The sequence below is a fragment of the Megascapheus bottae genome, chromosome 38 (assembly GCF_031878675.1).
Source record: "Megascapheus bottae isolate mThoBot1 chromosome 38, mThoBot2.hap1, whole genome shotgun sequence".
Lineage (NCBI taxonomy): Eukaryota > Metazoa > Chordata > Mammalia > Rodentia > Geomyidae > Megascapheus > Megascapheus bottae.
In genome coordinates this window covers 404,489-476,577 of record NC_143546.1, presented here as the reverse complement: position 1 = coordinate 476,577, position 72,089 = coordinate 404,489, and the positions used below count along the sequence as shown (strand labels likewise).

At 49.1% G+C, this 72,089-nt stretch overlaps 1 pseudogene across 1 annotated transcript; it reads right to left on the bottom strand.

The window, feature by feature from the left end:
* Positions 1–19,913: 19,913 nt before the first annotated feature.
* On the bottom strand, positions 19,914–68,786 carry LOC150041797 (elongin-B pseudogene; annotated as a pseudogene). Its single transcript, XR_016533698.1, has 2 exons — positions 68,704–68,786; positions 19,914–20,318 (listed from the first exon to the last, which is right to left on the bottom strand). The product of XR_016533698.1 is annotated as an elongin-B pseudogene (transcript).
* Positions 68,787–72,089: the final 3,303 nt, after the last annotated feature.

Here is a 72,089-nt window from a genome sequence, read left to right as displayed (position 1 = left end):
TGCTAATATTGCAATAATGCTGTTTTATACTCTTAATATTACAGTTCAATAACATTAATAATTAAAGTTTATTAAATTGTATAGAACCTAATCACCACTTACAATTTTATTGTAAAATATGTTCTTTGTGCCTAACTGGTTTACCAAGTGCGTGTGAAGACATTTTATATTATATATATGCATGTGTGTGTGTGTGTGTATACACATACATAATAGAGGCAGACATCAGGAAGAAGAGATGAAAGGAAGGAGGAGGGAAGGAAGAAGAAAACAGAAAAGTTTTCAGAAGGAAGGTAATCTGCCTTCTGAGAGTCCCCTCTGCAACAGGAAAGAAGCATCTCACACTCTGTGCCAATTCTCCGTGCTGCCCCAGCCTCGGGGAGCAGCTGCCAGACCTCACCCCTGTCACAGACTTCCCTTCCTGTCTCTCCTTATTGTCACCTTAGTTCCAGTAACCTAGGAAACTATACTCAAATGATCACTGCCAAGAGATTTTAAGGCCCGTTTTTAATCACTGATGATAGTAATGGTTTGAACTCTGAGCATTTAAAAATAACATAAAAGTAAAATTCATTGACTTCAAGCATTTTATATTCGATAGCTTTCAATAAAAAATCTAGCATGCAATTAAATGAACTGATCTTCGTTTCTCTCCCTAGAGAGCCGAAACTTAAAATACTGACCCTTAGTATAAGGAAGGGTGTGTAACTCAGAATCAAAGGCTGTAGTTATTTTTATTTAAATCATATTTGCTTTCTACTAATAGAGCATGGTTTACCTTTAATGAGCTTCTGGACATAATTTAAAATGAGGTAAAAGGTTTGACACAGCAAGCAGAAAAGATTTTTAGTCCGTATTGCCATTAGCGGCTAGAATAAGGGAGGAGAAAGCCTGTCTGCCATTATGGGAAAAACTGGATTTGCTGCCTAGCAAAAAAAAAAAAAAAAGAAAGAGGGAGAAGAAGAAAAAGACAGATGTTGTCTCTGTGTTGTTAGTCAAACTCTTCAGTGCAGTTTGATTATACAGATGTTCCCTATTGCAAAATATCAAAGGAATGGCAAAAGCCATTGGCTCTGCAAGCAAATCCAACAGAAAAACAAGAACTTTTTTTTTCAGTTATTGGCCTCTGTTTTCTGTGTGTTAGTTCCATGAAGAGCTCTCCGTATTGCTCTTGAGCTTCTTTGGACTTGAGCCGGTAGCTCAGTGCGGGGACTTGCACATGGCACTGTGGTCACTAAACCCATCTGCCAGCACAGAAGACGGCTTTGTGGATGATGGAGGATGAGCAGACATCAAGACCACATGGCACTGACTGGGGGAAGCACGGGGGAGAGGTCGCGGCGTCCAGAGCACGTGAGTCACGTCCAGCTCAGCTTCCATGTGGTTGGCGTCAGGGAGAAAAACCAGAGGAACCTCTGCGCTGAGTGGGACCTGGAGGTTTTCAGTGAAAGAAATCTGGGAGGAAATGCATCAAGAAAGAGCTAATATTACGAATAAAATGAAGCAAATAACATGCCACTAATTAGCAAGGCAGCAGATAGGGTTGTATATGCAATTCGTGCTGGTAGAAATGGTCCTACAGTTTACAGGTCCTCGGCCACACATGCACAGTCTATTTGCTTTGCTGTGTTGGCCCCGCATCTGGTGGTGTCATGGACACACAGACTACCTTCCCAGGGCGAGTGCAGGCAGACCTGCAAGTCCATCCCCTCACCGCCACTCCAGGCCCACGGGGATCTGGAAGGTTACTTCTCTGCTCTTTGCTTTGATTTGTGTTGCTCCTGCACTGCAAGAACTCCCGTCGGCATTAAAGGGAACTCATGGGGCCCCCCCCGGCACTCACGAGAGCCCGGCGTCCCCCGGCAGCTGCTGAGGCAACAGAAGGGTCTTTACATGGCGGTCATGGTGTGAATATCAGAAAGGACGATGCTGAGTCACAAAATGACAGAAGTGCAGCCCATTGTGATTGTTTTATGGGGCAAGAAAGTGGATTTAGATCGACGTCAAGCAGTGTCAAACACAAAGTACTAAATTAATATCGAATTGACTTGTGCCCGGGACTCTTACCACTGCAAGATGACCTGACACCATTGATTTTCCTTCGCGAACAGTGTGAGTCAGCAGATTTGCAGTCCCTGTCATTGGCAAATGGATTCCAAGCAATTCACTCTCAACTTTGGCCCAGAGGGACTGTCAGGACAGCCACAGGGCTGGGGTCTGGGGGTGCAGGGAGAGGATAAGCACTGGACTTGATGTCTCCACCAGAAGCCCAGGAGAGTTGCCTTTTGCAGAGGGGCATAGGGCCTAATCGTGGACAGCCCTACAGAATAAATGGTGACATCCACCTTTCAAATGCAATCATTTATTTCAAGGAGTTACTGGTTTGTATTTATGAATAATATCATTGATGGTTCCTTTTCAAGGATGAAACAGAAAGAAGTTCTAATTTACTCTGTTTATGTGACTTCTCACTGAACTCACCAGCAGGGAGTCTGGGGGCCAAGTGGACGCGTGATTTGATTCCATGGTCTCAGCTCTGAAGGTGGGACTAACACTACGTATTTAATTATCAGGAACTAGAAGAGGACACTGCACATGCCATTTTCAGCATAAACAAGGCTAAGTACCCTGTCTTCCAAGTTAAAAAGAGAATGTATGAGTTTTCAAAATAGCCTAAAGGGTTATTTTCCATCTTTGAAAGAAAACACACACAGCGAACATTCCTCGGGTCTGTGAAATAAAGCTGAAGCTCAAGACCAGCACAGAGCCACACAGCCAGCCTACACTATAAGAAAAGCAAGAGGGAGGATGTGGTGCCAGTGAGTTTTTACAAGATGCTGTCCAGTTCTCCTATTGCTAGCTAAAAGATAAAACCCATCTCCGCGTCCTCCAGGACCCACTGAGAGATCCTGGATAAGGAATCTGGGGCCCTATGTTTATTCCTCTAAGCATAGGTATTATTATTCATTTTTTTTCTTTTTGCCAGTCCTAGACCTTAAACTCAGGGCTTGGACACTGTCCTTGGGTTTTCTCAAGGTTAGAGCTCTACCACTTGAGCCACAGCACCACTTCTGGCTTGTTATTTTTCTGTGTATGTGGTATGTGGGTCTTTGTGCAAGCTAGGCAAGCACTCTACCCACTAGGCTAACCTCCCAGCCCTGTTATTCTTGACACAATGATTATAGCAAATTGATTTTTAATGACCTATAGAAATATTCATGGCTTGGGCCGATGTTTAGTCATTAGTGACCTATGGGTCGCATCTCCCATTGTACTGTGTCCACATCGGATTCACAAAGGTGACTGGTGACAGAAAGGACACCATTGGAAGGCACGTTCGGACACAGCGCCCTAGAAACACGATGCACGGCATACCACCCGGGGCCTCAGCGCGGGGGGGGGGAGGGGGGAAGACACACCAGGTTAGGTCCTACAGGAGAAGGCGGGGAGCAAAGGCTTGCTCCCTTTGCTGGGGCTCTCTAGGAATGGGGAAGCTTGGGATCATCTAGACTGAATCAAGGTGACGTGTTTGGGTTATTGCTTGATATTGAACCCCCCAGGACCAGTGCACCGCAAGCCAGACACATTTCCATAACATGTCAAAGCTTGACACTACACTGGAAACTTCAAAACAGTCCTAACTGGATGTTTTGTTGAGTTCCAAACAAGCTGTGAGCTCTGAGGCGTCCTCAGGGTGACGCATCTGTCGCTGACAAACACGGGCCCCGGCTCAAGCACGAGGAGGGGGTGAAAAGAAGGGATTTCCGTCGCTAGCATGTGGATAGTAACTGAGGCCAAGAGGGCAGCTCTGAGCCCATACATACTTCAACACCATGAAGAAAAAGGAGCTGACCAAATGGTAGGCACAGCTTTGTGAGGAGAAGAAGAAAAACAAGACAAAGTGATCAAAAACTGACGAATGCTATGGGGAGAAAGGGAAGAAGGTAAAACCATCCATTATTTTCAATGTGAGAAAACGAAACCAGTGTGAAACCCTGTGCGAAAGTATAACTGACAGCTTCATTTATTGAGCATACCACCGACCTATACACTGATATAGCATTCTGACTTGATTTCTTTCACAAATATATTCATGGTCACTTCCTATTCATGGATCTTGTGCATGGAAATAAGGGAGAGAACCATATAAGGCCTTTGGCGATGGACAGCTATGTTACTTTATGGCCATTTTACAGTGGCTACATTATTCCTAGTACTTAATTCTCAAATGCACAACCAGGAAGCCAATGCTGCTTAATATTTGATGTCCAGTGCTGTCTCTGTGTGTGTGTGCACATTTGCTGGGGGGGGAGGTGACTCCATAGTTTCATGTGTGCTAATCAAGTGCTCCACCACTGAGCCACATCCCCAACCCTGGAGATAGACTCATAATATTTTATTTTACATATCATCTTAATGAACTAGTACAGCAAGTAGTTTAGGGATAAACCTTACGTACGCTGCGAGTGTGTGTGTGTGTGTGTGTGTGTGTGTGTGTGTGTGTGTGTGTGTGTGTGTGTGTGTGTGTACTGGTACTGGGGCTTGAACTAAGATCCTTGAGTTCTCACTTGGCTGTTTTACCCAAGGGTGGAGCTCTACAATTGGAGCCACGCCTCCCCGTCTGGCTTTTTGATGGTTAGCTGGAGATGAGAGTCTCATGATTTCCCCCACTCAGGCGGACTTCTTCCAGCCACAATCTTCAGATCTCAGCCTCTGGAGCAGCTATGATTACAGATGTGGGTCCTGGCATCTGGGTAAAGTGCACTTGATACTATTGATCAGAGGTTACTGAATATGAACTTCACTCACGTGGCAAATAGTTTTTAAGAATCTACCACCTGTACGGTGTTCAGGGACTGCAACCATTGCAGGAAATGTGTTGAGGAGAGCTTCACTCTGAGCTCTCATTCCTGAATGACTTGCTGTTTATTTCAGCCATGACCCTAAACACAGCTGCTTATATGTTCTGTCATGCAATCTCCAGGGCAGTCCAGAGTTGTGTGCAATCACTTCTGTTACTTTTTAATATATACATATCTATGCACACTTTACTTCTATATCTCTCCAAAGGCTTCCCAATTGCCTAATTTTTAAATAGTCTAATAATTGTAATTGGCATCAACACCAATTTAGAATTACACTAGCAGCACTGACTTTCCAGTCCCTGAATGCATATAATCAACGAAGGAAGCACGTTTACTAAACATTAGTTAGTCTGAAGACTCTTAAAATGACACTGCTTCGCTGTTGCTATAATGATGGACTTTACTTACAGACAATCTGAAGGAAATGTCGTTCTCCTCACTCAAATGTTACAACAGTGCAATTAAAACAAGACATTTGTCTTCCACTCGCTGCTGATGCACTGGGTCATTAGCACCAACACTGAGAGCGGGTTCTCGCAACGCGTTCACTTTAATTAGTGTACCAGATAACGCACGAGAGCGCCCTTTCTGCGGCAACTAATAGTAGATAATGGCTCTTGGAAAGACCGAGACACTCGCCTAACCTGTGATGGTGCACGGGGGTTCACACAACGTGCGTGCAGCCATGGAAAGTTACCAGCTCTGTCACGGTGCCCCGGCAGCCTCAGCTCTAGGGAGGGGACCGTCGAGGACAGTTACCACACACACAGAACCAGCAGGCCAGAAGGAATCATTGATTTTTTTTTTAACTTAATCATAGTAGGCCGAGAGCACATGACGCTTGCTGGCGTAGTGATCATCGCGTGCTTTTGGCAGTGTCCAAACCCCAATACATCATACACCACTTGGGATGCAGGCTGCCTCTTTCCATCTGAATATGAACCACGGTCAATATTGATTGGAGTCACACCCTGAGCACCGAAGGAAACGTGTGTTTTCCTCAGCCATGGCATTCATTTTCCACATTAAAGATTCAAGCTAACATCTCTGCTGAACTCTCTAAACCCCATCTTCCATCTGTAGTGAAAGGCAGTTGTTAGCAAAACACCAGTGGCTATGGCAGCAACAGAGAACTTTCACAATCAACCCCCTCAACCAGGTACCGGACATGTTTCAGATGCAGCGCTGGGCGCTGGTCCTAAGAGTCTCCCCACGACTCCGTTCGCTAGAGATTTGGCAAGGGAAAGATAAAGGGAACTGCAGGAATAACGAGATTATTCTGTGTATGAATTAGGCTTTCAGTTCAGCAGATTCCCTTGTCTCTCACTAATTTCCTGCAGTACCAGGTAATGGATTTGATCAGAAATAGGAAAATCCTTTACCAGTGTCAAAAAGAATCCTAAACTGGGAAATGCATGTTTGACTGAAGAAACTGCAAGAGTGGAGGCCTTGGTGTTGGGGGCTGGATTGAATGGCGCTATTAACTCCGCGTCTCAGGCCTTCCAGGGAGATTTTGATCCTCAATGCACCTTCATCTGATATCCTAGGACGGGCTGGAAGGTGTCCTCTTTTAATTTGGGTTGTGGTATTAAGGATGCAGAGCCAGATGCCTGGACTAGAAGAAGGACAAGAGGCCACCTGGCCCTGCCACAGGAGCCAGCACAGAGTCAGATGCAAATGGTCACCTCCGCACACCTTCAGAGACAAGGAGCTCTCAGAGTCTGGGGCTTCGTCTCTTAAATCCACGGGGTAACATGGATGTTTATTCTAGGGGGAAAAAAAAATAAACTAAAAAGAAGTAGATTGGTGTTGGCAGGAATTGATTTTTATTTCCACCCAAAAAAAATTCAATAGGAGGAGAAGTTTCACATCCAATAAATCTCTAAGTACCAACCTACTGAATCAGAACGGGAGCCAATTTCCACTCAGCCAGTGGTGGACGGGTCACACGCAGGGGTGGGAGTTAACGGCAGCACGGGTCCACCTGGGTCCTAAGTTATTTCAGTCACTTCTTAGCCTGGTAGCCATGTCAGCTGCACGACTGCTCTACTCCCAGCCCAGTTCTGGCTGCAAGGAATCCTACAAACTATTCCGGCGGACAACAGTACCTGATTTTCATGACAGCTGAATCTCTCCTTTTGAATCAACAAAGGTACTCTGGTTCAGGTCAGTCTTGCAGGGTTTTCAGCATGCAGCTGCTGCATCCCCTCATATGCACTCTGCAACCTGCCGAGGACCTGCTCTGAATGGGGCCCCTACCACTCTGGTCACTGCTAATTGGACCAAGGACCTGGGCGCCTAAACAAAAGAACACTCTATGGGGTCTGAGCACAAGAAAGGGAATGCTAAAATAGAGAGTGAGTGCTCTTTGAGATAATTTTAGCATACCAACTTCAAAAAGAATTGACAGATGATAGAATAAGGCAGAGAGAGAAGTGAAACAAAGGACAGAGAGAGAGAGAATTTATATACGCAGGCACAGTAAGCCAGGGGGCAATAGAAGACATCAAAATGTAGAACCCATGCGGTGAGAGCCTGGGAGAGGCCTGGCCTTGTCCACAGTGGTGGCACAGCTCCAGGGTTCCTTCCGCTGGTGGCCCCTTCTTAACTCCTACATTTCTCCTTCCCAGAAACCCCCACTAAGAGATCTGACTAAAAACACCGTGTTCCCTAAAACTTGGAAGGGCTTCATAATGTGGGTTTCGAAATAGGAAAATATAACTTCATTTGAACAACTGACTTTTACATGACTTTTTTAAAAGACTGATGAAATGGTTTCATATAATCGTGTGCTAAAATTTTATCATGTGAGACATTTTTTGAGTAAAATGTCTTCAACGCTTATTCCACTAAACCAATAAACACTTTTAAAAATGTGTCACCGAATAAATCAAAAAGTTCAGACATAAATACCTCTCATAAACAGAAAATCGTTCTTTGTCATGTATTCTGAAAACAAAGCCGGTGATCCAATTGTTTCATCTTCTAATCTGTGAGCTGGATGATACATGATGCATTTTGTCACCGTTGATTTCATATGGTTTCTATCTTTCCCCAAGGTTTGGTAATTTGATCCATGTAGTCATTTAGCTCAATTTACTCCCATCCTTACATAAAACTCTTCCATTCTCGTTTGTCACCAACTTTATCTCTTATCTGCAGCTGAAAGAATTCATTGTTGCTGAAGAATTAAATCAAGACCCAGTCTGCGTCTTGGAATCGGGGAACAAGCTCAGCGGTGAGGTTTTGGTCAGACAGCAAGGATTTAGCAACTGCTCGGAGCCAGAAATATTGTGAGCCTTCCACAGGACATTGTCCTAATAAAAGTGACTTCAAGAATAAAAGCAATACCGGGGATGGGACCTGCTCAGAGACCACCAAGTACATAGAACACGGCGTTACCAGAGGGGATGCCACAGAAATACAGCAAAGTACATGGAGGAGACGTTAAGAAAGGCTGTGAGCTGGGCACGGCGTTTGCAACCCCGGCCACGCAGAAGGTGTAGGGAACTGCAGTTCAAGGCTCGCTGAGCAGCTTCTGAGACACCATGTCCTCCCAAACACGTATCTTGTCACACAGAAGCACAGATAAAGAAGCAGCATGGGGAGAAGTAATGAAGAGCAAAAAAAAAAAAACTGGAAGCGTGACTCAAGTGTAAAGCTCCTACTTAGCCCGGGGTACAAGTTCAAACCTAGTATTGACAAAATAAGGTTCACTTATGGATGAGGAGACAGACTGGAAAGAATCGAAAATAAGACGGAAAGGGGAAGGCAGGAGGGAGACGGAGCACTTGAGTGGAAGGTCAATCTCCTGATCCTCAGAGCTGGCCTGGGGACGTGGGCCCGAGGGGACAGCCGTGCTCACAGGCGTGGTGGCAGGCCTTCCACTCACACTGCGCTCAGGCACGAACCCCATCCCGTGGCCAGTCCCTACCCGGGCACCAGGTTTGGGTGGGGAAAGCAAGCAGGAGAGAACTCTGACCAGAGACCTGGGCCGCACCCGGAGAGGTCGTTCACAAACAGGGCGCCTGTGCCCTCCGGCCGGGGCACAGCCGGCTACGGGCGCACGCGTCCTGTGAGACTCATCTGGAAATCCCTGAGCTGGGCTCTGGGCAAGGCACCCCAGGAGAGGACGCACGGGCTCCCCACAGAGGGACCCCAAGAGAGGACCCAGGGTGTCCCTGCAGCAGCCGCTGAGGAGGGAACGGGTCAGGACTGCCAGGAGTGGGAAGACTTGAGGCAACAAATCCAGAGAACTTCACAAGGAAAAGATGAGGAGGGGAGCAGACAACGGCACGGCTAACTTCCGACAGGATCCCCATTTTTCTTCAAGGATGTGTGTGTTCAGAAGAAGTAATAGGTACAAGTATATAATCTTACTTTCAAGGGTGCTAGTTTGAAAACTATTTAAAAGATGGTTTTTCTTTCTCCCCCCTCATTCTCTTTCACCTTGAATCGCAATGTCTGCCAGCTTCTCTGCCACTATCTGCCTCCAGCCTGGGAGAGGAAGAAACAGCAGCTGTCTGTGCCAGGAGGAAGGCACAGGGAGGAAGAGGACGAGGGGATGTAAAAACCCTGGAGGAGCCCAGGGGCCTTGGCCACACAGAAACGCCAAGGCAGGGCCCATCCTTCGGCCTTGCCCAGGAAGCCTATGAGACAAGTATTCTTTTTTTTTTTTTTTTTTTTGCCAGTTCTGGGCTTGAGCTCAGGGCCTGAGCACTGTCCTTGGACTTTCTCAAGGCTAGAGCTCTACCACTTGAGCCTCAGCACCACTTCCGGCTTTTTTCCATGTATGTGGTACCAAGGAATTGAACCCAGGTCTTCGTGCATGCTAGGCAAGCACTTTAACCACTAGGCCAAACTCCTGGACCCGAGACAAGTATTCTTAACTTCAGGATTCCTCTCCTCTGCCAGCCCCTCCTGCACAACACGCGCACACACACACACACACACACCACGAGACAGAGCTCCGGGGGAAATTCCACCAATGGCAACATAAACATAGTTCCATTTTCCATTCACATCCAAGATGATTCCCTAGAACTGCATCCCCAGGTTCCCTGCGAGGTTGATAGTACACGCAGGTGTGGGTAATCCATAGTGCTGTGCCCACTTACGAATGCAATTTAAAGTGGCAGAAGAGACGACGCAGAGAGAAAGTTCACGAGGCACTTAGAAAGGTGCGGTGGTCTGAGGACTGGCCAGGGGCCTCGGTAAAGCCGACGGGAGGAAGGCTGGGGAGAGGCCCACTGAGGCAGCTGAGTACAATCTAGCGTGTCAGAGAGGACCAACGGTGTGGTGAGGAAAGGAACACATACATTATGACAAGCCCGGAACGGATGGAGATATTGGCATTTTCAGAATGTGTGTCCCACATCAGAATGAATCTACTTCTGTGCCTTCAAATGACAGCAAGAAAAATGGCGAGACATTCTTCCCACACCCTGCACACCAAGCTTTACAATTCGGCATTATTTCAGAATCATATTTTATTGACTCCTCTGAAGTTTGAGGCGCATGAGTTAGATTAAAAATGGAATCGTGACAGGAAGATCATTCTGATTCTAACTTATTGCAGGTGCTTTATAGAGTTATTTACAATAAAGCAGGCGCTTCTTTCCAGGAAGAACCCAGAATGTTTCACCATTGTGCAGTGGCTTGGGTGGAGGACAGCATAGAATTATAAAGCGTTGTCTCTGAGGGAAAACACACAGGGCCTGAAAGAGCTCTGCGAACTCCACTAAAACTAAGATGCCGGATGCCCACGCCATCGCCCCAGTCACTCCTGATACGGAACTTCCCGCTGCCCACCCAGCTAAGTCCACTCCCGGCTGAGTGTCTCAGGGAAGCAATGTTCAGTCCTCTGCAACTCCATTTCTGTAAGTGGCCCCCAAGGGAAGCGAGTCAGAGGAGGGCAGGGGCCAGAGGCCAACCCCAGAGCTAGGAGAGGACTAAGGGGACCACACTCCCCAGACTCTCCAGAAGGGAGCCACCAAAGCTGCATCCCCGGACTTTCTGCCCTGTGACGTTAGAAATCCCCATCCGGGCGGGCGACTGTGCCTTTCTGTCCTCTGGCCCCTCAACTCGCAGTCTCCTCAAAAGCAGCTCAGTGGATGGCTGAGAAAACTAATGTGAGTACACTGCCAAACTGAACGCCACTAACAAAACTTTCCTCACAACCGACGCCCTGTGGAGACTGGGGGTAAACAGAGTGAAGGAACCAAGAAGCTGGCCGTGGCACTTACCAAGAAGCAGCGCGCCGAGGGGGAGAGGGCACCTCACCGGGGCTGCAGCTGTGTGGCCATGGAGGCAGCGGGCCATCCTTCTCTTCCACGTTCACAGCAACATCGGCTGGTGGCAGAAAAGCATCCACGTCCTTGGACACAGGGACTAAAGAGAAAAGAAAAATATCGCAGGGCATGGTTAATGTCGGATGCGTAATGAACATTTTCCCCCTCTCTCTCTTTACTGAACACATTGCATTTTCAGGACTAAGTTGGAATATTGTGAGATGAAGCTAACTGGTGACCTTCACCCCTGACCTTGGAAACATTTCCCATCTCTTACTCTGAATGAGACGCTGAGATAACCCAGCCGCACTGTTCTGAGATGGGGATGTTGAGCCCAGTAGACTTTTGCTAAAGTCATAAAACCAATTATTTCCAAAGGTTATTTCTCCTAACAAAAGTATTCTTAGGGGCTGGGAGCATGGCCTAGTGGTAGAGTGCTCACCTAGCATGCATGAAGCCCTGGGTTTGATTCCTCGGTACCACATACTCAGAAAAAGCCAGAAGTGCTGCAGTGACTCGAGTGGCAGTGTACTAGCCTTGAACAAAAAGTGTTCAAGGGCCCTGAGTTCAAGCCCCAGGACTGGCAAAAAAAATAAAATAAAAGTATTTTTAAATGACAATAATTACTTATTCTGTAGATACTTAACCACTAATGGTGCATTAATCTCAAGACACAACTGCATATTCTTGGAAATTTAAACCGAATTAATCAATCTATCTAATTTCTACTACAGGAAAAGAAAGTCTCTTAAGACCATGCTTTCTTATGAAGCTATACATTTAAAGCAGCAATATAATTGGCAAGAAATTTATTAAAGGACTGAAAATTGCACTCAAATTAAAACATTTACAGCCTAAGGCTATAATTAGGACAAAGGTAAAGGCAAGAGGTTCACAGAGAAACCTGGGCTGCCTCTGACTTCTCCTTGGATACCCTTTGTTAATTAATTATCTAGCTTCTGTTGTTAACCATGTGGCCTCCCGAAGGTTTGAGAATGGGGCCAGTGTGCAGAATTCCCCAGCACCTTCTCTTTGAGTCACCACTGAGGACAGCGTTAGGAGGGGGTCCGCACACCTGTCCACAGAGCTCACAGGAAAGCACAGCGTGGGGTGTGGGGGAGGGCTGTGACCCAAGCTACAGGGGGTGAGGGTTGGGTTCTGACCCTGGCTCCCCACAAAGCTGCGGTCTATCAAAAGTGAGCACATACTAACAACCACTGGATCTGTGAAGAGGCCATCGGGGCATGGCTTTACCGAGTCTGTCCCAACCAAAGTGTCTGTCTGTCTCCAACTCACTGTTTTTCCCCCTAGGACAAGGCAGCTCCTTATTCAACCAGTCACTGCTGCCGACTCTCCGCCTCACAGTTTCTACACAGAAAGTCTGATTTCTATTCTAATAAATATATTTTTAATTTAATATCCCCATGCCGACTAGATTTTGCTCTAGATCCCCAGAACAGTTTGAAAAAGTAGACCTATTCTTAATCTGAGTATAGTTACAGTAGAATGCAGTAGCATTCTTTATCAATTCCATGCCATGCTTAAATTTGGATTTGTTGTTAAACTCCTTTGTTAATTCAAATTATTTGGTACATGCATCGATTAGAGTATGTATTAGCATATGATTGGAATGTGTTTGTGTGGTATGCCACCAAATGGATGGCATTTTTATTTAAGACAGGAGGAAATTGTGTTTGTGCCTGGAGACCTTCCCCTGCCTGGGGCTGTGACAGCCCCACCGGTCTTGTCTCCATTCTCAGTCCAGTACACTCTCCTCATTAGACAGAGCAACTATCCCCCATCACTGGTCACTACAGAAGAACCAGCATGCATCACACTTGCTCTTCCCCTACCCCAGCCCCACCAAGGAAGCTTCTGGGAACCCTTCTGGGACTCGGTCCCACATCACTGCCACTCTTCGCGGGGGCATGATCCACCCTGTGGACACAGCCGCTCTGGACTGGACGCCCCATGTGCCAAGCTCCTCTCCTCTGTGCTGGTCTGCTGTTCTCCATTGCTCTGGCCTGGACGCTCCCCCGCACCCCACTCCGTGGTTGTTCTAACCACCTTCTTCTATCTAGTTTATTTTACATCTTCTACATGGACCAAGCCAAGGCTTCTGCCTTGCTAAGAAAACACCTGCATCCATTTCCCAATCACAAAGCATTGTTGTGAGTCATCACACCTCCTTTTTGTTGATTAGATCTCTCCTGCCTCCTCATCAGGCCGCCAGGCCTTCCCCGCCACGCTGAAAATTCTGCCTTTGCAGATAGGAAGATAGACAGATATAGATGGATGGGTGGATGGATGGATGGATGGATGGATGGATGGGTAGGTAGATAGGAAGGCAGATGGGTAGATAGGATAGGACAGATAGGCAGATGGATGGATGGATGGATGGATGGACAGATAAATAGGAAGGTAGGTAGATTGATAGATTGACGGATAGATGGATGGATGGATGGATGGATGGATGGATAGACAGACAGACAGATGGATGATGCATAGGATAGATGGTAGATCAATGGGTAGTAGATGACAGATAAATATGCATGTGCATAGGTTGTGATCAAGTCAACTCTGACCTCTTCAAGGATGTGGATCCTGCAGCCTGGCACAGGGGAGCTGAGGAAGGAGGGTCACCTGAGCCTGGGGAGACCGGGGGGGAGGGATCACCTGAGCCTGGGGAGACGGGGTGGGGGGATCACCTCAGCCCAGAGGTTTGAGACCAATTAGGGAACAGAGCACAACCTCATCTCAGTAAAAGCCAACCAAGCAACCAACAACGGAAGAGCCCGCTTACTCTGCTCCAGACTCTCCCATCCTTCGCTATAGACTGACCATGACGCTGACCCACGCACGTCCTCCCCAGAGGACAACCTCGTTGTTGCTGTCGTCGTCGTCATCGTAGGACTGAGCACAAACATGCCTGGCACCACTGGCCTCCTCTGGCCTCCCAGAAATTCACTTATTTTCTCATTCCACCCCCTCCCTGTGAACTAGGATGGCTGTATTTCCACAATACCGCGAAGTTAAGATGTTTCCTTTCATTGACGTTTTTGAAGGGAAACAGATCCCAGGTTTCTAAAATAAAATGAAAGCCATGCCATGACTTTTACTTCTGTCTACTGAAGTAAATACACCCAATCAATGTGCTAACTTAGAACTTACATTCTCATCTATGAATTGCTACAGACAATATCCATACAAAACTACTTAAAAAAGATCTATCCCCCTATTGCATCTCTGACCCCGCCATTTCAGAATGAAAAAGATAGTTTTTGTGTATCATATGGCACCATTTTACTAAACAGTAGCATGTAAAGAGGCATTGTGATATGCTGGGAGAAAAGGAGGGAGGGAGAGAGGGAAAGAAGGCAGGGAGGGAGGGAGGGAAGGAAGGAGGGAGGTCTGTTATCAGAATGGCTCTTGGAAGACCATGATAAAGGGCCCTCCAGAGGATTTATGAGCCCTTGAAACAAACTTCACAGCCAGGAAGGCTGTTGGAAAAGTGAAGGGTGAGGCACTGGGGCTCTGTGGAAGTCCATGATAAAATGTGATCTCCTAATTCAACAACACAGTTGATTTTGGATTGGGTGGAAATAGTGCTTTAAGGGGATTTACAAGAAAAAAAAAGAATAAAACAAAAACATGCGCACTAAGCATGCCCCTACCCACTTTGCCCTTACACGTGGTCTCCAGAGGGAAGTCACAGCCGGCTCCCTCGCCCTCGGGGAGATAGGCACCATCTGATCCCGCCCGGCCCCAGATGCCATCACCAGGGGCTGCAGATGGAAACGGCTCCTCGGGTCAGGAGTCAGTCATCCGTATCACACCATTTGGCTTACCATTTATTCTACAACTTGAATGAGCCAGATTGATGCCTTCTCCGCCGTTAAAAATCTCCTTTCCATTCCAAACTACTGGGTCCATACCTTTAACACACAGAACCCTCCGTCCAGCACCTGTAACCCTGGACTGGCACGCTGGGGACCGTGGGAGGTACCCTAGTCTAGGTATTTCCCCACCCTCTGGGGTCACCTTCACTCCCACTGTGGCCACATCCCTCCCCCTATATAACCTCTCACTTCCCTCCATAAGCTCTCTTGCTCCGCCGACTCCAGAGCTCCATCTTGTGCACCTGGAGGTCTGCTCTCTCCCTCACACAATAATAATAATTATTATAATTAATAATAGAGATTCTGCTGACAGTGTGAATTAAGTGTTGGAGGGTTTTCCTCACTCCCTCCATACTTCCGGGAGACGGCTTGAATTTGGCCAGCGGAAGAACTGGTGTCCTGCAGAGACATCTATCTCACCTGCAGAACTCGGGCAGGTGTCTGAAGCTATATGTGTGTGTGGTGGTTTGTGGCAGCAGCTAACACAGGCAGACACCTACGAGCGAGAAGAGTAGAGATTTGAGACCACCAGCCCAGCGGAGTCATGGGCAGCGTGGTGGCCATTCGGGGAGGGTAGGGGTGTGTGTGTGTGTGTGTGTGTGTGTGTGTGTGTGTGTGTGTGTGTGTGTGTGTGTGTGTGTGTGTGTGTGTGTGGTGTGTGGTGTGTGGTGTGTGGCGTGTGTGTGTGTATGTGTGTGTATGTGTGTGTGCATCTGCCATGCAGAGCTGTCTATGTACATGACCATTCAGCATGCCATTTATCGTGTCAGGGGCATTTTCTCGCTCTCTCCATGATGTATTTCAATTTGTTTTATGAATAGTATCTCCTCCCCTCACCCAACCTCACCACAAAGCTAAGTATTTTCTCTCCTAGCAGGACAGACATCTTCCTTATCCGGTATTGATTAAATGGCTTCCTTTCTATCAAGTGCTGAACATTCTTTTTAGCAACTGAAGATGATCAAGCCGGAGCATGATATAATCTCCTCTTTCAAAGAGATTCAAGAGCTGCGGCATGGAGGAGCCGGAGCAGGAGCGCCGTCCCTTACTGAGCCACCACGTGTCAGGAGAAAAGTGGAAGCTGAAGATAAACAACAGTGGAGAATCACCATGCACCAAGAACGCGAAGGCTGCCACGGAGCTGGAGAGCAGCTGTGGAGTTGTTTCATTTTTTAGCTCATCTTCTCCAGATACAGAAATGGAAGTGTGAAAATAAGTCTACTAAGTGAAAACAGTGGTAAGAAAAACCCCAGCACTGTAGATTTCATCTGCACAGGGTTGTGTCTAATCAGGAGGAAAACTCAAGCCGAAGGCATTTGATCTGTGCTCTGTGGATAATGTCAGCCCGGCAGCTGAGATTTGTTTTTCTTACTTGTGTTATTAATTTATTAGTGTAAATTTACACCTGTCAACACAGATTTACAGCAATGAAACTACCTGCCGCAGATATTACAAGCTTCAAGGACACAGAAGTTGGAACCTGAAATACTCAAATTGCTCTAACACTCAGCTAACATGATGCACTTTCACGTACATGGAAATACAAATAGCCAAAGTCCTGCTAGAAAAAAAAAAGCCTTTTGCTAGTGCTTCTGTTTTGCCCTACTTTTCCGGCAAATTCCTTTTCCTCTCCATCTGGGAATCACTGCTTCCAGTGGCAGCTCACAGCCTCGGTTCTGCTGCCCTTAGGAAGCCATGACAGGAAACAGGACTGAATTCCACCCCTACCCTGGAGGAGGTCAGTGCAAAAACACCCCCATTTGGTGCAGGGCTATTCACTCCGATTCCTCTTGGCATTTGTGTCGCAAATGCACCTCTTTGCAGGTAAAGCAAAAGTGCATCATGAGCTTGGATGGAGCGGTGACATCAGACAAAGAGATGAGTCCAGCTGGCAAGAGCCACGCACAGTAGCCACGCAGTGAGCTCTCTTCCACTCCTCACCCCGTCCAGGACCTCGCCACCTCCTGCCAGGAAGATGCCAGCTGACTCCCAACTGCTCTTCCATCTATTCAGATTCTCTCCAAGTCATTTCCCCTAGATCCACACACACACATACCCTACAAACAGAATGCCTTGCTTTGGCTTGCTTAGTACCCCTGCAGAAAAGGCTCTGATGATCTGGAGATGGTGAATAACACCCAAACTCAGAACAGCATTAAGGCCTCTCGGCCCCCTCTCCAGGGATCTCCTTCACCCGCTGTTCTCATGAACCAGCCAACAACCCACTCTGCTCCCTAAGAGGAGCAGCTGCTGTGTTCTCAGACTCTACTGTCTGTGGGTCCCCTGCCACATCATCCCCTTTGAAACCTCTCCCCACGCCTCCTGGCTGGATCCCAGTCCTGACTTCTGAGAGCTAGCCTATCATCTCAGTAATGCTCTTCTTAGCTCCTGTCTGCCTACACCCCAACCGCAGCAGGCAGAAGAGTAGGCACCTCCTTCCGTGTCACCTCAAAGTCCTCCAGAGATGTCACCACACCTCCTGTGAAGAGTCAGGAGATGCCTTTCTTTTCCTATCTGTGCCAAACTGCCATGAGGCGGGAGACATGCTTTCCTCTCTCACGCACGGAACTGGCTTCTGAGCTATTAAAACATGGTGAGAACATGAGCAACTGTTAAAAGCCAGCGCGGTCTCCCCAGAGCAGCTCAGCCACGTGGAACTTGCTCCGAGCATACCAACGGCCCCAGGGTGTGGTGGAAAATGTTAGGGTCACAGACACCTGAATTCAGACCCCAACTCTGCCACCTCCTGCTCAACGAGCACCTACATTCTAATCTCAACACAGTGACAGCAAGTATTTATGAATATGGAGGAGCTTCGAAACCCAGGAATAAACCAGAGAGGAGACCTAAAATAGTAGTAATCGTATTTAGGAGAGACTAGTCCTTGAAGGCTCTTTCTGAGAGTCAAGCATACCATGCTTCTCTTGCAGAGACCATGCATTCTACTAACAGACAGCACCTACTCACATCTACACAGACACAGAGCAGGTAAGATTTCCATGTGCGGATAGTTCTAGCCCAGACAGAGCCATCTAAAGCAATCTCATTTGCATTTATGGTTAAGTATTCAAGAAGCACCTCTTTCTTGAGAGCCGAATGGTGTCATGGATGAAAGCCAATGTAGCCTGAAAAACAATTTACAAGGATATGTAACGTTGTTACATTTCCAACAAGGATGGTGGCTCAATTACTCCACCTGTATTAATCGCTCTGACATAGAATAGTTCCAGACCAATCACCCACTTCAGGTAGAGGAGAGCAAAGGGAAAGGCATCTGAAACTGACTCTGATTACAAACTCAGACACCAGTGTGCACAGTTCCGCACTGGCTGTGGAGAGAGGATTTGGTTTGCAGGCTGGCTGCTATCAGGAGAACAGACTTCATTTTGTGTCAGATCTGCAGTGAGGTTTCAGTTATCAGAAAACCAAAGCAATTGATGTCTTTCTACTTCTGTTGAGATAAGTGGAACAATGTGCAATTTGGTTTAGGCATTAAAAAAAATCTGTTATAGGAAAGGCTTAAAGAAAGGGATAAATACACAAATGGCAATTTTCTCAGTACATTGAACACGGTGGGAATTTGATAAAGGAAATTACAAAGTATTGAAATAAAAATCTAGTGAGAGCACGAGGCCCCAGTGACTCACATGTGCAATCCTACCTACTCAGGGGGGCTGAGATCTGAGGATCACAGTTCAAAGCCAGCCCGGGCATTAAAGTCCACGAGACTCTTACCTCCAGTGAACCACCAGAAAACCGCAAAGCGCTGTGTCTCAAGGGGTAGAGCACTAGCATTGAGCTGAAGTGCTCAGGGACAATGCCCAGTCCCAGAGTTCAAGCCCCACAACCAACAACAACAACAACAACAACAACAACAACAAAAGGAACTTAAGAGAGAGGCAGAGCACAATGCTGAAACACTGGGTTTCACGTGATTGGGTTCCTCCATCACCCAGGGGCCACACTCTCCCACTTAAAATCCCTAATTCCAGCACCACCAGCATCAAATCCAGTCTTCCCCAGGGTGCACTGGGCCCTCTACCACCTCCCGGCCTCATTCCATCGCCCTCCTGTGACTGCCCCAGCCCAGGCACGCTGATGTTCTCACAAGAGCAGGCCCACCTGAGGACTGCACGCCCCCACCCCAACCCTCCCACCCGTCTTTTCTGCTGTGTCTGCCTGTTAACAGCTGCCACTATTGTATGATCTGTCAATCTGCTGTTGAGCTGTCAGTCTTTCCTACTAGAACTGCTGCTGCAAGGTAGGGACGGCAGGGTCCTGGAGCTGGGAAGGCCAGCTGCCTCCCAGTGGAGAGCTGTGCACAGCGTGGACTGGAGGAAGGCTTCCTGGTCTTGCTCCTTGGCACAGACAGATGAATGCGTGAGTGATTCAGACATCGAGTGTTTGCCTCCCTTGATGGAGCTGCTAGACACGGAGGGGCAAAATGAGATCAAGATTTAAATCCCATCTCCATCTCTACACAGCATTTCAACGTTAACGCAGTGCGTTCATCACTCCGGTAAGCTTTATCGTAGCTGAAACTTGAAAAAGAAAAAAAAAAAAAGCTGAAGTCTTAAGCTAGACACAGAGAGAACCTCGGGAAAATCATTGAATCAAACTAGCTAACCTCTGAGTTTAAAACGGGCAAAGTGCACCGTTTCTTAACATTAGCATTCTGTCCCACCGCACCCACCCTTCTGACCACGGCCTCACGTCGGCACTGAGTGCAGGGAGGAAATGCAGAAGGGAAGACTGTGGAAAGACTGTGGAAACCGATGGTGTGTCCCCACAAGATCGCGGGAGAAAACGCTTGCTCTTTTTTACGTCATGCATTTTTTTTACTGACACCCACATCTGTTTTATTGGGGGTGGGGGGTGGGGGCTGGGCCTCTGGGGAGGGCCTGGCTCTTGCTGCGCTGCTGGCTCACACCGGCGCTGCCTCCGGCCTCCTGAGGCTGCGTCACATCTGGAAGCTGTAGTGGGCTGGAAAACGGCTCGATGTGCAGGGCCTCAAAGACTCCGTCCGCCCCGAAGGCGAGGCCCACCGTGGCCGGGGCCTGCGGCTCTGCTGTCCTGCTGGTGAAGCCGCACTCACCCAGGGTCTTCCTGTCATCTAGGAGCTTCCCGTCCTTGTAGAGCTTCTGCTCGTCCGGTGGCCGCTTGAGGATGCCCTGGACGACGCCCTTCAGCTCCAACACCGTGCTCGACATCTTGGCGTCTGTGAAGATGGTGGTCTTGTGGTGCCGGATCATGAGGAACACGTCCTGGGGGGCAGCAGATGGTGTCAGCGCAAGGCAAGTCCCCCCCCCACGCCCCCTCCCCCCAGGCCGGGCCGCCCCTCCCCCCAAAAAACTTTATCAATGCTGATTATTTTACATCATATTTCAGAGGTCAAGTTTAACAAACAAGTATTCAAGCAGGGAATCTGGATATGCAATCACTGGCTCATAGACGTAAGAGCAGAGTTAAAACTAAGCTGAGATGCGTAGGCCGTAGGTACATATGAATCTACATATCATTGCGTCTATAGAATACATATCCCATAATAGATTATACACTATATAGCTATATCTCCAAGATCCTGTCAGTGACCTTGAGTACCCAAGTACTGAGTCATCCCTCTTGTACTGTTTGGATCTAATATCCTCATATCAAGGAGAGCATGTGCCTTTTGTTCCTTAGGTCTTGACTGGTCTCACTCAGCATGATTCGCTCTAGATTCATCCACTTCCCTGCGAATGCCATTATTTTATCTTGTCTGTTGGCTATGTAGAATTCCATTGTGTATATATACCACATTTTCTGTATCCATTCATCTGCAGTAGGGCATCTGGGTTGTTTCCATCGCCTGGCTATTGTGAATAGTGCAGAGATGAACATAGCTGAGCAGGTGTCCTTATCATATCCTGGGTTAAGTTGCTCAGGATAGAGGCTAGGAGTGGTATGGCTGGGCCATAAGGAAGATCTCTGTTTCGTTTTTTGTGGATCCTCCAAACTGCCTTCCAGAGTGGCTGAACTAGTTTACACTCCCACCAGCAGTGCAGTAGGGTTCCCCTTTCTCCACAACCCCGCCAGCATCTGTCATTGTCTGAGTTCAGAATATTGGGGTAAAGTGGTATCTCAGGGTTGTTTTTATTTGCATTTCCTTTATGACCATGGATGATGAGCATTTTCTCATGTGTGTCTTTGCCATTTTAACCTCTTCCTCTGATAAGTCTCTCTTTTGTTCCCTTGCCCATTTAATGATTGGATTGTTGAGTTTCCGGGGGGATTAGTTTCTTGAGTTCCCTGTAGATATTGGATATAAAACCTTTGTCTGATGTATTGTGGGTAAAGATCTTTTCCCAGTTGGTTGGCTGTCCTTCTATTTTAGTAGTTATGTCTTCATCTGTGCAGAAACATTTTATTTTTAGGTAGTCCCATTTGTCAAGTCTCTCTTCAATCTGTTGTGACCCTGAGACTCTGTTCAGGAAATTTCTACCTGTGCCTATGAGTTCCAGTGTCTCTCCTGCTCTATCATGTAGCAGTTTCAAGGCTTCAGGTCTGACATTGAGGTCTTTGATCCATATTGAGTTCATGCTTGTGCATGGCAATAGGGTGGAATCAGTTTTTAGTTTTCTGCATGTGGCTGCCCAGTTTTGCCAGCACCAATAATTGAATAGGCTGTGTTTGTTCCACTGTATATCTTTGGCTCCTTTGTCAAATACAAGTTGACTATAGGTATGTGGTTCTATTCCTGGATCTTCTATTCTGTTCCACTGATCTTCTGGTCTGTTTTTGTGCCAATACCATGCTGTTTGTTACTATGGCTCTATAGTAGATTTTGAAGACTGGTATTGTAATACCACCTGCATTGCTCTTTTTGCCTAGAATTTTGGCTATTGTAGGTCTTTGTTTTTCCATATGAACCTTTGGATTACACCTTCTGTTTCAGTAAAGAATATTTCAGTAAAGAATGTCTTTGGGATTTTGATGGGGATTGCATAGAATTTGTACATCAATTTTGGCAGTATGGCCATTTTTACTAGGTTGGTTCTTCCTACCCATGAGCATGGGAAGTCTTTTCATTTCCTGGTATCTTCTTTGTTTTCTTTATGTAGGCTCTTATAGGTTTCATTAAATAATTCCTTTACATCTTTGGTTAGTATAATTCCTACATATTTTATTCTTTTGGGGTCTATTGCAAATGGGATCATTTTCTTGATTTCTCCTTTTGTTTGTGTACTATTGGCATACAGAAAGGCTACTAACTTTTGAAGGTTGATTTTGTATCCTGCCAATAAATCACTTTAGTTCTAGGAGTTTCAGAGTGGAGTTTATTGGGTCCTTCAAGTATAGGATCATGTCATCTGTGAACAGGGATAGTTTAATTTCTTCTTTCCCTATGTGGACTCTTTTGATGTCCTTCTCCTGGCTTATTGCTCTGCCTTCATGCAAGTAAAGCGTATTATTTCTTTTTGGACAATACCACCCCTTTTCTCCATCTCTCAACCACAAGTTGTATAATTCACTTCCAGCGGCGTACAGTGAGTGCCACTGCTGCATTTGTTCACCCTTTGTCCCTCCATTTCTGTGCCCCCCAACGACATATAAATGAACAAACAAGATAAAAGAAAACAATAATGAGTGACAAAACCCCTTGTTTCTATTGCTGGAGTTCATTTCAATAAATACTATTTATTTTAGGTGGTCAGATGCACATAGGTATTGTGGCTTTGTGTTCCTCTCCTAAGAATATCTTCTTTAGTCTCACTTTGTGTGAATGCCTGGAGACCTGTATAGTTTATCATGTCCTGGTACATTTTTTAACTATCTAGTGTATTTACTTGTAGATTTATAGGAACATTCTACCACAGAAGAGGGAACCCAGAGCCTGGAATTGGCCTAGTGGTTAAAGTGCTTCCCTAGCATGCACAAAGACCCTGGTTCGATTCCTCGGTACCACATACATAGAAAAGTCAGAAGTGGTGCTATGGCTCAAGTGGTAGAACTCTAGCCTTGAGGAAAGCCCAAAGACATTGCTCAGACCCTGAATTGACTCCCCAGGACTGGCAAAAAAAAAGAGGGAACCCATACAACCTGTGTTTCTCTAAATCTAGCTTACTCAAAATGGTAGCACAGTATGCAAAGGAACAGAAGGAATTATCAGAGCCTTTGTAAAAACTTACTAGACAACAAACGGTTTTGTTGTCAACCTTTTACAAATAAATTATTCTGAGGACAGGGTAAGTATAGGGCAGAAAATAAATCAAGTGAAGACAAGGGGAGGAAGAGGACGTGCATGGCTGGGGTCTCCACTGGAACAGCAGGTGCCTGGCTGTCAGAGATTCCACTACTCAGAAGCTCCGGAAAGCTCTTTACCTCAATCACCATGGTTGCTGCTTCTGAAGACATCGAAGCTATAGCCCATCCTATACCCACATGCATGCACACACACGCACACACACACACACACACACACTCACACACATGAATGCACACACATATCTTGACAGACAAACAATACAGTATTATCCTCTCAGATAACAACTTCATGATATATTTAAAACTACAGCACCTGGCTCACAGCTTCACGTCCGTAGCCCTGACACCAGGAGATGACCCCAACTTTCCAGAAAAGACCAGGCTTGCTGTATGAACCGCGGGCATGTTTGCACTCGGGAAAGGCAAGGCTTGCCACCCAGAACCACCCAGAGCCACCTACGCAGCGGCTGGTGTGGCTCCTCACTCCGTGCGTGGTGGTTCCCACAAAGCTCTCCGCACAGCCGGCCCTCCTGTTGGGCTCGTCCATCCCCTACACCCAGGAAAACCGGGACGCAACAGCCCGGCTCTTGGAAGCAAGACACCCGGCAGCATGCTGCTAAAGCCCACTGGCCCTGAGCACTGCACTGTTCTGCGAGGGAACTCCTGGTCACCACCCCACCCCGCTGACATCACGAGAATGGAAGGGACCGTGACGAGGTCGTATTCTTAAAGGAAGACACAAATGTACACGCGCACAGCTGGGACAGTGTTCTCATCCATCGGGGAGGAAGGCCCTGAGAGGGATTTCCACCCAAGCGCCGCCTCTGCTGCAGGCCCTTGGACTGTGCTCTGTGACATACGGCCCAGACCCACAGTCATTTCAGGGCTGGCAATGGTACACAGTTGCTTAATCCCAGATTGGAGAAAAGAAAAGTCCATCAGTCATCTGACGGCCTCCTCACGGGACATGCAGAAGCCGGAGCCAGGAAGGAGCGGGGAATCTGTGCTCCCGATTCTCGGCTTGGGTCAGCTCCCGCCCCTACCCCTGGTCTGGTTTTTGATATCCATGCTTTTTTCTGGTCTCTTTACACTGTGGAAACAACTCGGCCCTTTCTCGGACGCGTCACTAACTCTAAGTGGCAGGATTTCCTCACAAGGACAAAAGAGACAAGGATGGATTGGGCTGGTCTAAGACTTAAAAAAAAATTGTATCTGTATTTAATAATTTCTCCTCTACCAACTGCACTGTGGCTCTCTCTGGAGCAGGGGAAACTGGGGCAGGTGTCCAGCCCGCTCTCTAGCGAGGAGGAGTTGCTTCTCATTAATCTTGAGTAGCATGACATCCACTCCTTCCATCACGCCGTGAACAAATCACTCCCCATCTCAGGTGGCTGCCCCAGAAGCCTGCAGACCAGTTGAAGCCTAGTGCCGTGTCCCAGAAACCATTCTGAATGTTACCAGTGGTGGTCCCGAGAAACTCAAGAACAGTCAGTCTAGGAAAGTAATTCAAAATAGCTTCCATTTGGGGAGTCTTTAAAAGATCTTTTCATTGAAAAAAAAAAAAAAGGAGAAAAATTAGTTAACGTTCAGAATGCCTGGCTTCATTCTGACTGTCGGGCCTCGCAATTGCAGACCTGACAGACCGAAGAGAGCATCTGAATGAGCACTGGGACAGGAGTCCGGGGACTCCTGGAGCTGGTGAAGGATCATGGTTTGGGCCAGCCATGATGCCACAGCCTTCTGAGGGCCTCCACCATGAGACGAACCTCAGCCACACGCCACTTGGCCCCTGCTGCTCTGTGCATAGGCCTGGCCTACTTCTGTCAGCGGCCTTCTCCCATCCGACAAGTTGTCCCAGGCCCTCATCTGTCAAGGCCGTGAACTTGTGTGTTGAGGTCACAGACTCCAGACCCACCTCTGTGTCCCCCCTCTCCTTTGCCGGCCACAAGTTCCCAGTCTAATTCCTCACTGAGGTTACATTAGAAGTATGGAGAGGGGGGATTTAAAACCCAATCATAAAGTCTTTGATCAGGGAAAATGACTTAATCTCTGTGTTCTGAAAACAGCACTTATCCCGTTCTCCCATGAAGTCAGAGAGACAGAATGGATGATGGAGGGGACCGCACCCACTGCAGGTCGCCTGCTCACCCTAAGAAATCAAGCCTTGACCCCCAACCCATTTCCATTATTTCCTCACATTACTACTTTTAACTTTCCTTAACAGCACTTTATTATCCTCTAAAATTATCCTATAATTTATTTTTATTTTTATTTTTTGCCAGTCCTGGTGCTTGAACTCAGGGCCTGAGCGCTGTCCTTGGACCATTTTTGCTCAAGGCTCTGCCATTTGGGTCCAGCACCACTTCTGGCTTTTTCTGTGTATGTGGTACTGAGGAATCGAACCCAGGGCTTCAGGCATGCTAGGCCAGCACTCTACCACCAGGCCACACTCACCGTTCCTATAATTTCTTTACAAATGATTTTCTATTTCCATCAACCCAAGTGTAGCACTATGAAGGAACCCTGACTCAAAAGAGAGAAAGATTTTGTCAACACATTTCCTATTACTTCTTCATCTTTGAGGAGGTTTAAGGAACACTGTTGCAGACATGGTTCAGTGGCAGAGTGTTTGCTTAGTGTTAGGTCTGTTGTAGGGGTTCAGTAAAAAGAGGGAGGTCTGAGAGTGTGGCTTGGTGGTAGAATGCTTGACTAGCATGCCATGAAGCCCTTGGATGGATTCCTCAGTGCCACATACACAGAAAAGGCTGGAAGTGGTGCTGTGGATCAAGTGGTAGAATGCTGGCCTTGAGCAAAAGAAGCTGAGGGACAGTGCCCAGGTCCTGAGTTCAAACTGAAACCAGCAAAAAAGCAAAAACAAAAGGAACAGGGAGGGAGGGAAAAACAGAGGAAGGAGAGAAGGGGGACATGAGGAGAGAGGAAAAGGAAGGAAAGGAAAGGTGAGAAGATGTATGAACACTTTTCATAACTTTGGGAATATGTAAATTTTGTTAATAACATCCAACCCATCAAAAGAATTATACTTGGTTGGGGTTACATAGGTTGATAGAATTTCAGTTCATAAGAAGGCAATCTTTTCCATACCTTATAAAAATTAACTGGCGTTCATAAAAATATTTTGGTCCAAAGGTTTCCATCTTCTCTATCTGATGATTAATTTTCTAAAGGTCCATGTGTTTGGTAACTCTGTATGTAGTCACACATATAAAAGATTCCTATCACACCAAATCAAAGACTACCTTACAGATCCTTTAACTCCCCAGCGTATTTCTTTTGTGTGATAAAGACTTGGATAATACGATTTTAGAGTTGCTTGTTAAATTATGTAAATTAGTGATAATTAGAAAAAGTGCCATTTTGGCTTCATGCAATCATAATGTCCACCAGACACTGTCTCACAGCAAAGCTCTGGGGCTGGGTCTTGGCGGTGTTATGCCTACACGCTCAGGCTTGCTGCAAAAAACGTCGGCTGGATCACAAAATCCGGATTCAAAATGTCCATCTGCCAACATTAATTTTAAATGTGAGAATTAGATGCCTTTGGCCAAAACCTAATAAAGCATTCTATGGCCAAGGGCCTCCACCTCACAAAGGCGGAACCCGTGGAGAACTCCAGCTCCAATCAGACATACGGGAGGCCCCTGGCCTAATCAATAATTAAGTTGCCCTGGATTTCTCTAGTCCTCAGCCGAATGACAGGATAGAATTTCTCTTCCATTCCCTGATTCCTCTCTGTCACAGCAGGCACCTGAGTCAAGGCTCTTTTGTTTGTAAGAAACCCTCTTAGCAAGATTTTTGTTTTGAAGTTTCCTTTCCACCAGACAGCCACTAAAGAATGAATTTCCCTTCTTAGGAGATTACCCTTTTAACGTCTGGTTTCCCACAGTCAAAAATAATGACTATTCTGTCCACGATATCAATGGTTAACAAGCAAATACATCGAGTGACCCTTCTCTGCCCGTCAGCCCGGGCGAAAGGGCTACACTTCCTAAGAGTGTCCAAGACCTTCCTACAGCTGCATTCTGCCCTGGCCAGGTTCAGGTTGGCATCCCAGTCCCCCCCCCCCAACTACACACACAGAGAGGAGGATGCAAAAAAGAAAGGTAGACAGCTCCATCTTCCTCATAAAATGAAAAAAAAAATTAAAGCAACTTTAACCATTTGGAATTGTCACTGGCACGTTACATTTACTAACATATATAAAATACTTAGAACACTTTACCACCACCACCATCACTGAGATGTCAGACTTAACTCACTGGCAAATGGAAACTCAAGCACCAGAGTGGATCTACACGTGAGCTGAAACTCCAGGCTATGAGCAGAGGCTAAATGACTGCCTGGCGTCTCTGGTCTTCTTGGGTTTCAAACCCCGGTAAGGCTAAGACACTGCTGATTCTCCCACTAAGTTCTCATTGCTCCTTTACAATTACAGACGTTATCCTCTTTGCCATTTCTTTCTCCCAGGAAGTCAAGAAATTCCCTATCTATTCATGTTTTTTAGGCTTATATATGTACAATTTCTCTTGCGATCAAAAACGTAATTAAACTTCCCTTTTGGGAATACAAGATGGTCATCTATGTGAGCAGATAGCATAAGATAAAAGCACACACTGCCATGTGAATTCTCACCCAAACTACTTTCTTTCACCCGAACATCAATCCATTCACCATTTTTACAGGCAGCGCCTCGAGCGTCTCTAACCATCAGATTCCCACTGCATCCCCAGCGCTCTCCCTGAATGTGTTGTTTGGGTTTGTATTCTATTTCCCGCAACATCTCCCACTGTCTTCAATTTTCTTGATTTGTTTTTTGGACACTTAGGCCCAACTGTTCCCCCGTTTCTCTGCTTGGGGTCCGCCTGCCTCTGCTCAGGCTCGCTCTCCTCTCACGCTGGCTCCCTCTGCTCCATATGTTCCCACTCCACTAGCAGTGGAGGAAGAGAGTTCAGCTGAAACAGCCCAGCAATATTCTCCATCCCTGGGGTAAGATTCTTCTCCTCCCACCCAGGCCTGGCCACTTAAACAAGGATGTCTTCAAAAGTTATACTAAGTAAGTCACATCCCCCAAAAAACGGGCTGCATGTTTTCCCTCATCTTCTGTAGTAATTACAATGTGCCTATAAATCTACAAGTCAGCACAGAGGATGGTAAAAGACAAAAAAAAACTACATTTGAACATGATAAATTAACAGGACTCTTAAACATTCACAGTGAGACCAGAGGAGGATGTTCTTGGGAGAGAATCATAAAGGCTCAAAAGCTATGTGCATATGACCATAAAAATGGATGTTTATGGAAATAAACTTTAAAAATGGAAACAAGAGGTCTTTTGTTATTTTGTTTTTTGTTTGTGTTTTTTGTGCTTTTTCCCCTCCACTGCCACTGTTTTTTTTTTTTTTTTAGTTCTGTACCTTTTTCCTTGTAAGTTTATCTGTTTGGGGAGGGCAAGGGAGAGGCATGTTGAAAATGATCTATACAAGCTGTGGGGGAGAGGGCCAGGAGGGAAAAAACTGGGAGAAAACCAGGGAAAGAGGTGATACTTTAAAGAAATGCACTCATTACCTGACCTATATAACTGCAACCCCTCTATATGTCACCTTTACAGTATTAACCATTAGTAAATTTTTTTGTCAGTCCCGAGCCTTGAGCAAAGGGCCTGAGCACTGTCCTTGGGTTTTCTCAAGGCTAGAGCTCTACCATTTGAGCCACAGCACCACTTCCAGCTTTTTTCTATGTATGTGGTGCTGAGGAATCGAACCAGGGTCTTGGCAAGCACTCTACCACCAGGCCACACTCCTGGCCCCTAAATATTTTTTTAAAATAATATCTTCACTCACATCTCTGCCAGAGAGTCTGGGGGTGAGAACAGCCCACCTGGGGTTGCTTGGTTTCTGGGAACCCACCTGGAATTAACTACAGCTTGATCAGGAGCAAATTAAGAGCTTAATGGAGGCAGTGGCAAAGCCCCACTGCGTAAGAATGTGGGTGGTGTCCTGTTGGCCACTCAAAAAATACAATATGCCACACAACTGCATGTCCTTCTAGCACTACACATCTAGATTCCTGTGCAATATTTATTTAGCATTTAGCCTCTCTTCTTCCTGGGAAGTTCAGTCTTCTATGCATGTAGCACAGCAGGGAGACCGTCCTCACTCAAGCATTATGAACAAAGTAGTGTAAGTCTAATAGAAATTCAAACAGGGAAGGAACTTAGAAGGTCAGAGTAGTCAAAGAACACTCACGACGTACAACTAAATTTACTGGCCACTAATTGCTTGTTTTATCTCCTAATTATCCAGAGCAGTAAAGACCACACTGCTTACTTTGCACCTCGTGAAGCTGAGCACCAGATGGCCTAGAGAAGTGGGAGCAGGCTCCATGGCTGGCGATGTGGACGGCAAGATTCTGCAGCACGTTAGGCTGTGGGGCCCTCGACCACGAGGTGAGCTTTCCATAGCCCCTGCCCCGCGCTATGAATCCCACAGCCATTCCCCACAGCACGTGTCCCTGCCTCGGCATGAGGGAAATACACTTCAGCCACAACAACACAGAACGACCGAATGGTCTGCCATCATCGCCTGCCACCTAGTCTGGAGCAGTGAGCACTCACTACCCCTTACGTCTATGCAGAGTGGGCCAACGCAGCTGAAGAGGCCCTGCCCTCCCCCCCTCTGCACCAGATTGCTCTTGGACTCAACACCTACTAAGTCCTAGCTACTCGGCTAAGCGTTACCTCTGCTCATCTTGCGGCAGTCTTGGTAAGGATCTACTAATACTCCTGTTTAGCCAATGAGGAAAAGCAAGAGTCTGCACACTGGGAAGCAGCAGTGGGATGACATTTCCAAGGCTCTCAGCCCCGCGCCCTCCTGCCAGGCCGACCACCCAGCGCTGATGGTGAATGTCTATGATGATCCCAGCTGTGCAGGAGGCCTCCGTCTCAGAATCACAGTCTGAAACCCCTCCTGGCAAACAAATCCAAGAGACTCTGATCTCCAGTTAACCAATCAACAAAAACCAGAAGGGAAGGTGTGGCTCAGGAGAGAAAACACTGAGCAACAGTGAGAGGCCCCGAGTTCAAGCCCCAGTACTGGCACACACCCACAACGTCTTCAGCCATCTTTCCAGACCAAGGAAGGCTGATCCAGGATGAATCCAAATTGTCCCCCTGGGCCAAGATACTCTCAAGATAGACATACATAAAAAGTAGAATAAATAACGGCCCAAGACATCATGTCACGCCCAACGTTCCAGAGAAATACAAGGCACTGCCAAGAACACACAGACTCGTGCACCTCCCTGTCAACATGCAGTCTTCCAGCTACTTTGCAGTTCCACGATGTGTAAATGGGGTTGCTTCTTCCTGCCCTGAGAGGCAGACGAGCTGAGCACCAGTCAGCAAGTCACCTGGCTTCGTGGAGAAGCACTGGCCTCAAGCCAACAGGCCTACAGAGAAACTCTGGCTTGGCAGGGGCACCCCGAGGTGGCAGTCCTGGAATCCACACGCTTCTGTGAGAGCGTGCAGCCGACAGGAAGCAGGCAGGTAGCCACTGAGAGGGGCTCAGAGCAGAGGCTCCGCAGGGTCTCCTCAAAGCCCATGCCCTCCCTGCTCACAAGGCCAGGCTCCCCACCCTTGCCCCTCCAGCTGAATTTCAATGACAAAGACCCCTTCCCCTTCGTCTCATGATACCGGGTTCCTCATTAAAGGGGACTGGGCTCCACCAAACCAAACATGGAGCGCCTCATCCTTTCTCCAAGGCTGGGCAGAAAGAGAGAGATCACTCACTGTTCATTACAGATGCTTTCTGTCATAATGGGCCCGGTTTTCAAGTCTCAGCTGCAAAGCTCCCAGATGCCATACACAAACCTGGAAATGGTCCATGCAAATTGAACACTTTGTGGGTCTGCGGGCACCCCGTTCCAAGAACTGCCTTTGAAAATGTGGCCCCTTACTCCGACGCGTTCACAACATCATCTGTCTTCATTAGCAACAATGCTTGACTTGGTGCTCCACGCTCTTATTAACCACGCAATTACGAATGCAGACAATGTGTAATCACTTCTGCAAAAATACAGCTGTGTTGTTGGGCGCTGTCATTTGCTGTTCATTAATGATTGATTTTTTTAAACCATCTAGATTATTTTCAGGAGGACACGGCAGATTAAATACAAAGAATTCATTACTGGTCAGTAAAGGACATTAAAATGGAAAACCTTTACAAGGTGTGCCCTATCTCGTGGCATTCAGAAGGCTAAAACACTCTTGTCAATGTGGTGAAGAGGCAGGTGGGGGGGGAGCTGGGGAGGATGGATTTTTCCAGACTTCTGGCAGAGAGACTGGGCTGAGGAGAAATAAAAAGAAGGGAGAAATTAAGGAAAGATATCTCCATTTGCCGTAATAAACCATTGATCGCATTTTACAATGGCAATAATTTATCTCAAATAATTACTTCAGCTATTGTCCAGCTTGTTTAAAGGCTGGCTGAACTGCAGGTACCAATCGATTTGGTGCAGATTGTTAATAATGGGCTATTTTGAAAAGTTACAGCTGTTTCCCCATGCCTCTCCACACCGAAGGACACTAATTCCTCTTCTGCATTATTCGCTTAATTAAAGATGGGTCAGGACATTATTTTATCCCTGCACTTGCGTGGCCTTGAGGCCCAGAGGAGGGCCATCAAACCTCTCCTGGGCAGACAGCTACCATTGTGGAGTGGTGAGCGGCTCCCAGCCACCCCTCCCAGACCCGAGGCCCACTGGGCTCAGATCTGAGGCGCTCACGTCCTCACCGGGGCTCAGCAGCTTCTAGGATCCAGTGCTGTGGGAGAACACGTTTTTAATTACAGCTGCTCATCCCTGTAGGCAGGCAAACTGACTGCAGGTGTGCTCTGAAATGCCTGCCTGAGCTCTTTTCAACAGCAAGTTCATGAGGACAAGTGTGGCTTCTGTTTGTTTCAGAGAATGGAGAAAGAGAGTGGAAGTTACCAGAGGGAGCTGGCCTTTTTCCCTGGAGAATTTCTCTCCATGATGACTTACTCCCTAGAACTGGTCTCCTTCTCTGTGGGGCAGTGATAGGGCCTGGTTGACAGGTGACGTAGTTCACAGGGTATTGGGTATTATTTGCAAAGCACACGAAGCATCTGACACACGTTAATAGCTATGCATACTTTAGCTACTAAAAGTGCATAAATTATCGAGTGAAAAATAGTATTGGGGGAATTCAAAAGCAAAATGAGACCTCGCTAACTAGTCTATTTCTTGAAAAGAAAACTTGTTTCTGGAGCTCAGATGTTGGGGGCTGAGCTAGGACTGGGCGTCACCATCTGCTGGGCTCTGCTGAGCGCCCTGGGGTGAGGACCTGGCCCACACACCAAAGGGGAAGGAGGCTGGTGTGCACGGCAGCCTTCTGTGTACCAGCCGCTCTGGGGAGCCGCCTGGCTTGGTGAGGCCTCCATGAACCTCTCCTGCGCGCAGTCCTGGCCTCTTCCCAGGAACCTCAGTGTCTTCAAGGCTCTGTCACCTGGTACAGCCCCTACAATGGGTCCAAGCCTCCTGCCCTGACCCCTGGAAACGTGGGGCCCAGACCACACCTGACCCACCACACTTCCCCTCTGGCCACAGCTCCACATCTGGCTTTTTTGGTGTTTAACTGAAGATTCTTGCAGGCTTTCTTTCCTGGGCTCCTCGGTTCTCAGCCTTCGGAGTAGCTAGGTTTACGGGCATGAGCTGTGAGCTCCCAGCTGTGCCCTAATTCTAAAGGCTTCATTGTCAAGTGGCCGGTGATAATCACTCAGCCTTGTGACGGAGACATTGCCCGGGGCTCGTCGTGGCTGGCTGTGATGTCAAGACCATGGACGCGGTACAGCAGAATGCTCCCCCCCCGTGGGAGGCCGTGGCGTTCCTGTCCATGCACACGACCCACACTGGCCAGGCGGCTCCCTCGAGAGCCCCTCCCCAACCCACCCCGCCTCATAGCAAGTTCAGAACCGCTCATCAGTGCTCAGGGTGTGTAACCCTCTCCTGCCCCCGGCCCCGCCTCTGGCCCGCCTACCCTAACAAAGCCTGCTCTGCGCTCCTGTCCTGTTGAGGGCCAGATCCTGGCTCTGTGGGAGTTCTCAATCTGGCCTGCATAACCTGGTGTTCTCCAGCTCCTCCCCTCTTCCTGCACATGACATGATCTCATTCTTCTTTATATGCATTTTTTCCTTACCCACCAGTTGATGGGAAGCTAGGTTGATTCTGTCTTAACCGCTGTGAATAATGCTGCTGTAAGCAGAGCAAACAAGTAGTTCAATGCTAGGTTTCTTTTAGAAACTAAAGACAGAACTCCTGTTGATCCTGCTTCACCTCTGGGCCTGTTTCTAGGGGAAGGAAAGCAGGTGACCTCCCCATTTCCTTCTAGACTCTTCCCTTTGCCTCCCAACTTGAGTGCTCACAGAAGCACCTATAACATCTAGTTATGGAGCTATCGGCCGCCTCTTAGGCTCTAAGGCATCTCAACACAGCCACTGGGGGCCACGCCCCCAGAACCTGACAGGACAGATCGGACACAACCCACAGCAACGAAGGAAAGGGCTTAGAGGGTGAAGCCCTACGAGAGGCTCAAGCTTTCATAGTATTCATTTTTTTTTCTCATAGGAAGCTTTCGTGCTTTCACTGTTAAGCATGAACTATTAAGTTAGAGTTGGTCCCCAGAGGTGAACGAATAATATCTGAATGACAGTACATCAGCCCTCACATTGAGACTGTCTGCGATAAAACTGTCAGCTCCAGCTCTCTGCTTGTGGTGCTACTAGACTGTGAAATCATGGTGATCTCTAGCAAGCCCTCTGCTCTCATGAAACAATGCCACACAGGCGCCATGGCTTCTGCCTGGTCCCTCTCAACCCTTGCTGACCTGCTAGGGTCTTCTTGAGGAGGGGGCTCGGCACCGCTGCCTGGAGAGCTGCTTCTAAAAACAACACTGTTAATGGCTAGTGACTCAGGGTTGGGGCGGGGCCCTTTCCGCCAGCCACCCAGTGATCCTCCATGTCACACCACACATGTGGCTGCCCCTCACGACGTCAGACGGCATGACCCAAGAGAGCACGTAACCCCAAGTCCTCCAGCCCTGGCTCGGCTGGGTGGAAGTGGAGCCATTGTCCCCAGGCCCTGGCCAGCTGTGTCAGGACTGGAAGCGATACGCCGGCTACCAGAGGCCTGCCTGCCAGGTTGAAGACCTGTGGGATAATGTGGTTAAAGAAGAAAAGGAGGAGGGACAAGAGCTGGGATCGCTGGTGGGCAGGCCTGGTGTGGTGAGCATTGAGAGGGAGCGGAAGCAGGCGCCAGTAATCCTGGATTCTCCCCTCTCGGAGGCCCCTGCAGGGTCTGCCATCTCTGCGCTCTCTCAGAAGACCGGCCCACGGGACCGGGTCCCAAGCCATCACCGAATAATGAGACGCTGCAGGGCTGTACTGGGTGAGCAGCTAAATAACTTAACTGGCTTCACTATACACATAGACAGAAGTGCAACAGGTTTATTATATATTTACATACATGTAGGTGTATTCTAATACATCATATATCCAGATCTTCTAATAGGCTACTACTTTGGAAATTTATATATTATTTATAATATATAAGCATATGATATGTTTATACCTATATTTTATAAAATATAATTTGTTATATCATATTATATAAATATTCTTATATTATTGTATGTTAATTATATAACATAATTATACAATTACATAGCATATAATTATAATTATATAACATATATAGTTATATCATATAATTATATTTTATATTATAATTATATATAATTATATTCTATAATTTATAATATAATATTAATTATGCTGCATAATTATAGTTATATAAAAAGTTATAATGTAATTATTTATAATATAGGATTTATTATATGATTATATTATATAATGAGTATATGTTATATGAACACATAATATAGAACAATATACTTGATATAAGCATATACTTTAAGAGTAATCATTTTTCATCACTCATGCTAAGTAAATGTTTTGAAGCTATTAACTAGAAGGAAAACCACACAATGAGCTTGACTGATATGCCCAAGTCTTTGCCAGAGAGTGTTTTCTGAATAAATGTGGATTTATGACTCTTGGAACAAAGGGACCCGAGTTCTCAGGCTAACCCACTTGAGTGCTGCCTGCGTAAGTTAGGTGGGAAGGGAAACTGAGGCAACTCCGTGCTCCGACTCCCCGAGTGCAGGCTGATGCTGAGAGAGGGCTGCCTGTCAAAGCTGGCCTTGCTGGGGTGGGGGCGACGGTGCGGGGGGCGGCGGGCTGTGGTGGAGGAAGCTCTCCAGGCTGCACACACAGAACCTGGGAACCCGGCCGAAGGAGCAAGGTGCTGCAGGACTGGGCACTGGCTCCCCACACACTGGTCGGCAGCAAGCACCCAGCCGGGCTGGATGAGGGTGCACTCTGAGGCTTGGGGCATGGCACATGTGGGGTTCATTTTGACTGCCGCCAGCGTCACAGGAGCGTGTGGAGTTGACCCTTGCTGCAGAAGGTGCTGCAGTGCTGTGTGTGAGTGGAGTGGGGCCTCATCTGCCATGTGACCTCCAGGAGCTACAGATAAGAAACCTCCCAAGACTGCTTCGTCATGGCTGGCACGCAGAAGCACAGGCATACTTAGAAAGCATTCTGTTTCCCACCCAGATTTTGTTTTGCTATCCTAGAAAAGTGAATCCGGGGTTTATTAATTAGGGCTAACTTGTTTCAGAACCGCAGATGAGCTGTCACCTGCTGGTACCCCAGCTCACGGCACTGGGTCCCAGGGCGAACCGACTCCCCTCACAGTGCTCCCTCTGGTATCTCACGGAAGGGCTCTTACACAGAGCTCCTTTCAGAAAAACAAGGGAATGGCATTCCACCAGCACTCACCTCGACACGTATTTTCACACAAAACAAATCTACACGGTAAAATCCAGCAATTCCACCAGTATCGGGAGCAGATGATAGCCAGGGGGAAGGCAGGAGGTTTGCCGGCGGCCTCCCTGCCAGCAGACCTGAAGGCCCAGGAGCTCTAGAAGCCTCCAGAGGGACGCAGGCCATGCAAGACGCACAGCAGGAGGAGGCGCCACGCCAGGGCCAGGGCCTCTGACCCTCAGCAAATGCTTTGGGGGTTGCTATTCCCAATTGCAAACCGTCGATAAATACCGCACGATCCGTTCGCATTGTGTTACTGTGTGCCCCATCGTCACATACAATCACCTTCGTCAATTAGAAAGAATTTAAAAGTGTATGTGGTCCCTTCTGCAGATGGGCCTGGCTGGGTCTAAAGGTCCCCGCAGGACAGTATGGCAGGACCCTGAAGCCGGGGCCTCCTTGGCGACCCACACCCTGCAACAGTGCGGGAAAGTGTGCACGTTGGGGTCTGTGTCTCCTGCGGGCAGTGCCAGGCTGTGTGTGGCACTCACACTTGATAGAGAGCATGCAGCCATGCTTCTCTCCCTGCCCCAGGCAGAGACTGGGATTCCATCCTCAGGACCACTGCGGACGTAAGCTGCAGACGTTAGAAACACACACACACACACACACACACACACACACACACACACACACACACAGAGTCACACACACAGTCACACACAGCTTTGGAATAAATATTTAAGCCACGTCCGCAGAGCCCTGAGCAGCAGAACTCATCGTGGAAACATCGGCAGACCCCATAGCACCATTCTAAATCATTTCTAGGTAAGTGTGTCGTAAGCCACGAATTTCTAAGCCACCCAGACACTGCTCTGGCTAATTAAAACTCCAGAGTCGATGTGCATGTTTCCTCGAGCTCAGTGTTATAGCTCTGATCATCCCACAGAGAGTGATTTTACCTCAGCAATAACCCGACCCAACATTCCATTAGCAGCTCCCATATCCGGCTTTCTCTGCTGGTAACAACTGGTTGGGAAGGCAGTGCCTGCTATCCATTAATTTCATCATGCTAATAAAGTTCCCTGTTATTAAACGCAAAAACATATTAACCTGTCTGCTGCAATCAAAGAAACCTATAAATCTTGCTTGTGAGACAATGATACACCCGCATTTAATTTCTCTTTCTAAACTTAAGTGGGTGAGGTATGTTAGAACAGAGAGTAACAAGCTTTAATCTGCAGTAAACACAGTTCCGTGAGTACACACCAACAAATCTTCCCTGAGCAACTGCAGCGACGTCCACTTATGTTCTTCCACCTTGGTATCTGCAGAACACCATGAAACACTCGTTTCCAGACACTGAACACTAACGGGGCACCGTGTCCGTCCTGTCTTTTCCAGAATTCAGGGGACCAAGGGGTGACAGGTCAGTGGCCCGCCCGGCCCCAGCCAGCCGGGGTAGCCCTCCAGGAAGGAGAGTGGAAGAAGGCCGCCTGCTGCCTTGCTCAGGAAAGGTCCATCCACTCCTCCCCCTGCCCTCCCACACAGGGCAGACCAGAGCTAGACTTCCCCTGCCCTGCAGCCCCCTCTCCTTGACTCCCCCCCCACACCCAGCAGCAGCAGCAGCCATGTCCACAAACATACCTTCTGGAAGGAACCATACCTCCCACTGTGAGCATATCAACTCTGACGACAAAACATGAGCCATCAACTCGTGATGGAGAGGCTGGGCTTCGCCACCTGGGATGAAGAACACATTTACCCCCCCCCACACACACACACCCTTAACACCCTTAGCCTGGGCTTTGAGCTTTTTTCTGGAATCCAATCCCAGAGTTTATGACTTCTCAGGATTTATGATCCTTCCTGAGAAATCTTTCTTCGCTGTAAGTATGCATTATGGTTCCTCGTCACAGAATAGAGTTCCTGTGAAAGCCAAGCAATTTTCATGTAGCACACGTGGAATCATGGCTGGGAACTATTCAATGGGTTTGGACTCTGAGTGAGTGTGTGTGTGTGTGTGTGTGTGTGTGTGTGTGTGTGTGAGAGAGAGAGAGAGAGAGAGAGAGAGAGAGAGAGAGAGAGAGAGAGACCAACAATTATACCTGTTCATTCTACTTAGAAAAGGAAGAGATCACCTTTTCATTTCAAATAATCCTCTATGGCATCCTGAGATTTTAACATAGTGTTTGTCTGAAATTACAGCCCATTAACGGTTCATCTGCCTAAACTCAATCCTACAGTTATGCCGCAAAGACCAGCAAAACGAACCAGCCAACCAACAACAATAACAACAACAACAAAAACAACTCCGAGCTTTCAAACGATGCTGCAATTAAAATGGCTCATGGTTTAACTTCCTAGGCTCTGTTCTGGGGGCCACTTCTCTGATTCACCCTCACACAAGTTACCACCCACCATCACTGCGGAAGAATTCTGACTACCCAAGAAAGCAAGGCTGAGCCCCCGACTTCACGGCCGCACCCATCGTGAGGGCCTCTGGGCCTTGTCCAGGAAGTGGCTCGTTCTGGGTTCACTGTCTCCGGCGGCCCTGTCCTCCTCTGTGTGCGGCCCTCGGGAGTGTGTGGTCAGCATACAGGTTCCACCTGTTGGTCACTGCCTGTCCCCAGCTCTGATGCCGCTAGCCAGATCAACCTGACTCTGAGGTGAAGGTCATGCACAATGCAAAGCATGAAGGGAGGACGACAACGATCACGACGACCAAAGGCCTCATCAAGTAAGAGCCATTTCCACGGCTTTCAGAGGCAAGGAAGGGGGTGGAAGTAAAAAATCTCCCAAAGACCCTCGAGTGCCAGGAGAAGAAAAGTCCTCTACGTAGATCGCGGCTAACACTGCAGGCCTCCGTGGAGGGAGGGCTCGGCGGAGGTGGGTTCCCGCTCATGGAGCACGTTGCTCAAGGTCTCATAATGCTCCAGGCACTGCATTAAGAAATTTCTAATAACTTGGATCTAACGTCATCTTAAAACTCCTCTGCAGGAGGTGGACACATTATCGCCATGTCACAGAGAAGTAAAACAAGCCAGTGTCAGAGGGAAGCCACACACACAGCACAAATGTGTAGGTCACACATACTCGACCAGCCGGGCACAGTGGCTCATGTGTGTCATCCTAGCTACTCAGGAGGCTGAGATCTGAGCATCAAGGTTCAAAGCCAGCCCGGGCACAAGAGGACCTGAGACTTATCTCCAATTAACTTCTAGGAAACAAGAAATGGGGCTTGGCTCTAGGGGAAGCCTTGAGCTGAAGAGCTCAGGGGCCCAGGCTGAGTTCAAGTCCGTGACCCACAAAAAAATAAATAAAAATACATAAATACTAGCCCGTGTGAATATTTTAAACTCCAAAAGGTTTCCACTCCTCCAGTATAACATAGGCACATTTGAGAAATCAAAACGCAATTAAGCAGACTGTTACTTGCAAATTACAAAACACTGGACGCTAACGTGAAGTCTGTGTTCAAGTGAGGAGCTGCTTGCCCACCGTGTCCACCCTGTTCTGGCAGTGAAGGACACGAGCCGGCTCCCGTGAAGGTTACTGTGGCTCTGGTGGAAGGCTGCTCACTGCCCGGCTGTAAAGGGCGGAGCTGGGCGAATCGTGAAACACGGTGCCCTTCACTTCAGGCTGGACGGCTGGCCCTTCCTGGTTATAAATTTCCCGGTATTTGATGGCTGCAGGGCTGGCGGCCGAAGGAAGCTCAATAAACCCAACAATGCGTCAGGTGTCACCTCCTGGTTCGGCGCCGAGGCAGGGAAGGAAATGGACTCCTTCTGGATGGGTCTTCTGACATGATACACGAGCAGGGTGTCTAGGAGAGATCTGAAGAGGAAAAGTAAAGCTTGTTTTTCATCCAGCCGTCCCCACATTATCCTTTTGAGACAGACAATGGGAGTGACGAAAACCCCTGAAACGCCATGGCCCGGTTGGTATCAGGAAAGGCAGAGTATATATACAGGCTTTCATCTGGCCAGGGGAAAAGGAAACAGAGCTTATTTTGAGCAGGAAGGGAAAGAAAACACATGATGAAAGCCAGAGAAACAAGCCAGCCGTATCCTTTGACAAAGGAGGGACAAAGCGAAAGGCTGGTGATATCATGTGCAGGCCTGAAAATAAGGTTTCAATAATGTTTCTACTTGTTTCACTTTACCCAGAACATTCCGCTGCAAAAATCTAAAACCTTGCTTTGGAAGGAGAAGAGAAGCGTTATTTTGAGACCTGCACCTGCTATGCCACGGTATTTCTGAGGCACTCAAGAAAATGCACGCACACCCATCTGCCCTCAGCCATGACCTGGCCTTCCTGCCATCAGAGCCTTCTCCTCCTGGCCAGGACCCCGGCAGGCCCAGGCTCAACCCTGGCCTTTCCTACACACCAGGCCTCAAACTGCTGAGTGACTGACTGGTCTGCCGTCCTGCTTGGAATTAAGAATCCCTTCACTGGATGACAGATGCCAAGCCTACAGAAGAAAAACAGGTCATACTCTCAAATAGTCCACCTCCACAAACTGGCTACGATGGAAGGCCTGGGCTCAATGCTGAGTATCACAAAATACAGAAATTATCCAGACTTCCTAGCAAACACAGGGATTATTCATGATGGTCTTGACTCCACTTTCCTATCCAAAAAACACGTGCGCATCTTCTCCTTCCCTGCCTCCCTTCCTCCCTTCTTTCCTTTCTTTTCGACAGTCCTGGGGCTTAAACTCAGGGTCTGGGCACTGTTACTGAGTCTCTCTGTTTTGGAGAGCAGCACTTCAGCACTTAGGTCATAGAGCCACGTCCATCTGTTTCCGTCTGGGATGGCTTCGAACCGTGATCCTCAGATCTTCTGAGTAGCTAGGGTTACCGGCACGAGCCACCAGCGCCCTGCTGGTGAAAAGTTTCTAATGGCAAGGACCGCGCTCTTTCTTTTTCCTTTGGGTGGTGTGGGAGTTGAACTCATGACCTTGGGCTCGTTAGGCAGAGGCTCTACCCTGAGCCATACCCTAGTTCCTTTTTTCTTGAGATTCTGGGGGCGGCTTCTTGAGGCTTTCCTCACCTGGCCTGGACCACGATCCTCCCGCCAGGATAACTGCACCCAGCGACTGACTGAGATGGAGTGTCACTAACCTTTGACCCGGGGTGGCCTTGAACCACCTCTCCCCCGATCTGCCACCTGAGTAGCTTGGATATCAGTGTGAGCCACTGCGCCTGGAAGAACTGCTTTTCTTCCAGATTCCACTTTGTTATTCAGTACAGTGCTGGAGGGTCTTGCTTGGTTGTTCCCTCAGAGAGGTTAATGAAAAACATCTAGTTCTTTTCAGTGGGTAGCAAATATCGAAGCTTCCTGCATAGTGTGAAACCCATATCTAGCCTCTAAGTGTGAAACTCCTCAGATCCAGCCTCTACACGTGAAACTCCTCAGATTGGGCCTTTAAGTGTGAAAGCCTGTACCTTACCTTGCTAATCCATCACTGTGACAAACAGGCCCAGAGAGCCTGCAGTGGAGAGGACTGCAATAATTTTCCAGCCTCTCTGCACCCCGCCATCTCATCCTAGGGGTTCAAAAATGACCTTGAATTGTCTAGAACAAAGGAAGAAATGAAAGCATCTGGGCGGTTGGTCTTATGCTCTCAGAATCTGGCCTGGAGTCTTAAAGTTGCTAAGGACATGTGTGGACCTCCTCTGTCCAGCCCTGAGGCCTGCTCTCATCCATGAAATGGCCAGCCGAGGTGACTCTCCTCGCAGGCCCGGGGAAGATGGACAGGTGGTCAGAGGCTCCCACGCGCTCTCTTCAACCTTACATCCTCACCCAGGAAAACACGAAGACGACGTGGTGAAAGACCTCACGCGCTCTACCACGGCCCCCACCCTCTGCCACCCGAGTTCAGGAGGGAGACATGGTTCCCCAAGCCCACATGGGCTCTGATGTGCCATCAGCAACCTTTACAGGACTGAGGCCGCGATGGGCGGTCACAGCAGGGTATCCCTGACCCTCACATTCTCCAAGACTGAAGGCTGGAGTTGCAGCCCCATCTTCTATCGCCTGCAGAGTCCTGCCCACATCAGCTCTCCTGCTAGGAGCATGGCTTCTGAGACAAATACCTTTCTTTCACTCCCCCACCCCCTTCCTATTTGTTCATGTCCTGAAGACAGTGGTATAAAGAACAATGAGAAGTGTGTGTGTGTGTGTGTGTGTGTGTGTGTGTGTGTGTGTGTGTGTACAGAAGGAGACAACATGCCTTTCCAGTGTTCACTAACGTTGGTGGACACAGGTGGCTTGTGCCCACAGATGAGAGCTAGAAGTGGTAGCCGGAAGGCCTCTCTCTCCCCCTCTCCATCCCCACCTCCCTTCCCTCCCCCTTCCTCACTCACTCTCCCCCCCCCACCCCCGTCCACCAGGAGGTGAACAGGTCATGCCACTGCAGACTGACATGAATGACAGGTATCAGGAACCCGCAGGATTCAGGGCCTAACTGTGACGGTGGCATCAGAGTACCAGCCAGACCCCAGCCAAGGAGGAGCAGGGGGAGCCCAGCCTGCCCCTGGCTTCAACAACGTGCATGCAACCAGACACACAGCCATAAGCCACACACTAAAGGCAACCATAAAAAAAAAATACAGCACTTGGAAATTTTCCAAATAAAGGTTTCCACTGTCATGGGAGCAACGCCTTTCAATTCACGTTTCTGTTTCCAAAGCTCTGAGAACTCCTCTCTGTTCCACATCCTGATCTGCTGTGTGAGGAAAGGAAGAGGAGGGGGTGGGTTTTGTCTCGGCCATGGTTTAGATCGGGGGTTTCTGGAGATAACATGCCTTCTTGCTGCCCGAGCCTGGTAAAGTTCACATAGCGGCCTTCGTATGGCACAACTGTGAGGACACACATGCTCTTTTCAGCAGGCCCAGCGCTCGGTCACTTCTGGGTGGCAGATGGGGCCTAGGTCGAGGCTGTGGAGAAATATGGGAGACAGAGCCTGGCGCTGCACGATAGGGCAGAGAGCAAGCGTAGCTGTCCCCTGGACCTCTGGCTGTTAGAAACAACTCTGAAAGGACTCTCCCCAGAAGCACAGAACTGTAGACTGCATGACCAATTCCCTGCATTGCTCTTAACAGTGCCACAGCACAAAGGAAGTTGTGCAACGTGAGTGACAGAGTGATCCTGGAACAGGCCTGCAGGAACACAATAGCTGCTGACTGCAGGTTGAAAGTCAAGGCCATTCCCCAAAGCCATAGCTTTCTCCTTTCTCCTGCACAGCATGAGAAAGACTGACAAGAAGAAATGTATCCTTAATGATTCACAGGCAAAGCTGTCAGCATGTTCTCTTATCAAGAGTGCTCTCAGTGCATGAGAATCAAGACACGGTCCCACACTGCAGCCCTGAATGACCACGGCTGTGAGGCCCTCCCAACGTCCCTGCGGCCAGTACCAACACTCTTGCCTCCCCCACTGGCTTGGCGGCCAGGCAGTCTGGAACGGCTCTCCACCACACAGGCCCCCTCCCACTTAATCTCACAGACCATTTCGCAAGTTGTCCTAAATGCATCTCCCCGGTGCAGGTTCTCCTTCCTTTGTCCCTTTTCCTATTTTCAGCCAGTGTCTGCTAGCATGCTATTTGATATATGACAAGTAATTCATGTTTCTCTCCCCATTCTCTCTCTCTCTCTCTCTCTCTCTCTCTCTCTCTCTCTCTCTCTCTCTCTCTCTCTCTCTCTCTCTCTCTCACACACACACACACACACACACACACACACACACACACTCTTCTGTCTTTTTTGTTGTTTTTGTTGGTCATGGGGCTTGAACTCTGGGCCTGGGCGCTATCCCTGAGCTCTTCAGCTCAAGGCCACCACCCTACCCCTTGAGCCACTCTCGGTTTTCTAGTGGTTAATTGGAGATAAGAGTCTCATGGACTTGGTACCTGGGCTGGCTTTGAACTGCGATCTTCATTCTCAACCTCCTGAGTAGCTAGGATGGCAGACAGGAGCCACTGCCCCCAGCTCCTCTTCTGTCTTAAAACTCAGGTTTTGTCCATGTTGAGCATCCTTTAAGTCCCCGTGCAGGAAGGAGCCTGAACGTTGCCATGTGGTAGTGGTTTTTCTCCTATGGTGATGAATTACTGCTGGCACCGTCCCTTCCCAGAATCCCTCCCACCCTTCCTCCCGTGAAGAGTGCAGGAGCTTTGCCTTTAAGTGGGCATTCCCTTAGTGCAGGGCCAGGCATGGAGAGCTCAGTGGTCCACAGCCATTTGTTTGGAAGCCATCATAGCAGTCGTCACCACGTGAGCCCCTCCTCCACACGGGTAAAGCAATGTTGACAACACATACTTATCTCTCCGTCAAAATATCTCACTTCCTCGGCAATCTGCAGACAGCCTGAGAGTCATGTCACCGGCCAGCAGTGCTGCAGCATTCCTCCCATTAGTTTAAAATCAAGACGGCACGTGCCTCGTGAGAGGGGCCAGAGAGGGGCCACCACCCAAACTGAGAAGAAACATGCTAACGGGGTCAGCGTGCGGGCAGGCTCTGTAAATAACCAGCCTGGCTGCCACATCCCCGAGAAGGACGGCTGGGTTGATATCCCATTTTTTCCCCAAAGCCCCTTTCCTGAAAAGCCACTCAGGAAATCTGAAGTCCTGAGCTCTGGCTCACATTTGAGAAGTAGATGTCAGCCCAGCACGACTAATTAACCGGTGGCTTGGGACAGAGGACAGGGATGAAGGAAAGAAAAACTTGGGGTCTATTAAGAACTGCATCTAGGTAGAAGGGAAGTCTATCCAGGTGCCTGGATTTACACTGTGCAGTCGAAGAACGGAGCTAGATGCAAACCAACAAAAATGGGTAAGGCACCGCAGTGGGATGCTCTCCTAGGGTGTCTCATCTTCAGCGAGAAGAAACAGTGCTCGGGGAAGCAGGGCTGAGCTGTTACCACAGTGGATCCTGCAGAGATTGGAGGACCTGGTACACACCAAGGACAGACAGGGAAGTGGGGCCAGTGAGCACAGCCCACTCCCGGCGAGGCTCCAGCTCGCACACACCGCTCTGCTCCTGAGAGATACCCAGAACATGGCGAAGAATCCAGGCCGGCCTCCAGCAGCTGCCTGCTCGCCTCCCCGGCTCTCACGGGAGAAGGCGGTGGCGGTTCACTGCTGACCAACAGGGCTGGCCAAACTCCTGTGCCCTCCTCCAGTTCGCCAGCAGCTCACCCGTCAATGCTACTTGCTAAACTTATTTTCACCCGCTTATAAAAGGCCAACGAGGATGTGTTTTGACTTGACAGTGGTAAGTGCTTTTGCTGGATTTCTGATGGCATTCGCCTGTCTGGATTTCACAGCAAGTATGCAGTTTATCTTTCTTATCAAAGTCATTGGTGTGTCAACCTAGCAACAGCTGTTAGCAATTTAATAGAGATGGCTGTATAATTTTAAAATGCCTCACGCTCCCCAGAATTACCCTGGTGCTCCCAGCTGTGTGGAGCTCTGAGCTGGGGCCCTGGTTTCTGCCTCGCCTCCGGATGGGTTAATTAGCATCTTCCATCATGCTACTCTGCTGTGCAGCAGTATGAGCTGCATCAGCGGCTGCCCACATCTACCTGCCTCCGACACAGACAGCCCTGGCCCAGGCCACATCACGCCCCAAGAGGAAAAATTAGGCAGGGACTAACTGCGGGGGAGAAGAGCCACTCGAAGTCCATTCCTAGGGTCAGACGAAACTGCAGCAGAAGAACGTATCACCAGGCTCTTTCTCCGTCCTCGTGCTACACCCTGAGAACAGCTTTTGTTTTCAATCCCTAATACACACACAGTCCTGGAGAGCGTTCGGCCCTTTATGTGGCTCCAGCTGTCTGGTCAGAGCCACTTATCCTGGGGTAGCACCGAGGTCCAGGCTCAGAGTCACGGCCTTCCTTCCTGTCTCCAGAATGGAAACCTGAGTTCCAGGACGTGTCGAGCTGACGAGGGAAAGAACTAAGCCTTCCAGCAGGGATCCACTCACACCTCAGCTGGTGACCTGGGCCCCCAAGAGAGGCCACCACCAGGGAAGGGTCCACACATGGGGCCCCACACACCGTCAAACCAGGTCCTGGAGTCCCAGCCCGTTTTTACCTATGTGCTCTGGACCTCCATCCAGAACAGTACACGCTGCCGGTGGCAGGCATGTCCTTTTATCTCCTGGCTTCCTTTGAGTAAAATGTCCAAATAAAACCCATGAGAGAGAAGTCACCAGGAATCCAAACAGCAGACAGGCAGAGAGGGCAGACAGGCCTGGAGCTTCCAAACTCTGGATGATTTGTTCTAAGGACTCCAATGTCTGTAACACCAAATGCAGGCTCTGCCCATGCAGTGAAGTTACTCGCCGCTGGTCAGCTTCTCGGTGGCAGCCTTGTAAAGAGGGAATTGGTGAGGCCGCGAGGGTGGCGAGCCCTGCTTGAGAGAAACGCAGGGCCGTGGGCCGGCACGTGTTTGCACACAAATGAGTGAAATTTGTGAAATGCTCCAGGACAACTCCAGAGGAGAGGCTCCTAGATGTTCTGAAGAAATGATCTCCCATTGCAGCTTCCCGAGGTGAATGTATCGAAACCTGTGGGTTATGACAATGCGAACGCTGCTTGGGGAAAAAGACCATGCCTCACACATCTCAGCTTTCCTCACTCACCTCCCCAGTGGTCTGCGTGCAGTTTACTTTTTGTCAACTGAATGCATCTTCGTGAGTTTCTTAAAAGCCATCTCCTTACACCATTGACAACCCTTGAATACCAACGGATGAGTCAAAGACTCCTGGACAATTTAGGTCCACATCCTCTTAAAAGGGCATTAAAATATTATCCTTCATTAACATCTGATTTATCTCTTAACTTCAAATGGAAAACTGTAGTCCATTTGATTTTTCAATATGTTATTAAAAATCACTAGGAAATTAAAACCAGTGGCTCCTTTCCCTGCCATGCTGCCATGGACGTGGACCCGACAAATCACATCACCCAAACCTCCCCTGGAGGCCCTGTGGTTGACATGGAGTCAGCCCTCTTAACTGGCTCCTGACTAAATCGTCAGGTTTCAAGAATTAGGACGCCTTTATCCTCAGTTTGGAAAGGGTTTACCCGAGAGCAAAACATAAGACGGTTTAGAAGATAAGCTGGGTTCACAATCTCTCCTTTCCCTCTGTGTCTCACTTTTGTATCTTTCCCTATTTCTAGCTACACACACACGCACACGCACATGCACACACACGCACACACACATGCACACATACACACATGCACACACACACACATGCACACACACACGCACACGCACATGCACACACGCACACTTCTGCATGAACAATCTACTATACAACTTCCTCAGAAAATTACTTTCAGATCCCACTTTCCTTTACCAAAGTACAACTTAGAGAAAGAATAGCCCAAGGGCTCCTAGACGCCTAGCGCAAAGCCAAGCTTCCCAGAAGGGGGGCTGACCAGCCGCCACAGAGCCCTGCATCCAGTGAGCAAGTAGGACCAGCCTCACACAGGCCATTGAAGCTGGTCAGCCGGACCAAGGGGAAAGCACCAGGGCTACGGACACTGTCCAGGCACCTGGGAGACTCACACTGTCTGCGGAAATATCAGCATCAAACCAGGAGCCTCGGCCAACCCCACGACGTGGAATTTCTTTCTCGGTGACATGCTGAGCCAACGGTCAGCCAGTCTAAAGGAAATGAATTCGGGCCTCCACCCTCAAGTCTCACACAGCAGCCAGGGCCTCTCTTCAAAACATACACAGGGATGCCTGGTTTCTCTTGTCAAGTCCTCAGGAGACCACAACTCCAAACTTGTGGGCCAAGTCGGCTGTCCTCTTCCCCGGGGCCTGTTGGCTCCCCCCGCCCCTGCTTCTCATTGGCTTGGCTAACACAAGTCAGGGTCCCCCCCAGGCTTCTCTGCTGCAGACACAGCACAGGCTGCCCCTCCATGGTGGGTGCTCTCCCCTCCCTTCCCTCCCTTTCCTCACCACCCTCGGTACAGTACCAGCCCCTACTGCTTTTCTGAACGCCCAGCCACATCAAAATTCTCTCCAAATGACCTGCTTCGATTAGGTCTTGGTCTGCTGACACGTCCTGTGCAGGCCTATAAACCCTTCTAACCATGACCTGGTACGGGAGCCGCAGAGCGGCTGCAGAGGGGCCGTGCCAAGGGCCCTGCGCCACGCTGCAAGTTGGAGGTTGTCTTTCAGGAGCCGCGATCGTTACTTTAAATAGCAGTATCTTTTTTCTTGCAGTGACTGAAGGTAGTCGTGGAAAAAACCCACTAGTAATGAGACAGAACTGGTCCCTGCCTCTGTAGGGATGCTGGAAATTCAGGAACTGACCACTGAATATGTAACCAATAACCGATGGAATTTAGAACAGGCACCTTGTCCCACACAGAGGCAGGGACAGAGTGCAAGTGCCGAGATGACAGACAAGCCAGGTGTGGCAGTGCACGTGTGTGATCTCAGCAGCACCGGAGACTTAAGTACAAGGACCACAGTCTGAGGCTGGCCTGGGCAACGATGGGAGACCCTGTCCAAAAGGAATTACACAGAGAGCAGATGGTGTGGCTCTGGTGAGAGAAGCCCTGTGGAGCAAGGCAGCAGTGCAGAGAGATCAAATCCCAGTACACGGGAAGGAGGGAGAAAGGGAGGGAAGGAGAGACGGAAAGGGAAGGGAGGGAGGAGGGAAGGAGAGACAGAATTATAGCTCCGCCAGCATTTTGCCAGCCTTGTGCCATGTCTCCAGTTCCACACTGAATCACCAGGCTAAACAACCTGCCAAGGCTGTTGTCCTGCAAGTGGAGAAGGGAGACGAGTGACATCAGCCAAACCTCAGCACTGGTGAGGACAGAGCTCAGCCTTGAAAAGCTCCGCTGAGCTGGGAGAACGCTCCCCCCTCAGTCACCATCTCCCCCTACCCCCAGTCTGCACCATGGCCTGAGGCAGGTTGGCTTAGCAGAGCTTCTGGCCCAGCTGTCACCTCATCTGAAGAGGGTGAGGTGATTCTCAGCAAAGGAACAAATGAGGCCTTTCTGGCTCAGCACAGAGGAGAGCTGAAAGCCACGGGGCACTCAGCTTTCTTCAGGGCGCAGTGCTTGTTTTAACAAGAGTTGCTGGACTGCGTTGAGTGGGGATTGGTCCACCTCACTGCTCTGAGCTGACAAACCCACGTTTCACGGGGCCTCACAAACGACCCCATCTCATCCCACCATCTGAGCAGGAAATGCCCTGCTCACCTGTTCCACACCTCCCTTCCTTATTTGCTGAACCAGCCCCACGCCGGCTGTCAAGCTCAGGACAGGGCCTGGGGACTGAGGGTGGGGAGCTGCTGGACCCCGAAGGCCCCTGCCCAGACTCTGACCTGCTCTAACATGTAGTTTTGGGCACCAAGGCCCCCCCTCCAGGCACATCAGCTTCCAAGGAGCCAAGTCTAGTGGAGAACAACAAATGAATGAAGATCTCAGGCCCGGACAGTACCGGGACGAGCCCAGACCCAGAGAGCGGAGCAGACAACAGCCACTTGCAGGCGTCCAGTCCTGTCCGTTCTGCCCCATCCACAGAGTCACCCTCCCTGCCTCTTCACCAAAACTACTAAGTCTTCCCAGTCCGTTTTAACTACAAACACGATTTGTCCAGTCCAAGGTGAAAGACCCAGTATTACCCAATTACAGAATCTCTTTCCTCTCCTACCATGAAACGGTGTTGGCTGAGAAGCCAGGGGGAGGCCCTAGGTCAATGATGCTTTTCCCAGCTTTAAGCTTCCATCCTTTCCAGTTTGGCCCAGCAGGAAGCCTAGAGGAAGAAAGCAGGAGGTCAGCAGGCTGGGGAGAGGAGGACAGCAGGCTGGGTAGAGAGGGACAGCAGGAGGAGGAGGACAGCAGGAGGACACCAGGCTGGGTAGAGGAGGACAGCAGGCTGGGTAGAGAGGGACAGCAGGAGGAGGACACCAGGCTGGGTAGAGGAGGACAGCAGGCTGGGGAGAGGAGGACAGCAGGCTGGGTAGAGGAGGACAGCAGGCTGGGTAGAGGAGGACAGCAGGCTGGGTAGAGAGGGACAGCAGGAGGAGGAGGACAGCAGGAGGACACCAGGCTGGGTAGAGGAGGACAGCAGGCTGGGGAGAGAGGGACAGCAGGAGGAGGACACCAGGCTGGGTAGAGGAGGACAGCAGGCTGGGGAGAGGAGGACAGCAGGCTGGGTAGAGGAGGACAGCAGGCTGGGGGGAGGAGGACAGCAGGAGGAGGACAGCAGGCTGGGTAGAGGAGGACAGCAGGCTGGGTAGAGGAGGACAGCAGGCTGGGGAGAGGAGGTCAGCAGGCTGGGTAGAGGAGGTCAGCAGGCTGGGGGGAGGAGGACAGCAGGAGGAGGACAGCAGGCTGGGTAGAGGAGGACAGCAGGCTGGGGGGAGGAGGTCAGCAGGCTGGGTAGAGGAGGTCAGCAGGCTGGGGGGAGGAGGACAGCAGGAGGAGGACAGCAGGCTGGGGGGAGGAGGATAGCAGGAGGAGGACAGCAGTCTGGGGGGAGGAGGACAGCAGGAGGAGGGCAGCAGGCTGGGTAGAAGAGGAGAGCAGGCTGGGACAGGAGGACGGCGGAACTCAGGCCCTGCCTGCTGCCAGCGTGGCCACTCTGGCTCCCGGTCACCCAGCTCTGCTCATCTCTCCCAGTGACCTCTAGTGACCCTCTCAAAACCACTGGGCCAGGGTTAGCCAGCACATTGCTTTCACGCCCGCCCTAAGGCAAGTGTGTGTCCGCTCCTCTGTCAGAGGAGGACGGGCAATTCATGTAGTCCTCACACATGAAGTCCTGTAACAGCAAACCAAGGAGGAACGGCCGTCAAAGAATAAATGGAATCACAGAGCCATAGCACAAGCACCTGGAGACTGGGCAACCTGAGGACAAGCCCCCCGCCACCCCACGTCCTGACACAGTGCCCGCATCCCCACATCCTGGGGACGCTTCGCCTCTACCACAACCGCCCACGAGGTTACAGGAACTCGCTAGTCGACGACGCCTCTGGATGCCAGATTGCTGAACATCTTGCTCTGCTGGGAACACCAATTCCCCTACTGACACTGACCATGAGAGCCAACCCTGCGCCAGGGACTGAGGGTCTCGCCAGGGGAGCGCGCAACCCTCTAGGGGTCCCCACGCAGAGCTGGACAGGCTCAACCCCACGGTCTCCACAACGTAGGGAGCACAGCCGGAGGACGAGTGAAACTCAAGCTTGTGCTGTCACACGAGAGCTCCCCGCAGGCCGTCCAGATAAGTCACCTGAAAGTCTTCTCTTCTCCACTGGCACCCTGAACGCAGTGCTAGAGACTACTACAGAGGACGTACGGGAGCACCAAACCAGGATCCCCAGAGGAGGACGGGGACGTCCTGAACACAGTGCTAAAGACTAATACAGAGGACTGAGGGGAGCACCAATCCAGGATCATCTGAGGAGGACGGGGACGTCCTGAACACAGTGCTAAAGACTAATACAGAGGACTGAGGGGAGCACCAATCCAGGATCATCTGAGGAGGACGGGGACGTCCTGAACACAGTGATAAAGACTAATACAGAGGACTGAGGGGAGCACCAATCCAGGATCATCTGAGGAGGACGGGGACGTCCTGAACACAGTGATAAAGACTAATACAGAGGACTGAGGGGAGCACCAATCCAGGATCATCTGAGGAGGACGGGGACGTCCTGAACACAGTGATAAAGACTATTACAGAGGATTGAGGGGAGCACCAATCCAGGATCATCTGGGGAGGACGGGGACGTCCTGAACACAGTGATAAAGACTAATACAGAGGACTGAGGGGAGCACCAATCCAGGATCATCTGAGGAGGACGGGGACGTCCTGAACACAGTGATAAAGACTATTACAGAGGACTGAGGGGAGCACCAATCCAGGATCATCTGGGGAGGACAGGGACGTCCTGAACACAGTGATAATGACTATTACAGAGGACTGAGGGGAGCACCAATCCAGGATCATCTGGGGAGGACGGGGACGTCCTGACCACAGTGATAAAGACTATTATAGAGGACTGAGGGGAGCACCAATCCAGGATCCCCTGAGGTCCACAGAGCCATTCAACCTGGGTGATGACAGTGCAGGAAAGGAAGTGAACAGAAGCCTCATGGTGGATTTGCCACCCGGCAAAAGGTACACTCAGAGTGATCAGGAGTAAGGCTGGGCTGGGTGTGGTGACACAGACCTCCGGGAAACTGAGGCAGGAGGATGGGAAGCGCTTCAAGGCTGATCTGCCTTGTCTCCATGATGAAATAAGGTTGGATAGACGGGGCTGGCAGAAGTAGCTGGAGAGTCCACTGTGATAATCCCCTCAAGGGGGTGTTCTGCCCTTTCCCCTGGGGGTCAGGACTGCTGACCCCCGCCTGTGGACCTAACGAGACAGTCAGAACTGTTGTGGTTTCACAGGCTACTGGGATGGTTCCCATGACGACAAAGCAACAGGCGGAATCTCCAGGGGCAGCAGAGTTCTGGGGCTCTGCAGTTAGTTCCAACTATTTGCGACGCACCTCATAACCGCCCTCTAGAATCGCGCGCCCCACACTCACCTTGTCCTCAGTGTCACAGACCTTTCCTCCTCTCCCCAGGGGCTGACTGAGGCTGTCTCTGCAGGTGGGTTGGGAGGGATCAAGGGTTTCAAGTAAGAAAGCCAAGCCGACGCACTCAGGACCTGCCACAGAGGGTGGATGTGCTGGCCTTCCCCGCTCTGTCTTCAGTAACAGCATCCGGGAGAGGAATTGCCTTGTATGTGATGTTTTGCTTCAGAGCATGCTTGGCTCATTTTCCTGCTGCCAAGCAGAAAGGGCCCGACCGACCACTTTCCTCCTGATTTACGGGGAAGGTCACTTAACCCCAAGCAAGCATGCTGCTAAATGTCAGACTCTCCGGTTCCCTCCACCCCTTCCCGGTCGCTCACGCCTTTTCCATGGCCTGTGCCTACTGCAGAGCCACCAGAACGTTCTCACGACTGTCGCTAGGGACAACTGCACTGCAAGATAACGAGTGGGCACGTGTAGAGTATAATCTATGATTCCACAGTTTAACAATAACTATGCCAACACTATATATCTGGTGCATCTAGCTAGAATATTCATGGAACTCATTAGCAAATACTATTCCTATCAACAGTATCTTCATGTAAGTTAAATTAAATTCTACAAATTCTATAAAGCATGATATTGGGGAAATACAATCTTGTTCATGTTGGAATGTTAGACAGTTTTCATTTAACAATGGTTCAAGTTCTTGAAAGCTGCCTAGAAATATAATACAGAATTGGTATATTTCGCCATATAAATCCATTTAAATGTACACAATCACCTATTTTTCCTCTGGAAGTACCTAAAGACATCATGTATAACTACTAGACCCAAAGAGAGGAAACAGCAAAGTCTTAAAGATGATTACCTTCTTTAGAACAACAAAACCTTTTGCCACCACCAGAGATATCGCGGAAATAAATCAACAGAAATGGATATTTACATCTCTTCGATAATGGCACATCATCAAGAAGCTAGAGCATAAATCAGAGTAGAGGGTTGTCCTTGTAGCTACCTTAAAGAAATTTGCTGAAGTGTCCAGAACCCCACACTCTGTGAGACGTTCTATATTAAAATAGTACATCACAGCTGCCAGCAGAGCCAGGGAACACACAAGGTCACTGCAGCCCTTGCTGTGGTGTAATTGTTCGCCCAGTAGCGAGGTGTCAATGAGTGAGACCCACAATCGGGGCTGGCAGGAGAGGGCTCGCTCGGTGGCCGGGCAGGCACATCTGTCACTGTGGCAGAGGCGACCGCCATCCCTACCCAGGAAACCAGACAAGGGAGGGGAAACCAAACTCACTACCAACTCACGCTGCCGCCCAGCCTGTCTGCAGCTCAATCTGGTGCTGTTGCTCCCTCCTTGGGTTCCAAGGATCATTTCCAATTCAAATAACTACTCTCGAGATTAAATTGGGCTCATTTTGAAAGCCAAGTGTCATGAGACGCAGCATCCCTGAGCAATACTTCACCCGGTACCCACACACTCCTGCCTCCACTGGCTCCAACTCCGCCAGCGCGCTCCATCGAGACCAGTATGTGCCTCCCTTCTGACATACCCGCTTGGCTCATGCGCTGTCAACCTGGAGAAGGCATTCCCGTCCTCTGTAATAACTCCTTCTCCTCTTTTCTCTGATCTCTACTCTCCTATTCTGTTCTCGTGGACCTCAGAGGTCCTGGTGAGTTCTGCGCTCGCGTCACCTCTCATGGTGACACGGGGTTCTAAAAGTCACTTCCAGGGGAACATTCCTGGGGTCACCTGAGGGTGTGGGTGGCTCTGTGAGGAATGGTTGCCTATCGAGTTTGAATTGCTTTTCAGTTGGTTTACACTCCAGCTATAGTAGGCATTTGACCATGGCAACGAACAGTCCCAGAGGCAGAGAGGGCCAGGCCCTCGTCTGGGTGGCTCCTGCCACGTGAGCCTGACCCAGACCTTCACGACGGGCCCTGCACTGACAGTTGGCTTCCATGTGGGCAGCACGGGCTTCTCAGGGAGAGGCTGGGGTGTCCATTCCCAACATCTCTGCCCACGTCCCTTCTGTGGCTCTGCGGTCACCCAGGAACTCAGCACCTTCTCTTAACAAAACAAGGGTGTCTGTGGAAATTACTACCGAAGCATTCTCCCAAGCAGCCAGACAAGGGAATCTCTGCTCGCTGAATGGACTCCTGGTAAAGCTTGGCATTCGTGTCCCCCAGTTGACCAGACGTGCAAGTAGAGGTTTCCTGACCACTGAACATGAAAAATATAATCAATCTAGAAGAAAATGCTCCCATTTCAGAGCCTTACAGTGATAGACTTCTCAAAAATGTGAATGTCTATGGCACTTACTCCGACATAAGGCTGCATTATAATAGCATGCATTTCTGTGTAGGAGGTGGGAGAGGAATACTTTTGCTTGGACAAAAGGAAATGATGTGAGAGGCCCTGCTGCTAAAAAAAGAGCTTTTTTGTTGGTTGGTTTAATTTTGAACATCCAATAGTAGGAGTCAGATGACGGTGTCCCATTTGGATACATTTGAGAGAGCACTAAAAGCTTTAAGATGTTACTATCTGGCTAAACGCTGCGAATTATACCCAAGCACTAAATACATGACCGGAGTGATGGCCGAGTGTGAGTAGAGGCAAAGGTCATCCCGGGCCCCTTCGCCTTTGAGGTGAATGGGCCGTGGACTTCCCACAATTAAAACACTGTAGATTTTGGGGGCCGGGAGTTTGGCCTAGTGGTTAAAGTGCTTGTCTAGCACGCATGAAGACCCGGGTTCGATTCCTCAGTTCCACATACATACAAAAAAAAGCTGGAACTGGTGCTGAGGCTCAAGTGGTAGAGCTCTAGCCTTGAGAAAGTCCAAGGGCAGTGCTCAGGCCCTGAGCTCAAGCCCAGGACTGGCAAAAAAAAAATTTTAATCTTGATTTTTAATCCAGGATTACATGAATTTTTAGAAGGCATCTTATGTCAAGCGATTTGAAGATGCCATTGTTAATCTCCGCGGACAACGCCAGGGCAGTGTATCTAACAGTCGCTCCACTCACTGCTGTCTGAGGCCCCTGCTGTGTTCATCTCTCCAGAGGAGAGGTAGGGCCCCATGCAGAGACCACGATGTAGGCAAAAACAACGAAATGTGGGGCTTGAAAAGGGAGGAGAGAACCGTGGCTGGAAAGACATTCAAACAGAAAATCAGCCAGAGCAGGACTAGAGCTGGCTCCTACCCCTGGGAAGCTGCGTGAACCATTTCCAGAGGTCTCCCCTCTCTCTCTCTGTCTCTCTCTGTCTCTCTCTCTCCCTCTCTCTGTCTCTCTCTCTGTCTCTCTCTCTCTCTGTCTCTCTCTCTCTGTCTTTCTCGCTCTCTCTCTCCCCCTACCTCTCCTCATCTCTCACACTTACAGACTTGTTCACGACACACACACACATACATACAGAGTGAACTAAAGCAGAGGAAAGGCAGGAGGAGGCCAGCCCTCCGTTTCCTCCAGTAAATCTTTACTGAGGCCCTAGTTCCTGCCAGGCAGTTTCAGACAAGTTATTCTACCTGTTATTCTACTGGAGGGAAGGAGGGAGTAGAGGGAGGGAAATAGAAGAGGGAAGGAAGGAGCAGAAGGAAGGAAGGAAGGAGAGAGGGAGGGAAGGAAGGAAGGAAGGAAGGAAGGAAGGAAGGAAGGAAGGAAGGAAAGAGAGAAGAAGGAAGTAGAAGGAGAAGAGGAAGGAGAGAAGGGAAGGAGGAAGCGGAGGGAGGGAAGGAGAGGAAGAAGGATGGAGAGAAGGGAAGGAGGGAAGGAGAGGAGGGAAGAAAGGGGAGGAAGGGGAGGAAGGAGCAGCAGTAAGTTGGTGACACTGGGACTTCCGGAAAGAGTGACAGCGCTAGTAAAGAAGACCTCATGTAGGAGTCCAAGCAGGGGCTTGGGAAGTAAAGGCCTCCGTAGAGGACCCGGCACCTGGGGAGGGCTGACTATCACAGCAAACGTGCCGATAAGCACAGAGCCATGGAAGGAGGAAGGAAGAGGGCAGATAGGGCCCGGGCGAGGAGGGGTCAGAAGCCATCGCCCTCCCAAGAAAGCAGCCTCGTCCACGGGCCTGAGGAGCTGCCGAGGAGATGAGGGAACTCGTGGACCACTGGAACCTGAGACCATGAATGGATGGCTGTAAATATCACTATCCTGGATTTACAAGTCGTTTTCCGCAGGTCAGCTTTGGAGAAGACAGAGCGCAGTGGAACCCCAGGAGACGGGAACGAGACAGTGACAGAGGGGGTCTGGGCTGCTGTGTCTGTGCCCCCCACCCCCATGCAGGCCAGAGCCTGGATATGTGTTCCCTGTTGGCCCCAGGGTCCCTGAGACAGGTCCACGTCGTTGTTCGTTCGCAGGGAGGGTGCCAAGAAAGCCAGAGAAGTTCAATTTAACATTCCTTAAAATACCTTCGAGGAGACAAAACAAAAATAAAAGCCTTTCCTGCAAAATTAGTGAGGAGAAACAGGTAAATTAAGCAAATTGGCCATGGACGAATTGTCTCTCAGCAAATTAACCTAGAAGGAAAGGAGTTTAACAAGGATTGAGTCACTGCCCTAGGGGGTGACCTAACCATTTCCAAAGCTGAATGTCATCCTAAACGAGCCTCTAAGTTTTAAAACAAAGTAATGAGTGGCTAGAGAGAGGATCTTGAATGGACACCCAGAGTTGAGATGAAAGGAGAGCCGCTGCCCTGGAACAGCACAGGGGACCGTCTCAGTCTCTGGGGAAGGTGACACTCGGTTTTTGAATGCTCCAGCTCCTACAGGCTACAGGGGAGGGAAGAAGGCTTCCCGCCCTCACAGCTGCTCTACAAGGCTCAACAAGTGCTTCAGTGATGAGGAAGACGCCACGTCGAGGGTGGACGTGAAGCATCAAAGGAGAGAGGTGTGGAAAACTGTCACGCCTCCACACTCACGTTACTTTATCTGCTGTGGCTTCAAACGCATCATGCACCTGAATTGAACATAACTGGGATCTTGGACGTTTCAAAGTTTCCTGGTTCCAGTGCGGAAACGACTTTTCCGTCTCCTCCCTGCGAGCTGGGAGCTTGGGCGACCACTGTTTCATAGTCTTCCGTGGTTGGCGCCTCTGCTTGTCTGTCTACTTGCACACCCGCCCTCGTCTAAAGGATCTCCGCTCTGCTGGAGACCGGGGGGTGGGGGGGGGTCAAGGAAAACACAAGGTGTTCTAGATAAAGTCAAAAGTGAGCATCGGGTCCTGCAGCTGAGGAGGCTCTGGGCCAGGAACTGGACGCAGGCTGGAGCTGGAGCAGAGGGAAGGTAGGAGTGGAGGGAAGGAGGAAGCAGAGGGAGGGAAGGAGAGGAGGGAAGGAAGGAGAGGAGGGAAGGAAGGAGCAGCAATAAGTTGGCAACCCTGGCAGTGTGGAACACCCCACTGTGTCTCCCCGTGAGAGTGACAGCGCTAGTAAAGAAGACCTCGTGTACAAGCCCAAGAGGGAGAGAGCGGCCTCTTTGTAGACCAGATCCAACCAGGTCTTGCAGAGCCTTTTGGCCATGTTAAGACTCACACTGAATGGATCTCTGGAAAGGAAGGCTCCCTGTTGTCACCTCTTCTGCTAGGCCTCTCCTGCAGCTGGGCGTCTCTCCTTGGTCGGAAGGCCAGGAGACCCTTGGAAGCAGATGGAGTATCCATCTGTCCAGAACACTGTCCAGGTCCGGCCCCACTCAGCTCCTGGTGCTGTCACGCCTGCTGTGCTGAGAAGATCACCCCCCAGCCATGGGTAGGAGCACTGCCCCCCACATTCAGCAGAGGAGGAGTCGGGCATTGTGGGCCCTGCCCTCCTGCGTGCCTGGAGGGACCTGGGGAGGCCTTCAAGGCCGCACTTGGCTGCATCTGCCTGTGTTATTTGTATTGCACAGATTGCTATAGGGTGGCTTTTTTTTTTTCTGGTCTCATGTGCGTGGAATGCCAATTAAATAACAGCAATGAAAACTTAAGAAGAAAATACCTGCCCCTGCTGAGCTCCGTCTCATTAGTGTAAAGCCAAATGATGAACCCTAAAAGGGCTCCGAGGAGCAGCAGAGACAGTACTGGTAACACTGCACGTGCCTTCTGCATCCGACTGAGACATAAATCAGGGCTGCTGCGGGACTGAGGACACTGGACTGACTGCTACCCATAACAGGATTGTGGTATGGCTTGAGTGGCAGTCCATCACCATCTGAATAAACAGCAAGGACACTACCAAGCTTCAAGTCCAAAACACAGAATTCCAAATCAAGCGTTTGAAGGACAGGCACCATGTTTCCCTAGGTTGATGTAAAATCAAGTAGATGCTTGCTATGTGTTGCTGGAAGGCTTAGATAATCTTGAAGCATCAGACTCGCTTTAAAATTAATCAAACCACAGCCAGCTATAAATTTTCCATGAGCACTGGGCAGTTGTCAGACAAAATGCAAAATATAAAGGTCTGCCAAGTTAGGCCTCACAGCCTAGTCCCAAATGAAAGGCTTGGGCAGCAGGGGCTGGCAGTTCTCCTCACAGTCCCGGTGGAATACTAAACGTCCCCTTCCTTCGGAAAGTTTGACAATGTCAGCTGCAGTTGAAGACCGTTGCAAATAGAACACCTGAGACGGCTATGAAAAACAAGTCAGAATTCAGGCGACATGTTCAGCTCAATCGCACCACGGCACCGATGACCCGACTGTACTTTTAGAATTTGTGAGCCTCTGTTCCTTAATGCTTCCACCCAGAGAGACAAAGGGACTGCGCCAAAACTTAAGGAGCTTTCTGATCCTCTTGAGTTAACTGTTCCAGTGACCCCTCCATGGCCAGTTCATGGGAACCAGAGTGGGGGGACGGAGGGATGGAGAGAGAGAGAGAGAGAGAGAGAGAGAGAGAGAGAGAGAGAGAGAGAGAGAGAGAGAGAGAGAGAGAGCGCTATACACTAAGACGCAGCTATATACAAAAGCACAGCTATCTACAAAATCTTCACCTGGGTGAAGGTGTGCACTTTGAGAATAGAGAACACCCATCTTCCACGTCGGGCAATCTGAAGACTCGTGGAGAGGCCTCCGAATATCCTGAATGAGTATATGAAAGTGGGGGGGGGTGTCTCGAGATGAAGCATGTACCCTGAATCAGATTGGCCACCTCTAAGACCCACGTTATGAAATGTCCCCACCAGCTTCATGTGGAAGAGGCCACGGGTATGACGGAGGGGTTAATCTGCTGGTGAGCTCCCTGACAGAGCCTGCCTGGAGGCCTCCAGCCCCTACCCCCCACCCACACCCCCCAGACCCCCACTCACACCCCCACACCCCCCTGCACCCCCTTTCCTGCCTGCCAGGACGTGAGCAGAGCTGCTCCGCCATCCCCTCTGGGCCATCACGTTCTACCTGCTGCAATGGTGGAGCCAAGCCGTGGGCTGAAATCTTGGACATCAGGGGCCAAAAGAAATCTTTCCTCTCTTTCAATTGTATCTCGCAAGTGTGCTGTCACGGGGGGGAGAGCTGGCAAACACGACTTGGAAACCGTTAGGATCCTTATCAGAAGCTCTTTGGGGGGCTGGGAAGCAAGCCGGCGCCATCTGACTGTTGAAGGAGGAAGAGTGAGGACCACAGGCCTCCTGAGACGGACGGACGCTCTGACACTCGGGGGAGGGGAGATCTTGACTACGGGACTTAGATGTAAGCTTGCCAGCATCAACCAGGTAACCCTGGCCAAGTTATTTAAGATCTTTTATGTTCAATTTCCTCTTCCTTAAGGTGAAATGTGAAGGTAATTCTAATCCACAGTTAGTACGAGGGCTCAGTAACGTGATGTAGGCTAACGGAGGACCCTCAGAAAGCACTGACACGTTCATGAGAAAAGGTAGAACTAATGATAATAAGAATAGTGCCGATGATGTCCTTCGTCACCGTGATAGCAGTTGACCCTGCCTTACCTGGAATGAAAGGTTAAAGAATCAAGAAGGAAATGTCCACACGCAGCTGAACAGAAGCATGGAGGTGAGATGTCTCAAGAAGAGCCATGCAGAGGGAACACAGTCTCAGAACACAGAAGCATGGGTCCTGAGCACCCCGGGGAAGGAGATCTTGGGGCGTGGCTGAGGCCCTGGGCAAGGAACCATCTGTCAGCCCCATTCCCTCTAAGCTGCTTCTGCATCCTAAAACTCCACCATGGCCAACAAGCTGGGGCGGGTGTCTGGGGTGTGCACGATGGTGGTTGCAGCCCTTCTGAGGCACATGGGTTCCCAGGTCCTACCCAGCACACAGTAACATGAACTGGAAGTGTGCTGGAGTTCAACTTCCGGGACTATTAACTACTTACAAGGCACCAAGCCAATGCCACGGAGCTAAGAGCCATCAAAGCCGGGGCTCCTGTATTAATAACAAACTTGCATTTGGGTCTGATTGGCTGATTCCTCTAAATCCGGTCCTTCCAGAATATAAATTCTGAGTAATGTTAAATCCTGTTTCCTAGTCCTGTTTATTCTTCCCGAGGGCAATATCTTCCAGAAAAAGAACACTGGAAGTAAGGGCACATCACACGCCTGAGGCAGTGGCCTCCAAATATAACATTATTAAGCAATCTCAAGATGGGTCGGTACTCAAACACGTAATGTTTCATCGCTGGCAACTTTAGCCTCTGCATAACCTTCTTTCAAAGAAGTAGGAGCGTCCCTCCCTGTGGAAGTCTGGGGGAGCATGCTCCACCGGGGAGGAACACAGACTCCTTCCATCCCACGTTTCTTTTGTCTGCCACCATCATCCTGACACACACAGTGCATGTGTGCTCCCCCGGGGAGGGCAGGGAATTAATTCCCAGTGAATCCCGTCAATGGCTGTCACTCCTGTCCCTGGGTACAGGGTCGCTCTGCTGCTCAGGCACGTCATTAAGTACTGCTAAGACAGGAGATAAAACAACCAATTTCTATTTCCAGGGGCCCAGGGCTGCAAGGAAACCAGGTCCCACTTAGTGCTGTCAGAGTCCTGCTGTGAGCCCTGTTCCTGCGTGGAGTTTCCCGCACCCAAGTCTTTTCTGAGCAGAGTACACTTCTGGATGTTGGGTGTCCAGAAGCTACACACCACTAAGCTGCGACTAGGAGGAGAACCGGCGAGAGCTGGCTCAGCTCCGCTGCGGACTCCGGAAACACCTCTGCCGCCGTGTCTCTACCTCTGGTCTCCTGAGCCCCGAGCCCCGTCCCTACTTCCCAGTTCTCTCCACAGTGGTGGCTTCATTTCAGGAGCACAGCCACAGCCAGGGTCCCCACAAGAGAATGAGGACGCCTCACCTGAGCCTCGCCCTTCCCTAGGGAGTGTGTCTGTGTCTGCGAAGGCCCCCAACCCTGCAGCAGCACGCAGCGTGGCAAGCCAAGCCATCCGTCTGCAAATGTGTTATTTTGTGGTTGTTCAAGTTCCCAGAGCAAAGCCGAATGGCTTTCTATTCTTCCTCAAGGTTCCAGGGTTAAAGAATTTAAGGAACCGAGGGAGAAGAGAAATAGACTGTTCTTTGTGGATCCCAGCTCACATCATTCTACAAATCCACCCAAGGCAGGAAGATTTCCCCGCCCTCCCTGATACCCGGAGGGCAGGGCCTTCTCTGCCAGTCACCACGGACCACTGCTTCCACTCCTAAGGCAAAGGCTGTGCTGGGGGCTTCTCCCCTCTCACCAGTCCTCATCCCTGTCCACCTGCCAATCCAAGTGCTATATCACAGCATTTAACCATGATGGTCTATGCCCATGCAACACCATCAAACTGAGATCTAAGTCAAGGAGACCCCCGTCAAGTGTCTGCCTCATCTTACAACCTGCCTCCTCGATTCATCAGACAACCAACATGGGTAACACGGAAAATGACTTGTCTAGGCTCAGACAGCTTCTCAGATTCTCTCACCACAGAACGTCCCTCTTCTGTCTTGCTGTTTCTGGGGCCTCACTTAGTCCCCACATCTGTCAGAGGAAGCACCACTTTTATTCATCTGTTTCGTAGAGAGAAATGACACAGACCAAGCAGACAAGGCATCCAATATCACATGGGTAATGAGCACTAGGACTGGGCCGGGCTTGGTCAGGCCCTTCTATCACACCAAATAAACTTCCTAGGTCACCCTTTCCTAAGGTCAGGAAAAACTTGTGCTGTAAACTTTCTTAGGGAAACCAAACACAGAGATCAATAAAATAATGGGGCTCAGTATTAATAGTGTCCCCATTAGGGCTCATGTATTAAGCATGTGAGGAGCCCAGAGCAGTATAGGAATGCAAAGTAATTCCAATCTGCCTTATTATAATGCTGAGAATTATAAAATATTAATTACCGGTTACTTTAAACACTAGCCCAGTAGTTGATTAAAAATCATTTTGTTGCCTCTGCAGATTTCATATAGTATAATACAGTTCATACTTTCACAATGTCTCAGTTGCATATTTATTACTGAACAACTTTTATCTGTACACAAAAGAACTACATTTGTTCATATCCATACTCTAGGTTTTCAACTTTTCCTGAAGCAATTTGGACATGAAATGAATTCCCAAGCTATGTTTATCATATTCTGGTTTTACTCTAGTATTTACAGTTGTTACTTTGAAAAAAATATAGAATTATCTTAATGGTAAAAACAGCATTAGAAATACTAATACGGGTTTAAAATTAATTCATTTTGCCTTCACAATCGGATTCATTGACTCACACAACTTTAAATCCAGACACCCTGTTCTCCTACTTGGATTTAACACAAGCATAATGCGAGCGTGCCCAGGAATTGGATAAGTGTGGACCGCCCTCTCGCCTTCTCCCGTGCGAGAGTGTCAAAATGCCAAAACGTGGCTCAGCCCAAACTCAGCATCCCAAAGTTCAGAGCCACGGGTGCTAAGATAGCACCTCTGGTTTCCCGGCACAGCAGATGCCCCACGGGCTCCCAGACCACGGCTCGACGGTCCCCGTCCTTCCAGATCTGCTGGGTGAGAGTCCATCTCTGCCAGCACCACCACTCATGTCCCTGGGCAGAAGGGTCAGATATGCCTCAGGTGACACAGAAAACCACCACGAGGAGAGGGCTGCAACCCTCCCACCTCAGCCGGCTTCCTCGGGGTCATTCCTACCGCCCCCATCCTAGGTTTCTGGGGTATTTGCTTCTCACAATGCATCAAGCATCTGACTCAGTCATTCGTGTGACTGTTTCTGGGACCACACAGCCATCCCCTCAGCACTCACCTATGACGGCAGCCGTCCCTGCTCTCTAGTCTCACCAAGGCCATCTCCCCAGAGACCAGCAGCCACTTTCCCTGAAGTGGTGAGATTGCCTCTCTCCCAAGAAGCCTTAGCCAAGCTCTAGGAGAATGTGCCTAGGGAGGAATGTGTTGGCCTAGGGAGGAAATTCAGCCCAGTGACACAGTGCACAGGTTCTGGAACCCAGCAGGTCAAGTGTGTGTTGTGCCACCAGCACACTTTTCTGTTGTTTTACTACATTGTGGAGCTAAAAGACTAGCAAGGCTACACTGGCTCTGTGTGGCCTTCAACGAGTTGACCACACTGTCTGTGCCTGCAAAATAGAGAGCAGCAGACAGGCTCTCCGGTGGGTCATGATCTTAGCTGTTCAGGAGGTTGAGACCCACAGGACTCAAGTTCAAGGCTCACCTGGGCAGGAAAGTCTGTGAGACTCCATCTCCCAAATAAATAGCAAAGAGCTGGGAAGATAGGGTTCAACAGTAGAGGACCAACTGAGCAAGTAAGTCAAATAAACACTTGAGGCCTTGACTGCAAAGCCTGCTACTGGCCAACAGAAGAAAAATGTGCTAGGAATGCCACCTACTTTATGGAGCTGATACTTTGTCCCAGATGCCTGGGATAGAGGAAGTCAGGGGTGGAGGAAGTCAGGGAGAGGGGAAATCAGGGGTGGAGGAAACCTTGGCTATAGGAAGTCAGGGGCAGGGCTTCTCTCTCCAGATGGCCTCCAGTCTCCACTGCCCTTCAAGGCTCCTCCCTGACTCTGAAGAGACGTGCTCTGTGCCTTGACAGCACTGTACCTCTTAGAGAGACAAGTTGAACAAGTCACCTGACCATAAGAAACAAGATTATGAACGATGCTTAGATGAAATGATGAGATCAGTGGAAATCTAAGTAAAACACATTAATTCAGAGCAAGCCTTCTCTACTTGGACAATGGGAGACCCACTTAGGCCCCACCCAGTCCCCTGGGGTAGGGAACGAGCAGGAAAGCCTTAAAACTGGCCAAGTCATGCCAAATACCACCACAGTCAAGAATCATTGTCATATTCTGACACCTCTGAGAAATTCTGTTCCTTTCTTAATTAGATTTAACTCGTGATTGATACTAGTTGGGTGACTTTAAGCGAGCTATAAACCCTCTGTATACATTAATGCTCTCATTTGTAAAATGAGGATAATAGAATCGTCACCCCCTTTTTAACTGCTGTATTAGAATAAGATTGTGTGTGTGTCAAGGGTTGTCACAGAATCCTGCAGCCAGAAACTGCTGCACAGTCATCAGTCACCACTCCGCCTTCCCTCCCTCTCTTCTCTCCCTCCCTCCCTCTCCCTTCTCCATGGGAGGGTTTGCTTTTATTGCTAGGGTTACTGGCTTTGTTGCAGAGCAGGTAAATTCCCTCTGGACCTGAAGCGATCCTCTGGTTGCCAGGTACAAGGGCTGGAGCCGGCAATCCCAGGTCCTCGCACAAACCGCAAATGCCCTCTCACTTCAAAGAAAATCACCAGCCTTGACACCCAGGAGAGGCTGTGAGGTCTGGGGCCGTTAACTAGAGGCAGCCTTTCCCCCTGTACCACAAGGGTGCCAGGTCCCTCCAGTCCTCTCAGCCAGTGCCCAGTTACCACACCACACATCTCCTTGTTAATCAACAAGTCAGTCCTGGCTCTTTTTTTTCTGAATTCTGAATAAAACTCCAGGAGGGAAAAAAGAAACTTGTGCTTCCCCCCCCCAAACATGTAATGATAAATCGATATATGATAGGGAGGATTATTATGCACATTTCTCTTCCACACTGCCTGACTTACACATCTACAACAGGAGAACGGCAGCTAGCCAGAATGACCAAACCTTCAGTCTAGAATGCCTGGTCACGGCACATCTTTTTCACAAGGTGCCTTGAGCTCCTGCTCAGGTGCTTCTTCCCACAATGCCTTGTGTTCTCACCCTACCGGCAGCCACTGGCCAAGCGTCAGGCAAGGCCTGAGGCCCAAGGCTCCTGAGGCCTGAGGCCTGAGGAGCTGTGGGAGGAGCCTGAGCTGACCAGCCGGCCCTGCAGGAGGCCTCTGCTGACTCTCCCTTCAAATAAGCTTGCTCTGCCTGCCTTAAACACTAAAAAGTAACCAAGTAGACACCCCTGGCCCGGGGTGGAGGCATGCTCCCACATCCCTCTGCAGCCGAACGACGGCCCAGTTCCCAGTGAAGGCCTGTTAGTTTCAGCAACATAGCATACAAGAAGGGTATATTCCTATGAAAGAAGGTAGCCAGCCCCACAGGGGGGCCCAGGGGTGGGGGGCTTCCATACATGGTTCTGAATGATGAAGTCAATCAGATGCACGGAGACACCCAGATTTGTGTTCAAAGGCCCTGCCGGCATTGCTCAGAAGGAACGAGAGCCCAGGGCCACCTCTGCAGTCCACTTCAAGTCACCACATCAGGACCAGAGCCACAGGGAGAAGGGAGGGGATGGATACAAGTGACCAGCACAGAGAGTCACATGGAGAAAACACAGCCCCTGGCACTTAGCCACACACACCACTGGAATTGCGATGGAAGACTGAGCGACTTGCACACCCAAACCTGGGGGTTTCACTGGGAGCTGATTTACACACCCACAATGAGGCACTGATGGCCTGAAAACAGTTGGAGCCATATGGGCCACCACTGTCGGAAAACTTGAGGAAAGGAAAACTTCTTTTTCCCTTCTTGTTTCCCTGTCACCTAGAATTCCCCTCCATCAAAGGGAGTAAGACAACAGCCTGTAGTCAACACCTCTGTTGCACCTACTAGACACAAGACGGGCAAAAGCAAAAGGACAGTAGATCATTCCATACGTTGCCAGTTTTCACGTCCCTTCTTTAGTTGATTGTGACATAGAAGATAACTCCCGAAAATCCACGTAATGAGTACGAGAGGCAGCAGTCCGCCTGTGCCTGTGCCTGAGACGCAGAGGGTCTGAGGCATACCTTTCAGGCCGTTCTTTAACCTCGGTTTTTGTTGTTTGGAGGATACGCCTGCTCTGGAAGGAACAGTTGCCTCTGGGCACACATTATACAGTCAAATAGAAAGAGACAGGAGCTGCCAGAAGAACTGAGCATCTTGGAGAAGATGCCCTCGCACGCTGGTTAGCATGCACAAGCACACAACCTGGGTGTGCAAAGATCGCCCCGACGAGCACACCGGGGAGGCCTGGGCTCCCTCTCCAGAATCCATCTTGCAGACATTCTGCTAAAATCTACTGCAGGCTGTGCACCACATGCCATGGATTCTGGCAAGGGATTAGATGTGCCTGGACGCCAGGCACAGAGGATGCCCAAGGTCAAAGTTCTTATTGGAGGCTCTGGTAGCTGCATCCTGGGGCTGGGGAATGGAATGGCCTCTCTCTCTGTGAAAATGCCTCAGAGAAGTGTATGAAAGTCATGAATGTGTGCCAGTCGCCGGCCCAGATCCCAGCAGGTGCCTCCTGCCCACGGGTGTCAGAGTGTACATCAGCACTGAACTACCTTAGGTAAAATAGGTAGACTGTATGGGAGAGAATTCTGGTTACTGTAACCCCTCTGTACTTCACCTTTATCATAACAGTTTTTTGGAGATTTCTACTAAGTTACCGGTGGCACAGCGTTGAGGCAGCAGTGGCTCTCCAGGGCCCAGGGCCAGGTCACTGTCTCGGAACAGCTCCCCACGTTGAAGAGCAGAAGTCTTAAGCAAAAGGCTTTCAGCAAAAGGCTAAGGAAAACCTAGTCCAGGTTCCTTTCAGAGAAATCGCATTGCCTGAAGAAGCTGCTTCCTGGGCTTGTGGCTTTTCCTACCAACTCAGGAAAAGACAGGGGAAAGTGTGTGTGTGTGTGTGTGTGTGTGTGTGTGTGTGTGTGTGTGTGTGTGTGTGTGTGTGTCTGTGTGTGTCTGTGTGTGTCTGTGTGTGTGTGTGTGTGTGTGTGTGTGTGTGTGTGTGTGGCACAACGTGGTGTGGTAAGCCACGGCTGAAATTAAATTTCTGTTACCTAGGGTCAAATTTTAAGCCACCTCATTTGAGATTCTAGTATAAAAAAAGGTAGTTGTAAAACCCAAAGGTTCAAGAAGGAAATTCTTCCTAGAGAGAGCAGTAAGGCAAGAACAGGCAGACAAAACGGGAGTCCAACAGGGAGGGGAGAAGTGAAACCATCCCTGTCTGCGGACGACACGAGCCAGCGTTTAAAGGATGGAGTCCTGCTCCAGCTGCTAGATCTGATTCAAAACCCTGACACCGAGGTGGGGTATAACATCAACCCAGGGCCTTCCTCCTGCCCCCAGCCTGGCCTCCCCATCCCAGCCAGGTTGCTGCTGGCCATGTCAGGCTGCCGACAGCTAAGAAAGAGCTTGATTATCCAGCCTGTGTTATCAAAACGGGGCAGAAACCTCGGGACGGGGGTGCTGCCACCAGTTAGTTAGTTGGGAGGTTATCCCTTTACAGATCAGACACAGAGGCGGGGCAGAGCCCACCGAGGCCGTCAGGGGTTCCCTTCCCGCTGTGGGCCAGGTCATTCTCCAGACCTGGCAGCTCCCAGAGGACAGCGTCCCAACCTCTGCATCCACTGCAGATCACCCCGTTCTACTCTCAAACACTATCATTACAGCCCACATTTGAACAAAAGCACATTTTTTTTTAATCAGCTTCCCTCTAGCTGAAGGTAGTGGCAAGCCTTGGGTGCTCACCTTGGCCGTGGATTCTCCCACCCTGAAAATACCCTGACTCACCCACAGTAAGGGTCCAGGCAGCTCCACGCGCCTGCACGACGGGCCTGGCCAGCCGTGGTACAGAGCACGGCGTGTGATGGGATTTACATCCGTCTGTAAGATGGTTTTATTTGTTCCTGTAGAAATAACAACAGGTAATTCTTAGCTAAATCCTCTCAACTGGAAATACATAAAGGATACTTAAAAAAATACGCAGGAAAGGGGGTTTGGCCTAGCGGTAGAGTGCTTGCCTAGCATGCATGAAGACCCGGGTTCGATTCCTTGGAACCACATACATAGAAAAATGCTGGAAGTGGTGCTGTGGCTCAAGTGGTAGAGCTCTAGCCTTGAGAAAGTCCAAGTCCAGGGCTCAAGCCCAGGACTGGCAAAATAATAATAATAATAATAATAATAATAATAATAATAATACGCAAGCTGCACCAAAAGTCTACAAACTCCATACTTGACATACAGAAAGACAGCTAGCCAAGAAGGGCTCAGATCCTAATGCTGCACGTCTTTGTCTGGAAGACATGCTCACAATGTCTTGCAGGAGATTCAATCCATGTCCCAACAAGTGTTTAGAGAAAAGGAATCATCTATTTGACATTAAATGTCTTTCCTTAAAACTTGGAGAATGTATGCAGGGAATAATTTTAGAGTTTCAAGAAACACACACTTAGCAAGATGACCCATAGTTATAAAAATGTATTGCTTAATAAGTTCATCAGCATTGGAGCGTAGCTTTTCCTTCCACTTGTTCATCTTCTAGTTGATGCATCAGACCCAAGGCCACCGACTCAGCACGGTAACACACTGTTAAATAGCCTTTTGTGTGTGTGCCTATGTGTGTATGTTCCTTTCTTTGTTGTGAGCTATTTTTTTTTCTAACAGCTTAAAATGCATGTCTATTCAATGTGGGTTGAGTGGAAATGCCTCAGCCCATGCCGTCTCAAGGACGCTCTGGCAATGGAGCCCTAATGTGATCTCCCGTCACGGACTGTCATGGTGCAGGGATTGGGGGCCTGGCTGGGTGCCGCGATTCCCCTCCCAGCAGAGCGTGTGGGCCAGCAGGAGAGGCAGCCGCACCCACACAGTAACTCGGCCTGGGTACATGCCGCTTGGCGGATCAATAATGCATAAGACGCTGGTCCATCTTCCCTTGGAATACAGATGAGCGTATTCTTGTCTCGTTGACAGCGAGGGTTCACTTGGGCTACATCCTAGGGGCTTTGCTTTTCTGACTCTATTGCCTGAGAAATCAGGTAAATAGCTGGGGTAATCGGTGAGGTTCTCCTTTCAAGTGCCACCACGTGTGAAGGCACTCTCTTCCCTAAGGGTCCCGGCTGGGCCCGGGGTTGCGCCCCACACACACTAGTACCTCTGTGCTATGTCAGTGGAGTGCCTGAGGTCCCTGGGGTGCCTCCAGTGCAGTGCGGGTGCCTAGGCTCTGAGTTTGGGGTGTTTCTTTTCCCCAAAAAAAATTACCTAAAACAAACAATAGGACTTTAAGTTTTATTTTTTCTTCAAAAATAGACTTTTAAAACAAGAATTCAGAAGATGACTAAAGAATCTCATTTGGAACTTACTGGGATATGGTATTTTAATTCGAAAAGCATAATTTGAGAATCAGCTGAAAAACTATTAGAATTAATCTTTTTAAAAGCTCAGTAAAAATGTCTAGTTACAAGGTACATTTTAAAAATCACTGTTCCTAAACCAACAAAAACTACTTAGAAAATGAATTGGAATAATAACTCACATTTAGAACAGCAATAAAGACACAATACCTGACAATAATCTAAAGAGCAAATGTGGTTAAATTATATGAATAAAGAAAGTTTTCTAAGGAAGGTGAGAAAAGACAAAAATAAAAGAAGATGCCATTTTCCAAAGAAAAAAGACCTAGTCTTATAAAGATGTAAATCCTTTCAGAACCTACTTACGAATTTTGCGTGATTTCAATCAAAGACCCAGTGGGATTTAATTTTCTTGGAACTTGGCAAAAAAAATAGTTTAAATTATCTGGAAGAATAACTAGGCAAAATAAATAATAAAAAACCGATAAACAGAAATGACAAGAAGTTGTTCAAGCAAATCTGAAAACCTATCAGCAAGCCACAGTCATTAAATCTAATGTACTGAGCTGAGCTATTCTACAGAAATGTACTATGAACCCCATACATCATCTGAGAATTTCTAATCCTTACTCTTTAAGAAAGTAAAAACAAGCCAGGGATGGTGGCAGGAACCTGTGTGCCAGCTGTGCAGGACACAGAGGTAGAAGAGTTGACATCCAAGCCCAGCCTGGAGCAAAAGAATGGGAAGGGCTTTGTGAAAAATAACCACAAAAAATGGGTGAAGGGCAGGGGTGGAGGGAGGGAAATGGGGACCAAGACATGAGAAAGAGTATCAATGTTTGTGAAGTATCAATGTTTGTGAAGTAATGCATCTTCTATCTGGTGAGTATAATGTAACCCCTGTAATAATTACAATAAAAAATATGAAAAAAAGAGGTGAAGACATGGATCAAGTGGTAGAGTACCTGCCTGACAAGCAAAAAGCCCTGAGTTTAAACCCAGCACAGAAGAAAAAAAAGATAAAAACAAAAGGTGACAATAATTTAACAGTGTTTATTAAATGGTATGTATTTCATTATAATAGTTATATATTTCCAAGATAGCATAGAATGCTTTGTGTGTCTGTGTGTGTCTGTATGTCTGTGTGTCTGTGTGTCTGTGTGTATTTTTTCTTTTCTTTTTTTTAAGTTGGTTGTGGGGCTTGAACTCTGGGCCTGGGTGTTGTCCCTGAACTCTTCAGCTCAAGGCTACCACCCTACCCCTGAGCCACAGCACCACTTCTGGTTTTCTGGTAAGTTAACTGGAGATAAGAGTCTCACGGACTTTAGTGCCTGGGCTGGCTTTGAACCTCGATCCTCAGATCTCAGCCTCCTAAGTAGCTAGGATTACAGGTGTGAGCTACCATGCCCGGTTATATTATATATTTTATTATGTCCAAAAGCACACTGTGGAATGCTGTATCAAAAATTTCAATTAGTGTATTTGCCTTTGTTTGGCAGTACTGGAATTTGATCTCAGGACCTCTTGCTTGCTGCATTTCTACCACTTGAACCATGACTGCTGCCTGGCTTTTTACTAGTTATTTCTGAGTCTGGTGGATTTTTCTGTGCTAGGTGGCTTAGAACGGCCACCCTCTGCATCTCAGCCCCTTGAGTAGCTAGGGTTGCAGGCACTGGTTCCATTGTGTACACACAGCTCACCTCAGATGGGTGTACTCACTCGCCTCAACAGCTACCAGCTACTGGGTAACACAACGCAGGTATGGAAAAACCAATACATGATACAGGAAGAACCATGTGTTCTGTTGGTTTAAAAAAAAAATTACAG